This window comes from Mustelus asterias, unplaced genomic scaffold, assembly GCF_964213995.1.
Source record: "Mustelus asterias unplaced genomic scaffold, sMusAst1.hap1.1 HAP1_SCAFFOLD_420, whole genome shotgun sequence".
NCBI lineage: Eukaryota > Metazoa > Chordata > Chondrichthyes > Carcharhiniformes > Triakidae > Mustelus > Mustelus asterias.
The window spans coordinates 1-72,089 of record NW_027590375.1 but is presented as its reverse complement, the minus strand read 5'-3'; the positions used below and the strand labels follow the sequence as shown (position 1 = coordinate 72,089).

The following is a 72,089-nucleotide window of genomic DNA, read 5'->3' as shown; positions in this document are numbered from 1 at the left end:
ATAGCAGACTGCCATGTAAAGTGAAACCACATGGGATTGCAGGCAATGTTTTGAGACGGATAGAAAGCTGGTTCACTGATAGAAAGCAAAGAGTTGGCAATAAATGGGCCTTTTTCTGATTAGCAGTCAGTGTCTAGTGGGGTACTGCAGGAATCTGTGCACGGACCCCAACTGCTCACATTATATATTAATTATTCTGAAAATGGAACTAAATGTATCATCTCCAAATTTGCAGATGATAAAAGGTGTGTGAGGGTGAGCTATGAGAAACATGCAGACATGCTTCAGTGTGATTTGAACAGGCTCAATGTGTGGGCATGTGCAAAGCAGTTGCAGTAAAATGTGGATAAATGTGAGGTTATCCAATTTAGCATCAATAATAGGAAGACAGATTATTATTTGAATGGGTGTAAATTGAGAGAGGTGGATACTCAGCGAGACCTTGGTGTCCGTACGCATCAGTAAGTGAAAGTCAGCGTGCATGTACAACAGGCAGTAAAGAAGACAACTGTAAGGCTGCCCTTCATAGGGATAAGATTGGAGTACAGGAAGAGAGATGTGTCACTGCAGTTGTACAGGGCATTGCTGAGGCCACACTTCGAGTATTGTGTGCAGTTTTGGTGTCCTTATCTGAGGAAGGATATCCTCGCTATAGAGGGAGTACAGCGAATGTTTACTAGGCTGATTCCTGGGATGGCAAGTCTGTGATATGAAGAGAGACTAAGTCGGTTAGGGCTTTATTCATTGGAGTTCATTCGAGTGAAACATATAATATTGGAACAGGTTTAGACAGGGTAGATTCAGAAAGAATGTTCCTGATGCTCAGGGAGTTGAGGACTAGGGTTCATGGTTTGAGGATAAGCATCAACCTTTTAGAACAGAGGTGAGGAGAAATTTCTCCACTCTGATGATCTATGGACTTCGCTACCACAGAAAGTAGCTAAGGCCAAAACCTTTCGTGATTTCAGGAAGAAATTATGTATCGCTCTTGGGGCTAAAGTGATCACGGGATATGGGAGCAAGGGATGGTCGGATATTGAAGTTGATGATGATCCATGATCAAACTGAATGTCGGAGCTGGGTCGAAAGACCGAATGGCCTGCTCCTGCTGTTCCTATATTTCAATGTTTCTATGATTGTGAAGCTGAGGTGAGTCTGTACACGGTGTGAATCTGAACATGATACGAGTCCGAACCTTGTGTGAATCTGAACAGCGTCTCTGTCTGAACCTGGGTGGGTCTGAACCTGGTGCGGGGCCTCTCGACATGATTGCCAGTATTCCACTTGCCTTCCTAACTGCCGATTCAACCTGCAGGTTAACCTTTAGAGAATCTTGAACAAGGCCTCCCAAATTCCTTTGTGCATCTGATTTCCGAAGCATATCCCCAATTAGAAAATAGTCTCTGCCTCCATTCCTCCTTCCAAAGTGCATAACCTCACACTTTTCCTCATTGTATTCCATCTGCCCCCTCTTTATCCACTGTCCTAACCTGTCCAAGTCCTTCTGCAGCCCTCCTCCTCCCCCTCCCCCCCGCCCACTTCCGCAATACTCCCTGTCCCTCTGCATATCATTGCATCATCACCAAACTTAGCAACAGTGCCTTCATTTTTTTTTTCCAAATTATTAATGTATATTGTAAAAAGTTGTGTTCCCAGCACCGAGCCCTGAGGCACACCACTAGGTTACTGGCTGCCATCCTGAAAAACGATCCCTTCATCCCCACTCTCTGCCTTCTGCCAGTCAGCTAATCCTCTATCCATGCCAGGATCTTGCCCTCAACACCATTGGCCCTTAACTTATATAACAGTCTCCTATGCTGCGCCTTATCAAAGGCCTTCTGGAAATCAAAATAAATCAGGTTCTCCCTATCTAACTTCCTTGTTACCTCCTCAAAGAACTCTAACAGATTTGTCAGACATGAGCTCCCCTTGACAAAGCCGTGCTGACTCAGTCCTACTTTATCATGCACTTCCAAGTACTCTGTGATCTCATCTTTAATAATGGACTCTAAAATCTTGCCAATGAACGAAGTCAGTCTAACCGGCCTATAATTTCCCATCTGCTGCCTCCCTCCCTTCTTAAACAGCGGCGTTACATCAGCTACTTTCCAGTCCTCTGGTACCCTACCTGCCTCCAGTGATTCCTGAAAGATCACCACCAGTGCCTCCACAATTTCCTCAGCTATCTATTTTAGAACCCTGGGGTGTAGTCCATCCGGTCCAGGTGGTTTATCCACCTTCAGACCTTTCAGTTTCCCCAGAACCTCCTCCTTAGTAATGGCCACTACACTCAGCTGTGCCCCCTGACTCTCCTGGAGCTCTGGCATCCCACTGGTGTCTTCAACCGTGAAGACTGATGCAAACTAATCAGTTTTTCTGCCATTTCTTTGTTTCCTATTATTCCTTCTCCAGCCTCATTTTCCAGTGATCCAATGGTTATTTTTGCCTCTCTCTTAACTTTTATATATTGGAAAAACTCCTCCTGTCTTTTTTTTACAATACGAGCTCGCTTACACTCATATTTCATCTTCTTCCCCCTTATTGCTTTTGTAAGTTGTCCTCTGCTCTCTTCCCAATCTTCTGCCTTCCCACTAATCCTTGCCATGAAGGATGGTTTCCCTTTTGTGTTTCTGCTGTCCTTGGCTTCCCCGTCAGCCATGGATTCCTCGTCCTCCCTGTGGCATGTTTCCTCCTCCTTGGGATGAATTTCTGTTGTGCCTCCCAAATAACTCTCAAGAACTCCTGCCATTGCTGTTCCACTGTCTCCCCTGCTCGGCTCCCTTTCCAATCAACTCTGGCCAACTCCTCCCTCATGTCGTTGTAACTACCTTTATTTAATTGTAATACCGTTACATCTGATTCCAGCCTCTCCCTCTCAAACTGTAGGGTAAATTCTATCGTATTGTGATCACTGCTCCCTTAGGGTTCCTTCACCTTCAGTTCCCTGATCAAGTCTGCCTCATTACACATCGCCAAATCCAGAATTGCCTGTTTCCTAGTAGGCTCTGTTAGAAGCTGCTCCAAAAACCATCTCTTCGACATTCCACAAATTCCTTCCCTTGGGATCCACGACCTACCTGATTTTCCCAGTCCACCTGCATATTGAAGTCCCCCATGATGATTGTAATGTTGCCTTTTCTATCTCCTGATTAATTTTCTGCCCCTCATTCTCTCACTATCCTCATCCCTACCCTCAGACTGTACTTTACCCTTTACCTCCGACAATCGTACCCGATGTTTACATTTGAAGGCCAGTTTCCGAAGTTCAAAGTCTTTCTATTTTTCCTTTTCCCTTTTGCCTGTAATTCAGATTGATTTAATTATTTTGCTTGCTGTTCCTCTCTTTCCTTTTCTTTTCCCTGTAATTCACTTAGTTTTAATTCACTACTTTTTAGCTATTCTCCCTCTCACATCAACACTATCCTGTAACTTCAACACACACCCTCACCTCAACACACTCCCTCACCTCAACACACTCCCGCTCACCTCAATACTCCCCTTCCCCTCTCCACACAATCTCTATCACACAGACATTACACCGGGGAGCACGGTAGCACAGTCGTTAGCACTGCTGCTTCACAGCTCCAGGGACCTCGGTTCGATTCCCGGCTTGGGTCACTTTCTGTGTGGAGTTTGCACATTGTCTGCGTGGGTTTCCTCCGGGTGCTCCGGTTTCCTCCCACAGTCCAAAGATATGCGGGTTAGGTTGATTGGCCACACTAAAAATTGCCCTTAGTGTCCTGAGATGCGTGGATTAGTGGGTAAATATGTAGGGATATAGGGGTAGGGCCTGGGTGGGATTGTGGTCGGTGCAGACTCGATGGGCCAAATGGCCTCTTTCTGTACTGTAGGGTTTCTTTCTATTTTTTATATTGAGTCAGTTTCATTTGTAACTGAATTCTCGCCATTTCCAACGATTCTGACTGAGCTTCTGACAATTCCAAATGTTGTGCTATTGCCACAATTATCTCTCCTTTCTGTACTCTGTCAGGCAATGTCAACTGGAATGTGTTTCCAATTCCAAAAGCTTTGCTTTAGTCACTATCTGTCAGGTAACTTGCGTGACTTCCTCCACCCGCAGAAACTTCTGAGCCTCTGAAAGAGACATTAATCAAAACCACACTCCCTATTTAAACTGGAATACAACACCTGAAAAGGAAACACAAATCTGCTCACCGCTCACTGTCTTTGAGTTCACTAATCCCAAATCAATCAAGAAATACAAGTTTCAATCCCGGAGCCCCCAGTTGTTCTCAATCAGGTTGGACACTCCCAGGTGTTCCATGAAGCTCAAGTGACCTGTAACTCTTTACCTTGAATCTGGCGAGAAGGAGCATGGGAGGTTTCACTTCAGGTGTGTGTGAACTGACCCACGAAGAACTCTTATTCAATACAAAGTTTAATTAAGAATATTGTTGACATTTATAGTAAGACAATTAGCAAGAACATTTAACAATTACAAACAAGAAACACAACAACCACGATAATGTACAACTCTGAAGGAAATATCTCTGGTGTGTTCCAACCAAAGCCAACATCCAATCCACAAAACCCTCCAAATCACCACAATACAGCAGAGGTTAATGCCGAATTATTACACGTGTCCAGCCTCCTGTGCTGAATGCTCAAAATCTCTTGAGAAGAAACTCAGCAGAGGTTGCAGTCGAATCTATTTGGCAAAACACAGCCTTTTCAAAAGAGAAGGACAGGGAGAGGGAGAGAGATTGCTTCTGAGCTTGCTGCTAAACTGCTTCCCAAAACTAAACTAAAATACCAAAAAAAACTACCACCTGACTGCCACATCTTAGCTCCACCTCCATGGAAGCTGCATGATTTAAACAATAATTCTTCAAGGAACACTCACATGACAACATTAACACTCACGCTCTCAACTCAGCACTCCCCATTACCCCAACACTCTCTCTCTCACACCAACACTGTCCTGTCACTTCAACACACACCCTCACCTCAACACACTCCCGCTCACTTCAATACTCCCCTTCCCCTCTCTACAAAATCTCTATCACACAGACATTACACCCTTTCTCCTCAACACTATCCGTCTCGCTTCTAAATTCTCCCCCTCACACCCGAATTCACCGCCTGCGATCCACACCTCCCTTATCTCAAAACCCACCCGTTCTGATCTCAGCGACCACTCCTATCTAAACACTCCCCGCTCTCCTTAATACTCCCCCTCACACATCAACACAGCCCTCTCACCAGAACACCCCCTCTCAGCTCAACACTCCCCCACTCAACACAACTCTCCCCCTCCCACCTTAACATATTCCCCCCTCACATCAATCCTCCCACTCACCTCTACATTACCCCACGCATTCCAACACTACCCATCTCATCTCTATACTCCCCACTCAGCTTCACACTCTCAACTCAACATCCCCAAGAGATAAATCTCCCGTCCCACACCGCATGGGAGTCGGAGCAGACGGGCACAGACCGTGAGAAGATCCCATTACCTCTGGTGGGATTATCCGATTTAGGGGTGAGAGCGGGGGACAAATCCCACCCTCTGTCTCACCACAACATTCTCCCCCCATCACGTCAGCTCTCTCTTCTCATCTCAGCACATTGCCTCACCTCAGCTTCCGCCATCTCACCTCAACTTTCCCCCCTCTCAACTCAACAAACCCCCCCTCATCTCAATACACCCCCTCATGTCATCACTCTCCCTCTCACTTCCACACGCCCCTTTCACCTCAACAATCTCTCTCTCTCACATCAACAATTTCCTCTCATCTTAACATTCCCCTGTCTGGTCACCGGTCTCGCTCTCAAATCCACACTCCCCCCTCGAACTCAACAATCTCCATCTCACCACAACACGCCCAGAATCACCTCAACACTGTCTGTCTCTGACCCACTCTCCTCCTTCAAACCTCAACAATCTACATCTCACCTCAACACGCGCAGAATCACCTCAACCCTGTCTGTCTCTGACCCACTCTCCTCCTTCACACCTCAACAATCTCCATCTCACCTCAACACTGTCTGTCTCTGACCCACTGTCCTCCTTCACACCTCAACAATCTCCATCTCACCTCAACACGCCCAGAATCACCTCAACACTGTCTGTCTCTGACCCACTCTCCTCCTTCACACCTCAACAATCTCCATCTCACCTCAACACGCCCAGAATCACCTCAACACTGTCTGTCTCTGACCCACTCTCCTCCTTCACACCTCAACAATCTCACCTCTCATCTCAACTGTCTCCTCACATCTCAACACTGACCCACTCCTCAACATTTTCCAAACTCACCCCATCACTCACACTCCACTCAAGATATCCCACTCCTCATGATGCTCCCCCTCTCACATCAACATTCCCCCTCCAAAATCAACACACTCCCAGGTCTCAACAACCCCCGTTCCAGCTCACTCGCTCTACCCTGCACTCTCCCCATCTCTCTTAGAAATCTTAGAAACCCAACATTACAGAAAGAGGCAATTCGGCCCATCGAGTCTGCACCGACCACAATCCCACCCAGGCATCCCGACATATTTACCCACTAATCCCTCTAAGCAATGCATCCCAGGACACAGTAAGGGCAATTTGAGCATGACCAATCAACCTAACCCGCACATCTTTGGACTGTGGGAGGAAACCGGAGCACCCGGAGGAAACCCACGCAGATACGAGGAGAATGTGCAAACTCCACACAGACAGTGACACGAGCCGGAAATCGAACCCGGGTCCCTGGAGCTGTGAAGCAGCAGTGCGAACCACTGTGCTACCGTGCCGCCCAATCTCCTCAACAATCCTCTCCTCTCCTCAACCTCAACAATCTGCTCGCACCCTCTCTCCCACCCCTCGCACCCGCACTCCACCCCTCCTCGCACCCTCTCTCCCCCCCCGCACTCCACCCCCCCGCACCCTCTCTCCCCCCCTCGCACCCGCACTCCACCCCCCCTCGCACCCGCACTGCATCCCCCCTCGCACGCGCACTCCACCCCCCCCCTCGCGCCCGCACTCCACCCCCCCCTCGCACCCGCGCTCCACCCCCATCGCACTCCACCCCCCCTCGTACCCGCACTCCACCGGCCCCCGCACCCACATTCCACCCCCCTCGCACTCCACCCCCCTCGCACCCGCACTCCACCCCCCTCGCAGCCGCACTCCACCCCCCCTCGCACTCCACCCCCCTCGCACCCACACTCCACCCCACCCCGCACTCCACCCCACCCCCGCACTCCCCCCTCTCGCACCCGCACTCCACCCGTCCCTCGCACCCGCACTCCACCCCTCCCTCGCACCCGCACTCCACCCCCCTCGCACCCACACTCCACCCCCTCCTCGCACCCACACTCCACCCCCCACCCGCACCCCACCCCCCCCCCCGCACCCGCACTCCACCCCCCCCCCGCACTCCACCCCCCTCGCACCCACACTCCACCCCCCTCGCACCCGCACTCCACCCCCCCCCGCACTCCACCCCCGCACTCCAACCCCCCACGGCACTCCAACCCCCCCCCGCACTCCACCCCCCCCGCACTCCACCCCCCTCGCACCAGCACTCCACCCCCCCTCGCACCCGCACTCCACCCCCCTTCCCGCACCCGCACTCCACCCCCCCATCGCACCCGCACTCCACCCCCCCCGCACCCGCACTCCACCCCCCCCCCGCACCCGCACTCCACCCCCTCCTCGCACCCGCACTCCACCCCCCCCCCTCGCACCCGCACTCCCCCCCTTTCCCAAGAAGGTAGATAAGGGCAGTGCCGTTGATGTTGTCTGCATGGACAGCAGCAAGGCCTTTGACAAGGTACCACATGTAAGGTTGTGGCATCAGGTTAAACCTCACGGGATCTCGGTTGATCCATCTAACTAGATACAAAACTGGCTTCTTGACAGAAGCTAGAGAGTGGTTGCAGAGAACTGTTTTTCAAACTGGAGACCTGTGACCAGTGCTGTGCCTCAGGGATCAGTGCTGGGTCCACTGTTATTTGTCATTAAATTAATGATTTGGATGAGAATATAGGAGGTATGGTTCGCACGTTTGCAGATGACACTAAGATTGGTGGCATAGTGGACAGTGAAGAAAGTTATTTCCAATTGCAATGGGATCTTGATCAATTGGGCCAGTGGGCTGACGAATGGCAGATGGAGTTTAATTTAGACAAATGCGATGTCATGCATTTTGGTAGATTGAACCAGGGCAGGACTTACTCAGTTAATGTTAGGGCGCTGGGGAGAGTTACAGAACAAAGAGATCTAGGGGTACATGTTCATAGCTTCTTGAAAGTGAAGTCACAGGTGGACAGAGTGGTGATGAAGGCATTCGGCATGCTTGGTTTCATTGGTCAGAACATTGAATACAGGAGTTGGAATGCCTTGTTGGATTTGTACAAGACATTGGTAAGGCCACACTTGGAATACTGTGTGCAATTCTGTTCACCCTATTATGGAAAGGATTTTATTAAACTAGAAAGAGTGCAGAAAAGATTTACTCGGATGCTACCGGGACTTGATGGATTGAGTTACAAGGAGACACTGGATAGACTGGGACTTTTTTCTCTGGGGCGGAGGAGGCTGAGGGGTGATCTTATAGAGGTCGACAAAATAATGAGGGGCACAGATCAGCTCGATAGCCAATGGCTTTTTCCAAAGGTAGGGGAGTCTAAAACTAGGTGGCATAGGTTTAAGGTGAGAGGGGAGAGATACAAAAGTGTCCAGAGGGGCAATTTTTTCACACAGAGGGTCGTGAGTGTCTAGAACAAGCTGCCAGAGGTAGTAGTAGAGGCGGGTACAATTTTGTCTTTTAAAAAGCATTTAAATAGTTACATGGGTAAGATGGGTATAGAGGGAGATGGGCCAAACGCGGGCAATTGGGATAAGTTTCGGGGTTTAAAAAAAAAGGCGGCATGGACAAGTTGGGCCGAAGGGCCTGTTTCCATGCAGTAAACCTCTATGACTCTATCTATACATGTACCTTACTGGTCCTGGCAGCATGTGGTTGAGATAGTGCAAGAGGAGCTTTAGAATGAATCGAACCCCATGCTGTATCTGTCCTGGGAGTGTTTCATGGGGTCAGTGTAGAGGAGCGTTACCTTGTATCTAACCCCGTGCTGTACCTGTCCTGGGAGTGTTTGATGGGGCACAGTGTTCAGGGAGCTCGACTCTGTATCTCACCCCGTGCTGTACCTGTCCTGGGACTGTTTGATGGGGACAGTGTAGAGGGAGCTTGACTCTCTATCTAACTCCATGCTGTATCTGCCCAGGGAGTGTTTGACGGGGGACAGTGTGGAGGGAGCTTTAGTCTGTATATAACCCCGTGCTGTACGTGTCCTGGGAGTGTTTGATAGGTCAGTGTAGAGGGAGCTTCACTCTGAATATAACCCCGTGCTGTTTTTGTGGGAATGCGAAGAGATCTAATATTGTCTCTGCGCAGTAAAGGTTGATGGAAGAGTGCAGAGGCAGTTTTCTGTGTCCAACTGGTCTGTACCTGCTCCAGGAGAGATGTATAAGGACAGTGTAGTGTTACTTTTATTCTGTAGGAGCCCCCGTCCCACTCCCCCCACCACACACAGCCCCCCACTCCACACATCCCAAACATCCGCCCGTTGTCCCTGCCCTGGGTGTGTTTGCTGGGGAAATTGCAGATTGAGTTTTATCTTGTGTTTCCTCTATGCTGCACCTGTCCCTGCAGATGCAGAAATAACCTGATTCTTATTGGAACCAGGTATTTAGGAACAGCAGTGAGCGCACTCTCCTTTCACAACCTGCACAGATACATTACTGAATTGCGCTGATTGTCAATACACATCCAGGTGCATGGCTCACCTCATCCCTACTGCCTTTACCTTCCAGGTGTATCACCAACTTCATTCTTATTACCAACTGACAAACAGATACATCACTGACCTCACTCTTATTGTCGCTACTGATTCCCTGCGACCCCCACGTTACAAAACGAATTAAGGCAACACAGCAGCAGCGTCACACAAACTGTCTCAAAATCCTTCAGCTCCTTCAATCATTCTGATCCTGGGCTGATCTCAACAACATAAAGTTTGAATGCAGAATGTAAGTTTGTTCCTCCACGAATACACTTGGTTTAAATAATTGCGGAACAGAGCATCTATTTCAGGTCAAGCAGAGGTGGCAGTGTGGGATCATGGTGCTAAATATCAGAATTATCTGTATCTGACTGCTCAGAGACCGGAATTAAAATATATATATTCACTGCATGTGAAACATGTATAAAATAATATGCATTAAAAAGTTACTGCTGGTGTTCAGTGACTGCAACTAATGTTATTCACCTTGAGATCTCTATAAATGTACCTCTTCTGTTCTGTCCAGTCAGTTGGAGAAACGGATTTCGAAATGTTTTTCAATTAGATTGTATAAGATCTCCACATGCATTTTCACAAATTCCCTCAATAAATCCCCAGCTGAATTTAACAAGGCAATCCCCACCAATTGAATTCTGGTTTTCACTCTGCGTGAGATGTCAGCACCTCCGGGAATGTCATCCCGCTTGGTTAACGCTGACACACAGACTCACTGTTACTGGGAGATATTGCAAAGTGTTCTTGTGTTGGATCGGGTCATCTCACTGTCCCAATACTGCAAACAATCACAATATGGAACGGGTTCTCACTTCTACACGGGACAATTAATCCACATTTGGCATTGATTGCAACCAGTTGGTCAATCTGATTTACTTTACTGGGGCAGTTTTCACCTGGCCTTCATCAATCGAGGGATTGAGTTTAGGAGTCCGGGGATAATGATGCAGCTATATAAGACCCTCGTCAGACCCCACTTGGAGTACTGTGCTCAGTTCTGGTTGCCTCATTACAGGAGGGACGTGGAAATTATTGAAAGGGTGCAGAGAAGATTGACAAGGATGTTGCCTGGATTGGTTGGCATGCCTTATGAGGATATGTTGAGAGAGCTCGGTCTTTTCTCCTTGGAGAGATGAAGGATGAGAGGTGACCTGACAGAGGTATATACGATGTTGAGTGGTATAGATCGGGTGGACTCTCAGAGGCTTTTTCCCAGGGCTGAAATGGCTGCTACGATAGGACACAGGTTTAAGGTGCTGGGGAGTAGGTACAGAGGAGATGTGAGGGGTAAGTTTTTCACTCAGAGGGTGATGAGTGAGTGGAATCGGCTGCCGTCAGTGGTGGTGGAGGCAAACTCGATGGGGTATTTTAAGAGACTCCTGGATGAGTACATGGGACTTAATAGGATTGAGGGTTCTAGGTAAGCCTATATATAAGCCTAGGTAGGTCGGGACATGACCGGCGCAACTTGTGGGCCGAAGGGCCTGTTTGTGCTGTAGTTTTTCTATGTTCTATACAACAGAAAATGTTTGCAATTAATTCATTCGAATTCCCAAATGTCTGAACTGTATTTAGGAAAGATCTGAAGGAGTATTTCACAAACTACAACAACAAATTAACAGAAGACCGTTATTATAAAAGCACAAATGGAAAATATCAATATCAGTGAGGCTGCCCTGGGATTACTTCATGGACAGTGATGGAAACGTGTTTGATACAGAAGATACATGTCCCTTTTATCAGCCTGTTTGAATTGGCAGTGCAGCAAGACCATATAGTTCACCCAGTGCTGTCCCTATCCTTGGAAATGTTCAATGGAAGCACAATTTACAGTAACCCAATGGCAAATACAGAAACATGGTTCAGAATGGGGTTCGACACAGAGTGAACACGCTTTGCAGTGAACTATTCAATGGGACACTGCAGAGTGAGCTTTGCTCTGTCTGCAATCCCGTGTGTAACTGTTCTGGGAGGGTTTCAGAGGGCAGTATCAAGAGGAGATGTATCTGTATTGAACTTTGCTTCACCCATATCTGGGATAATTTTCCCATCAAACACTCCCAAGACATGTACAGCACGGGGTTAGATACGGAGTAAAGCTCCCTCTGCCCCTGTCAAAAACTTCCAGGAAAGCTGCAGTACATGAAGAGATGGGGAATAACGTTTCTTTCCAGCATCCATATAGAAATAGGAGAAGTATTAGGCGGTTTGCAGCTCTAGCCTGCACCTCCAGTCTATTTAATATATCGGGAGCGTACAACTATATGTATCTCTGTGTCCACCTGCGCTCGAGTTCCTGATGGGACAGTGTAGAGAGATTTTCTGTGTACCTTACCCTGTGCTGCTCCTGCTCAGGTCTTTAGTGATTGGACCGTGTATGTGGACATTTTTTGTGCATCTCACCCTTTCTACACCTTCACTCGAGTTCTTGGTGAAACAGTGTGATGGGAGGTTTCTGGAAATCTCAGCCTGAGCTGCATCTGAGCTCACACTAGTTGCATCTGTCTTGGGAGAGTTTGATGGGGACATTATAGAGGGAGATTTATTCTACATTTAACCACGTACTGTCCCTATCCTGGGGTATCCTGGGAGTGTTTGATGAGGACACTATCGAGAGAGGTTTATTATGTATCTACCCCCCCCCCCCCACCCCGGCCAATGCTGTAGCTGTTCTGGGTGGTGCAGAGGGAATTGTACCGTGTGAATGTTTGATGGGCACAGTCTTAAATTTACTCTGTGTCTATCCCCATGCTGTACACGTCCTGGGAGTGTTTGATGGGGACATTGATGAGGAAAATTTATTCTGTATCGAACCCCGTCCAGTACCTGTCCTGTACGTTGCCCGTCTCCCAAGTTAGCATGGCTAATCCAACTAACTCCCACATCTTTGGAGTGTGGGAGGAAATGAGAGCACACAGAGGATTCCCACGCAGAGAGGGGAGAACGTGCACACTCCACACAGAGACTGACCCGAGGCTGGAATCAAACCCGGGTCTTTGGCGCCATGAGGCAGCAGCGCCAACCAGTGTGTTACAGAACCTCACCACTCACCACAAAATTCCCCTCTCACCTTCACACTCCCACTGTCACCTCAACACTCCCCACCTCTCACCTCAACACTCCCACTGTCACCTCAACACTCCCCACCTCTCGCCTCAACGCTCTCCCCCCTCTCGCCTCAACGCTCCCCCCCTCTCGCCTCAACGCTCTCCCCCCCTCTCGCCTCAACGCTCTCCCCCCCTCTCGCCTCAACGCTCTCCCCCTCTCGCCTCAACGCTCCCCCTCTCGCCTCAACGCTCTCCCCCTCTCGCCTCAACGCTCTCCCCCTCTCGCCTCAACGCTCTCCCCCTCTCGCCTCAACGCTCTCCCCCTCTCGCCTCAACGCTCTCCCCCTCTCGCCTCAACGCTCCCCCCTCTCGCCTCAACGCTCTCCCCCCTCTCGCCTCAACGCTCTCCCCCTCTCGCCTCAACGCTCTCCCCCTCTCGCCTCAACGCTCTCCCCCTCTCGCTTCAACGCTCTCCCCCTCTCGCCTCAACGCTCTCCCCCTCTCGCCTCAACGCTCTCCCCCTCTCGCCTCAAAGCTCTCCCCCTCTCGCCTCAATGTTCTCCCCCTCTCGCCTCAACGCTCTCCCCCTCTCGCCTCAACGCTCTCCCCCCTCTCGCCTCAACGCTCTCCCCCTCTCGCCTCAACGCTCTCCCCTCTCGCCTCAACGCTCTCCCCCTCTCGCCTCAACGCTCTCCCCCTCTCGCCTCAACGCTCTCCCCCCTCTCGCCTCAACGCTCTCCCCCTCTCGCCTCAACACTCTCCCCCTCTCGCCTCAACACTCTCCCCCTCTCACCTCAACACTCTCCCCCTAACACCTCAACACTCTCCCCCTCTCACCTCAACACTCTCCCCCTCTCACCTCAACACTCTCCCCCTCTCACCTGTACACACTGTGTATCTCAGCCTCTGCTATACCTGCACTGGAGATTCGTGTTTGGACAGTATAGAGGGAGATAGTTTGTGTATCTGGGCCTGTGCTGCATCTACAATGAGGTTTTTTTTTGGGGGAGTGTAGAGGCAGCTTATCCTTGTAAATGTCTGATGGGCGCAAGCTTACGGATATCGAGCCTGAAGGTTGCCTGACTAAGTTGAACCTTCACTTTAGCAGCCATGAGACAGCCTGGTCACACAGTTAAGATGGGGTGGGAGTGACACTGGACCTCTGTAGCTAACATTGGAGTGTTTGATGGGATGTTGCAGATGATGTTTGCTCCGTGTTTAAGGGCTGTCACCGTTCCCTCCGCACTCTGGCTGGCAGCGTGAGGGGACAGACTGACTTCGCACCTAATCCCTGCAGTAAATATCCTGGGAGAGTTTGTTGGATCAGTGTGTATTGATATAACACCATGTTGTTCCCCTCTCATCTGATAGCTCCCTCCTCACATTATCACACTCCCTCTCACCTCAGCAACCGCCTCTCACCTCAACTCCCACCGTCCACAGCAACACCCCTCACCTCAACACTGACCCTCTCACCTCAAAATTCCCCTTCACCTCAACACGCTCTCTCTCACCCCACTCACATCAAAAATAGGATTGACCTTGTGAGTTCCTTCAATCTTTCTGATTCTACGCTGCCATCAACAGCATAAAGTTTCACTGTGCACCGTCCGTCTGTTCCTCCAGGAATACCCGAGTGTTAAATAATTTCTGAATAGAGCATCTATTTCAGGTCAGGGAAAGGTAGCGGCGTTGAAGCATGATGCTAAATAGCAGCATTAACTATACCAATGTCTGATTTCTCCATGTCCCGTGTTACATTGATTTGGGTGAGAATTTAGGAGGCATGGTTATTAAGTTTGTAGATGACACCAAGATTGGTGGCAGAGTGGACAGTGAAAGTTATCTCCGATTGCAATCGGATCTTGATCAATTGGGCCAGTGGGCTGACAAATGGCAGATGAAGTTTAATTTAGATGAATGCGAGGTGATGCATTTTGGTAGATGGAATCAGGGCAGGATTTACTGAGTTACCCTTACTGGGTAGGGAGTTGGGGAGAGTTACAGAACAAAGAAATCTAGAGCGGGGGGTGAGGGAAATACAGACATTGACAGCAAAACAGAGGTGTGGGTTGAAGTGAGATGGTGGGATGAGACACAGGATCTGGGGGGGGGGGGTGTCCAGTGTGGGCTCAGAACAAAGAACAATAAAGCACAGGAACAGGCCCTTCGGCCCTCCAAGCCTGCCCCGATCTATTCCCAGTCTGTTAGAACCGAGAACCATAGAACATTACAGCACAGAAACAGACCTTTTGGTCCTTCTTGTCTGTGCCGAACCATTTTTCTGCCGAGTCCCACTGACCTGCACCTGGACCATATCCCTCCACACCCCTTCTCATCCATGTACCTCTCCAAGTATTTCTTAAATGGTAAAAGTGAGCCCGCATTCACCACTTTATCTGGCAGCTCATTCCACACTCCCACCACTCTCTGTGTGAAGAAGCCCCCCTCATATTCCCTTCAAACCTTTCCCCCTTCACCCATAACCCATGCCCTCTAGTTTTTTTTCTCCCCCAGCCTCAGTGTAAAAAGCCTGCTTCCATTCACGCTATCTATACCCATCATAATTTTATACACCTCTATCAAATGAACAAAGAACAAAGAACAAAACAGCACAGGAACAGGCCCTTCGGCCCTCCAAGCCCGTGCTGCTCCCTGGTCCAAACTAGACCATTCTTTTGTAGCCCTCCATTCCCACTCCGTTCATATGGCTATCTAGATAAGTTTTAAACGTTCTCAGGAGGGATCCTGAGTAGTGGGGCTGAAAGTGAGGGATGCATGGATGGGGACTGCAATGCACGGCATTGCAGAGGTGGGGTGGAGCAGGGTTTGAAATGTGTATACTTCAATGCCAGGAGTATTCGCAATAAAGTGGGTGAACTTGCAGCGTGGATCAGTACCTGGGACTTCGATGTTGTGGCTATTTCAGAGACATGGATAGAGCAGGGGCAGGAATGGATGCTGCAGGTCCCGGGGTTCAAATGTTTTAGTCGAAGTAGGGAAGGAGGTAGAAGAGGGGGAGGGGTAGCATTATTGGTCAGAGATTGTATCACAGTGTCAGAGAGGAGGTTTGATGAGGACTTATCTGTTGAGGTAGTATGGGCGGAGATTAGAAATAGGAGAGGAGAGGTCACCCTGTTGGGAGTCTTTTATAGACCTCCTATAAGTTCTAGAGAGGTTGAGGAAAGGATTGCGGAGTCAATCCTGCTTAGGAGTGAAAGTAATAGGGCAATTGTTATGGGGGATTTTAACTTGACTAATATTGACTGGAATTGTTATAGCTCTAGCTCGTTAGAGGGGTCAGTTTTTGTTCAAAGCGTGCAGGAAGGTTTTTTGACTCAGTATGTAGACAGGCCAACTAGAGGTGAGGCTATATTGGATCTGGTGCTGGGAAATGAGCCAGACCAGGTGCTAGACTTGGAAGTTGGTGTGCATTTTGGTGATAGTGACCACAATTCGGTTACGTTCACCTTAGTGATGGAAAGGGATAGGCATGAACCTCGGGCCAGTGGTTTTAGCTGGGGGAAGGGTAATTATGAGGCTATTAGGAGAGAATTAGGAAACATAGGTTGGACTAGGAGATTACAGGGACTGGGAACGTCCGACATGTGGAGTTTTTTCAAGGAGCAGCTACTGCGAGTCTGTGATAGGTATGTCCCTGTCAGGCAAGGAGGAATTGGTAGGGCTAGGGAACCGTGGTGCACCAAAAAAGTTTCTTTGTTGGTTAAAAAGAAAAAGGAGGCTTATGTTCGGATGAGACGTGAGCACTCGGGTAGTGCACTAGAAAGCTTTAGATTGGCTAAGAGGGAGTTGAAGAGCGAGCTTAGAAGGGCTAAAAGGGGACATGAGAAGACTTTGGCGGATAGGGTTAAAGAGAATCCTAAGGCGTTCTATAGGTATGTCAAGAACAGAAGGTTGGTTAGGGCAAGTTTAGGGCCAGTTATAGATGGCAGAGGGAAGTTATGTGTGGAACCGGAGGAGATTGGTGAAGCATTGAACCAATATTTCTCTTCGGTGTTCACGCAAGGGGACATGAATATAGCTGAGGAGGACACTGGGTTGCAAGGGAGTAGAATAGACAGTATTACAGTTGATAAGGAGGATGTGCAGGATATTCTGGAGGGTCTGAAAATAGATAAATCCCCTGGTCCGGATGGGATTTATCCTAGGATTCTCTGGGAGGCAAGAGAAGTGATTGCAGCGCCTCTGGCTCTGATCTTCAGGTCGTCGTTGGCCTCTGGTATAGTACCAGAAGATTGGAGGTTAGCGAATGTTGTCCCATTGTTTAAGAAGGGGAACAGAGACTTCCCCGGGAATTATAGACCGGTGAGTCTCACTTCTGTTGTCGGCAAGATGTTGGAAAAAATTATAAGGGATAGGATTTATAGTTATTTGGAGAGTAATGAATTGATAGGTGATAGTCAGCATGGTTTTGTGGCAGGTAGGTCGTGCCTTACTAACCTTATTGAGTTTTTTGAGAAAGTGACCAAGGAGGTGGATGGGGGCAAGGCAGTGGACGTGGTATATATGGATTTTAGTAAGGCGTTTGATAAGGTTCACCATGGTAGGCTTCTGCAGAAAATGCAGATGTATGGGATTGGGGGTGATCTAGGAAATTGGATCAGGAATTGGCTAGCGGATAGGAAACAGAGGGTGGTGGTTGATAGTAAATATTCATCATGGAGTGCGGTTACAAGTGGTGTACCTCAGGGATCTGTTTTGGGGCCACTGCTGTTTGTAATATTTATTAATGATCTGGATGAGGGTATAGTTGGGTGGATTAGCAAATTTGCTGATGACACCAAAGTCGGTGGTGTGGTAGACAGTGAGGAAGGGTGTCGTAGTCTGCAGGAAGACTTAGACAGGTTGCAAAGTTGGGCCGAGAGGTGGCGGATGGAGTTTAATGCGGAGAAGTGTGAGGTAATTCACTTTGGTAGGAATAACAGATGTGTTGAGTATAGGGCTAACGGGAGGACTTTGAATAGTGTGGAGGAGCAGAGGGATCTAGGTGTATGTGTGCATAGATCCCTGAAAGTTGGGAATCAAGTCGATAAGGTTGTTAAGAAGGCATATGGTGTCTTGGCGTTTATTGGTAGGGGGATTGAATTTAGGAGTCGTAGCGTTATGTTGCAACTGTACACAACTCTGGTGCGGCCGCACTTGGAGTACTGTGTGCAGTTCTGGTCCCCACATTACAGGAAGGATGTGGAGGCTTTGGAGAGGGTGCAGAGGAGGTTTACCAGGATGTTGCCTGGTATGGAGGGGAGATCCTATGAGGAGAGGCTGAGGGATTTGGGATTGTTTTCGCTGGAAAGGCGGCGGCTAAGAGGGGATCTTATTGAAACATATAAGATGATTAGAGGTTTAGATAGGGTGGATAGTGATAGCCTTTTTCCTCTGATGGAGAAATCCAGCACGAGGGGGCATGGCTTTAAATTGAGGGGGGGTAGTTATAGAACCGATGTCAGGGGTAGGTTCTTTACCCAGAGGGTGGTGAGGGATTGGAATGCCCTGCCAGCATCAGTAGTAAATGCGCCTAGTTTGGGGGCGTTTAAGAGATCCGTAGATAGGTTCATGGACGAAAAGAAATTGGTTTAGGTTGGAGGGTCACAGTTTTTTTTTTTAACTGGCCGGTGCAACATCGTGGGCCGAAGGGCCTGTTCTGCGCTGTAATGTTCTATGTTCTAGTGTGTCCGGTGTGCTCCATGTGCCTATCCAATAACCGCTTAAATGTTCCTAAAGTGTGTGACTCCACTATCACTGCAGGCAGTCCATTCCACACCCCAACCGCTCTCTGCGTAAAGAACCTACCTCTGATATCCTTCCTCTATCTCCCACCACGAACCCTATAGTTATGCCCCCTTGTAATAGCTCCATCCACCCGAGGAAATAGTCTTTGAACGTTCACTCTATCTATCCCCTTCATCATTTTATAAATCTCTATTAAGACTCCCCCCAGCCTCCTCCGCTCCAGAGAGAACAGCCCCAGCTCCCTTAACCTTTCCTCATAAGACCTACCCTCCAAACCAGGCAGCATCCTGGTAAATCTCCTCTGCACTCTTTCCAGCGCTTCCACATCCTTCTTATAGTGAGGTGACCAGAACTGCACACAATATTCCAAATGTGGTCTCACCAAGGTCCTGTACAGTTGCAGCATAACCCCACGGCTCTTAAACTCCAACCCCCTGTTAATAAAAGCTAACACACTATAGGCCTTCTTCACAGCTCTATCCACTTGAGTGGCAACCTTTAGAGATCTGTGGATATGAACCACAAGATCTCTCTGTTCCTCCACAGTCTTCAGAACCCTACCTTTGACCCTGTAATCCACATTTAAATTAGTCCTACCAAAATGAATCACCTCACATTTAACAGGGTTAAACTCCATTTGCCATTTTTCAGCCCAGCTTTGCATCCTATCTATGTCACTTTTCAGCCTACAACAGCTCTCCACCTCATCCACTACTCCACCAATCTTGGTGTCATCAGCAAATTTACTGATCCAACCTTCAGCCCCCTCCTCTAAGTCATTCATAAAAATCACAAAGAGCAGAGGACAAAGCACTGATCCCTGTGGCACTCTGCTCGCAACCTGCTTCCAATCCGAAAATTTTCCATCCACCACCACCCTCTGTCTTCGATCAGACAGCCAGTTACCTATCCAATCGGCCAACTTTCCCTCTATCCCACACCTCCTCACTTTCATCATAAGCCGACCATGGGGGACCTTAGCAAACGCCTTACTAAAATCCATGTATATGACATCAACTGCCCTACCTTCATCAACACACTTAGTTACCTCCTCAAAACATTCTATCAAATTTGTGAGGCACGACTTGCCCTTCACGAATCCGTGCTGACTATCCCGGATTAATCCCCATCTTTCTAAATGGTCGTAAATCCCATCTCTAAGGACCTTTTCCATCAATTTACCAACCACCGAAGTAAGACTAACCGGTCTATAATTGCCAGGGTCATTTCTATTCCCTTTCTTAAACAGAGGAACAACATTCGCCATTCTCCAGTCTCCTGGCACCATCCCCGTGGACAGCGAGGACCCAAAGATCAAAGCCAAAGGCTCTGCAATCTCATCCCTTGCCTCCCAAAGAATCCTAGGATGCATTTCATCAGGCCCAGGGGACTTATCGACTTTCAGTTTATTAAAAACTGCCAGGACATCCTCCCTCCGAACATCTATTTTCTCCAGCCTATTAGCCTGTAACACCTTCTCTTCCTCAAAAACATGGCCCCTCTCCTTGGTGAACACTGAAGAAAAGTATTCATTCATCACCTCGCCTATCTCTACTGACTCCATACACAAGTTCCCAATACTGTCCTTGACCGGCCCTAACCTCACCCTGGTCATTCTTTTATTCCTCACATAAGAGTAAAAAGCCTTGGGGTTTTCCTTGATCCGACCCGCCAAGGACTTCTCGTATCCCCTCCTAGCTCTCCTAAGCCCCTTTTTCAGCTCATTCCTTGCCAACTTGTAACCCTCAATCGAGCCATCTGAACCTTGTTTCCTCATCCCTACATAAGCTTCCCTCTTCCTTTTCACAAGACATTCCACCTCTTTCGTGAACCATGGTTCCCTCACTCGGCCATTTCCTCCCTGCCTGACAGGGACATATCTATCAAGGACATCCAGTATTTGTTCCTTGAAAAAGTTCCGCTTTTCATTAGTTCCTTTCTCTGACAGTTTCTGTTCCCAACTTATGCCCCCTAATTCTTGCCTAATCACATCATAATTACATCACATACAACCACACCTATTCCAACTCTTATACTCAATACTTTGATTTGTAAAGGCCAATGTACCAAAAGCATTCTTTACGGCCTTAACTACCTGTGACGCCACTTTTATGTATTATGTATCTATATTCCCAGATCCCTCTGTTCTACTGCACTCTTCAGTGTCCTACCATTTACCTTGTATGTTCTACCTTGGTTTGTCCTTCCAAAGTGTAATTCCTCACACTTGTCTGCATTAAACTACATCTGCCATTTTGCAGCCCATTTTGCGAGCAAATCCCTCTGCAAGCTTTGAAAACCTTCCTCACTGTCCACGACACCTCCAAACTTTGTATCGTCAGCAAATTTGCTGATCCAATTTACCACATTATCATCCAGATCATTGATATAGATGACAAACAACAATGGACCCAGCACTGATCCCTGTGGCACAGCACCAGCAGCAACACTTCTTACTGTGTTTACCCCAGTCCAACGCCGGCATCTCCACATCAGCACAGCACTCGTCACAGGCCTCCACTCAGAGAAGCAATCCTCCACTACCACTCTCTGGCTTCTTCCATTGAGCCAATGTCTAAGCAAATTTACGACCTCTCCATGTTTCCCTAGCGACTGAAACTTCCTAAGTAACCTCCCATGTGGGACTTTGTCAAAGGCCTTACTGAATTCCATGTAGACAACATCCACTGCCTTCCCTTCATCCACTGTCCTGGTAACCTCCTCGAAAAACTCTAATAGATTGGTCAAACATGACCTACCACGCACAAAGCCATGTTGACTCTCCCTAATAAGTCCCTGTCTATCCAATTATTTGTCGATCCTATCTCTTAGTACTGCTTCCATTAATTTACCTACTGCTGACGTCAAACTTACCGGCCTATAATTTCCCGCATTACGTTTTGAGCCTTTTTTAAACAATGGAACAACACGAGTTATCCTCCAATCATCCAGCCATTCATCCGTGGATACCAATATTTTAAATGTATCTTACAGGGCCCCTGCAATTTCAATTTCCTTCAAGGTCCGAGGGAATACCCTGTCCGGTCCTGGGGATTTATCTACTCTGATTTGCCTCCAGACAGCAAGCACCTCCTCCCGTTTAATCTGTATAGGTTCCATGACCTCCCTACTTATTTGCCTTATTTCCATAGACTCCATGCCAGTTTCCTTCGTAAATATGGATGCAAAACACCCATTTAATATCTCCCCCATTTCTTTTGGTTCCGTACATAGCCGACCACTCTGATCTTCAAGAGGACCAATTTTATCCCTTACTATCCCTTTGCTCTTAATATACCTGTAGAAGCTCTTCGGATTATCCTTCACCTTGTCTGCCAAAGCAACCTCATATCTTCCTTTCGCCCTCCTGATTTCTTTCTTAAGTAGTTTCTTGCACTTTTTATACTCCTCGAGCATCTTATTTGCTCCCTGTTGCCTATACATGTCATACATCTCTCTCTTCTTCTTCATCAGAGTTCCAATATCCCTCGAGAACCAAGGTTCCTTATTCTTATTCACGCTGCCTTTAATCCTGACAGGAACAGACAAACTCTGCACTCTCAAAATTTCTCCTTTGAAGGCCTCCCACTTACCAATCACATCCGTGCCAGAGAAGAGCCTGTCTCAATCCTCACCTTTTAGATCCATTCTCATATCTTCAAATTTTCCGGTTTAGAACCTCAACCCGAGGAGCAGATCTATCTTTATCCACGATCAAGAACAAAACAAATAACAAAGAACGATACAGCACAGGAACAGGCCCTTCGGCCCCCCAAGCCCGCGCCGCTCCCTGGTCCAAACTAGACCATTCTTTTGTATCCCTCCATTCCCACTCCGTTCAGGTGGCTATCTAGATAAGTCTAGACAGGGCGGCACGGTAGCACAGTGGTTAGCACTGCTGCTTCACAGCTCCAGGGTCCCGGGTTCGATTCCTGGCTTGGGTCACTGTCTGTGTCGAGTTTGCACATTCTCCTCGTGTCTGCGTGGGTTTCCTCCGGGTGCTCCGGTTTCCTCCCACAGTCCAAAGATGTGCGGGTTAGGTTGATTGGCCATGTTAAAAATTGCCCCTTAGAGTCCTGGAATGTGTAGGTTAGAGGGATTAGTGGGTAAATATGTGGGGGTAGGGCCTGGGTGGGATTGTGGTCGGTGCAGACTCGATGGGCCAAATGGCCTCCTTCTGCACTGTCGGGTTTCTATGATTCTATGAAGTCTTAAACGTTCCCAGTGTCCCCGCCTCCACCACCTTGCCCGGCAGCGCATTCCAGGCCCCCACCACCCTCTGTGTAAAATATGTCCTTCTGATATCCGTGTTAAACCTCCCCCCCCTCACCTTGAACCTATGACCCCTCGTGAACGTAACCACCGACCTGGGAAAAAGCTTCCCACCGTTCACCCTATCTTTGCCTTTCATAATTTCATACACCTGTATTAATTCTCCCCTCATCCTCCGTCTTTCCAGTGAGAACAACCCCAGTTTACCCAATCTCTCCTCATGACTAAGCCCCTCCAAACCAGGCAACATCCTGGTAAAGCTCCTCTGCACTCTCTCCAAAGCCTCCATCTCCTTCTGGTACTGGACGCAGTATTCCAAATGCGGCCGAACCAACGTTCGATATAACCGCAACATCAGACCCCAACTTTTATACTCTATGCCCCGTCCTATAAAGGCAAGCATGCCATATGCATTCTTCACTACCTTCTCCACCTGTGACGTCACCTTCAAGGATCTGTGGACTTGCACACCCAAGTCCCACTGCGTATCTACACCCTTTGTGGTTCTGCCATTTATCGTATAGCTCCCCCCTACGTTAGTTCTATCAAAATGCATCACTTCGCATTTATCGGGGTGGTGGAGGGGGGGGGTGGTGGGGGGTTGGGGTGGGGGGTTGGTGGGGGGTTGGGGTGGGGGGGTGGTGGGGGGTTGGGGTGGGGGGGTGGTGGGGGGTTGGGGTGGGGGGGTGGTGGGGGGTTGGGGTGGGGGGTGGTGGGGGGTTGGGGTGGGGGGGTGGGGGGGTGGTGGGGGGGTGGGGGGGTGGTGGGGGGTGGGGTGTGGGAGGTGGGGGTGGTGGGGTGGGGTGGTGGGGTGGGGTGGGGGGTTGGGTGGGGGGTGGTGGGGTGAGATGGGTGGGGGGTGTGGGGGGGGTGTGGGGGTGGGGGGTGGGGTTGGGGAAGACACAGTGTCTCCAGTGTGAGCTCAGTTCTCAGCTCCCACTCTTTGGAAAAAAGCCTCAGCCACAACCCACTGGGATTCCTGAATCATAGAAATAAACAAATGAATGGTGGGCGGCTGATTTCCAGACCAGACAACATCCTGGTCAATCTTTTCTCTCCACATGGCCAGAGCCACATGATTGCTACCTGTGCCACGTGCCAGTGAGGGCAGGAGTAGGATGCTCGGGTGGATGAACACGTGGCTGAGGAACTGGTGTAGGGGGCAGGGTTTCAGATTTCGAGGTCATTGGGACCTCTTCTGGGGCAGGTGGAACCTGTAGAAGAGAGACGGGTTACACCTGAACGACAAGGGAACCAATATACTTGCAGGGAGATTTGCTAGTGTTATTGGGGAGCGTTTAAACTAGATTTGCAGGGGGATGGGAACCAGAGTGCCAGAGCAGATAGTGGAGCAGGGGTCAAAAGACAGGTTAGTTGAAGCAAAATCACAAATGGAAGGGTAGAGTGTGGTGGAAATAACCTTTTGAGGTGTGTCTATTTCAATGCCAGGAATATTGTGGGGAAGGCAGATGAGCTGAAGGCGTGGATCGACACATGGAAATATGACATTATAGCCATTAGTGAAAATTGGCTACAGGAGGGGCAGGACTGGCAGCTCAACGTTCCAGGGTTCCAATGTTTCAGGCGGGATAGAGACTGAGGGATAAAAGGTGAGGGGGGTGGCATTGTTCGTCAGGGAAAATGTTACAGCGGTACTCAGGCAGGATAGATTAGGGAGCTTGTCTACAGAGGCCCTATGGGTGGAGCTGACAAACAGGAAAGGTATGACCACATTAATGGTGTTGTGTTATAGACCACCCAATAGTCAGCGAGAATTGGAGGAGCAAATCAGCAGAGAGATAGCTGACAACTGCAAGAAACACAAAGTTGTGATAGTAGGGGATTTTAATTTTCCACATATAGATTGGGACTCACATACTGTTAAAGGTTTAGACGGGGTAGAATTTGTAAAATGTGTTCAGGAGAATTTTCTACATCAGTATATAGAGGTGCCAACGAGAGAGGATGCGATATTGGATCTCCTATTGGGAAATGAGTTAGGGCAGGTGATGGATGTGATTGTGAGGGAACACTCTGGATCCAGTGATCATAATGCCATTATTTTCAACCTGATCATGGATAAGGATAGATCTGGTCCTCGGGTTGAAGTTATGAACTGGAAAAAAGGCCAAATTTGATGAAATGAGAAGGAATCTGGGAAGTGTGGATTGGCACAGGCTGTTCTCTGGTAAGGATGTAAATGGAAAGTGGGAGGCTTCAAAGGAGAAATTTTGAGAGTGCAGAGTTTGTATGTTCCTGTCAGGATTAAAGGCAAAGTAAATAGGAATAAGGAACCTTGGTTCTCGAGGGAGATTGTAACACTGAATAAGAGGAAGAGAGAGTTGTATCAAATGTACAGGCAGCAAGGAACCGATCAGATGCTCGAGGAGTATAAAAAGGGCAAGAAGCTACTTAAGATGGAAATCAGGAGGGCTAAACGAAGACATGAGGTTGCTTTGGCAGCCAGAGTGAAGGAAAATCCAAAGAGCTTCTATATGTTAGGAGCAAAACGATAGTGAGGGACAACATTGGTCCTCTTGAAGAACAGAGTGGTAGACAGTGTATGGAACCAAAAGAGATGGGGGAGATACTAAATGTTTTTTTGGCATCCGTATTTACTGAGGAAACGGGCATGGAGTCTACGGAAATAGGGAAAACAGGTAGGGAAGTCATGGAACCTTTACAGATTAAAGGGGAGGAGGTGCTTGCTGTCTTGAGGCAAATCAGAGTGGATAAATCCCCAGGACCGGACAGGGTATTCCCACTGACCTTAAGGGAAGCTAGCGTTGAACCTGTAGGGGCTCTGACAGACATATTTAAAATGTCAGTATTCACGGGGGAGGTGCCGGATGATTGAAGGGTGGCTCATGTTGTTCCTTTGTTTAAAAGAGATTCCAAAAGAAATCCGGGAAATTATAGGCCAGTAAGTTTGACGTTGGTGGTGGGCAAGTTATTGGAAGGTGTGATAAGGGATAGGATCTACAAATAATTTGCATAGACAGGGACTTATTAGGGGGAGTCAACATGGCTTTGAGCGTGGTAGGTCATGTTTGACCAATCTATTAGAGTTTTTCGAGGAGGTTACCAGGAAAATGGATGAAGGGAAGGCGGTAGATGTTGTCGACCTGGATTTCAGCAAGGCCTTTGACAAGGTCCCTCATGGGAGGTTAGTTAGGAAGGTTCAGTCGCTGGGTATACATGGGGAGGTAGTAAATTGGATTAGACACTGGCTCAATGGAAGAAGCCAGAGAGTGGTTGTGGAGGATTGCTTCTCTGAGTGGAGGCCTGTGACTTGTGGTGTGCCGCAGGGATCGGTGTTGTGTCCATTGTTGTTTGTCATCTATATCAATGATCTGGATGATGATGTGGTAAATTGAATCAGCAAATTTGTTGATGATACAAAGATTGGTCGTGTAGTGGACAGTGAGGAAGGTTTTCAAAGCTTGCAGAGGGGCCAACTAGAAAAATGGGCTGAAAAATGGCAAATGGAATTTAACGCAGACAAGTGTGAGATATTGCACTTTGGAAGGACAAACCAAAGAAGAACGTACAGGGTAAATGGTAGGACTCTGAAGAGTGCAGTTGAACAGAGGGATCTGGGAAAACAGGTACAGAATTCCCTAAAAGTGATGTCACAGGTGGATAGGGTGGTAAAGAGTGCTTTTGGTACATTGGCCTTTATAAATCAAAGTATTGAGTATGAGAGTTGAAATGTTATGGTGAGGTTTTATGAGACATTGGCGAGGATGAATTTAGAGTATTGTGAGCAGTTTTGGGCACCTAATTACAGGAAGGATGTTAATAAGGTTGAAAGAGTGCAGAGAAGGTTCACAAGGATGTTACCGGGACTTGAGAAGCTGAGTTACAGAGAGAGATTGAATAGGTTGGGACTTTATTCCCTGGAGCGTAGAAGAATGAGGGGAGATTTGAGAGAGGTGTATAAGATTTTGATGGGTATAGATAGAGTGAATGCAAGCAGGCTTTTTCCACTGAGGCGAGGGGAGAAAAAAACCAGAGGGCATGGGTTAAGGGTAAAAGGAGAAAAGATTAAAGGGAATATTAGGGGGGGCTTCTTCACGCAGAGAGTGTTGGGAGTGTGGAATGAGCTGCCGGATAAAGTGGTAAATGCGGGGTCACTTTTAACATTTAAGTAAAACTTGGACGGGTTGATGGATGAGAGGGGTGTAGAGGGATATGGTCCAAGTGCAGGTCAGTGGGACGAGGCAAAAAATGGTTCAGCACAGAAGGGCCAAAAAGCCTGTTTCTGAGCTGTAATTTTCTATGGTTTTCTATGCCAAATTTCCTTAGTCTTCTGAGAAAGGAGAGGCATCTTAACCATCGCATCGGCATGGAAGGACCAGGACAGGTTGTTGGTGATCTGGACACCTGGAAACTTGGAGCTCTCGACCACCTTCACTTCATCCCCATTGATGTAGACAGGGACATGTCCTCCACGACGTTCCCTGAATTCGATGACTATCGCCTTCATTTTGTTGACATTGAAAGAGACATTATTGTCATCGCACCAGTTCACCAGATTCTCTATCTCTGGACCATAGAGAGGAGGGGACAAGAGGGATGGGGGTTTGGGGAATGAGGGGAATGGGGGATGTAGGGAATGAGGGGGTTCTGGGGGTGAGGGTGATATGCAAGTCAGGGGATCAAGGGGTCAGGGTGATATGGGATGGGGGATATGGGGAATGAAGGAAATGGGGATTTGGGGAATGCGGAGGTGGGGATATGGGGAATAAGGGAAATCTGGGGGTGAGGGTGAGATGGAGGTCGGGGGATGGGGGTGAAGGTGCTGTGGGGGTGAGTGGGACATGGGAAATGAGGGGGATGTGGGAATCAGGGATATGCGAATGAAGGAGGTATGGGTATGAGAGGATTGGGGTTTTGGGGAATGGGGGAATTAGAGGGATGAGGGCGAATGGGAATGTACGGGAGACATGGAGAAATGAGAAGAATGGTTATAGAGGGAGATGGGGATTTGAGGGGGTGGGGATATGGGGGTTGTGGGTATGGGAGTTATATGGGTGAGGGGATGGGAGGATGGGGTGGCGATATGGTGGGGATATAGGGTGAGGATATGTGGAATATGTAGTGAGGGTGATATGGGGATGAGGGGAATTGTGGAATATGGAGGCGGGATATGGGGATGAAGCGCAGAGGGGATATGGGGAATAAAGGAATCGGATGAAATGGGGGTGAAAGTGATTGGGACACGGGGAATGAGAGGGCGGGGAGATATGGGACAGCGGGAATGAGGATGAAGGGGGGATACGGGGTGAGCGGGATGGGGAATTTGATTAGAGGGACAATGTATAGAGATGGGGAAATAGTGGAGATGGGGGTTAATGGAGGGAACAGTGGGGGGGAACAGAGAAGGGAATGGAGGGGTCAGGATAGAATAGAGGGGATAGTTGTGGTGCAGAAGGGGTGAATAATGGTGACAGAGTGCGGAGCAGAGCAGAAGAATAGAGGGGATGGGGAAATAGTGTGGATACTGGGTAGGGGGAGTGGAGGGGACACAGGTCGGTGAAAGGAAGAGAGTGAGATGGAAAGAGTAGGAGACCGGGAAGAAACAAATAAAGGGAGAGTGAGCGGTAAAAGGAAATTAGATGAGCTCCAGTGTCAGCAACGAACTCCATTTGTCTGCCTCGCAGTGTTCCTGGACATCCATCTTCTTTCTCAGAAGAAAGAATATGGTACCCAGATATGATGGTGGTTCTTGCACTACCAGACTTGCCCTGCCATAGAATATGGTGTTAAACCCCTGGGTGCATAATTAATGCGTTGGGAGCTGGAAGATATGGCGTGGTTTCCCGCCAGCTCGAGAGCGGGAAACACACCATGTTCCTCTCCTCTCACCATGGGACATAGACCTGGGTGGGAGATTTACGCCCAGGCAGTCTAAGCCTACAGTTTCCTGCTGCTTCACTCCCTCCTTCCTGGAGTAGAGCTGTTATATTTTGCAGTTTCCAGTCCACTGGGGCCTTTCCTGAAGCTAGGGAATGTTAGCAGATTACAACCAATGCAGTGCCATAGCAGAGGCCTGGGCATCCAGGTGAGTGATGGCGGGAATTGGATTTTGGCAGAGGAGTGGATTTGGCAGCAAGGACAGATGGGTGGCTCTCAGTCGGCTCCCCTTTCCTAATGTCTGGTTCTTTGATAAGACACTTCAGAGCCTTTAAATAAGCCACCTCCGCCCTCCCCCCTCCTGATCCAGGAACCCACAAGCAACCTGACTGTGTGAGAGTGATCAATGCTTCCTGTTCAGGCTCCCCGCATGATAAGTTCCCCATCCAACATTGGGTGAATACCAGCAGTGACAGCATGAGGCCCTTAGGTGGTCATTAAATGCCCACCTAACGGCCTCAATCAGGTGACTCACCTGAGGAAGGAGCAGCGCTCCGAAAGCTCGTGATACCAAATAAACCTGTTGGACTTTAACCTGGTGTTGTGGGACTTCTCACTGAGATCAAAGCTTAGTGCAGTGGATAAAATGGACTGACGTATGAGGAGAGATTGACTAGATTAGGACTGTTTTCACTGGAGGTCAGATGAATGAGGGGGGGTGGGGGGGTGGATCTCATAGAGACTAATAAAATTCTAACAGGACTCGACAGGGCGGATGCAGGGAGGATGTTCCTGATGGTGGGAGTGTCCAGAACTAGGGGTCACAGTCTGAGGATTCGGGGTAGACCATTTAGGATGAAACCAGGAGACATTTCTTCACCCAAAGAATGGTGAGCCCTGTGGAATTCATTACCGCGGGAAGTTGTTGATGCCAAAACCTTGAATGCATGCAAGAGGTGACTAGATCTAACACTTGGGATGAATGGGATAAAAAGGTTATGGGGAGAAAGCAGGATTAGGCTATGGAGTTGGACAATCAGCCATGATCACAATGAATGGCGGAGCAGGCTCGAAGGGCCAAATGGACTCCTCCTGTCTTACCTTCCATGCTTCTATGACAAAGTTTTGTCTCGACTTGTGTTCCACACAAGTACTAGACAGTTCCATGGGTACGATGGGTTGAGAGGGATATGGGCCAAATATGATGACATGCTGTCGTCTCTGCTTGTTAATTTTTTAATGGAGATTGTTGGTGCTATAAATCTTATTGCTTTTGTCAGCAGCATGGTTCACCGCGCGATGGGGAGTGTACAGAAGAAGGAATGGAAAATGCATAGTTTTGTTCACCGTAAAATGATCAACAAAAGGACCTTGTGTATGTATAAGGGAGACTGTCACTTTCCATCCCTGGAATACTCGCTGCGTGACTGGTATGCAACCTCATTGTTTGTGAACAGAATTCCCACTCACCTGAAGAAGGGGCTTGGAGCTCCAAAAGCTTGTGTGGCTTTTGCCACCAAATAAACCTGTTGGACTTTAACCTGGTGTTGTTAAACTTCTTACTGTGTTTACCCCAGTCCAACGCCGGCATCTCCACATCATGACCTCATTGAGAAGCAGAGGTGAATGCCAAAAGTGCACAAAGCATTTATCACAGACATATTCGTCTACTCTGGAAAAAGGGACACTTTGAAATGGATGATGTGGTCCACTTTATCAGAAGTCGGCAATGCTATCATCTACATCATTAGATAGGGAAATTTTGGGGTAGGGAGGAGGTGTGACATACTCACTCTTGCATTCAAAAACATACCAACGAAAGTCATATTGTACAGGATTTTGTAATGCAGCCATAGATTGTCCTGTGGGTAATATTTATCTCTGTTGTTCAAAGCTGTTCTGCACACAAGTGATGAGGTTATTATTGATATCTGTTCTAAATGCCTGGTGCAATCGTGATATTCATCTCTGTCCCTTGGTTAGGTTGCACACAGTTGGTATTCCAGTGATGCAGAGCCATGGTCTCCCTCAGACTCACACAAACTCCTTGCCGACTGCCTCATTTTCACCAAAACACATGAATTGGGAAATTGTGACTTTGTTTTTGTTTCACCTGTTTCAGCTCCATTAAAGATGTTATATAAACGCAGTTGTTGTTTAATTCCTTCTTTTCTCAAGCCCATGCTTGTTCTCTTCGGAGCGAGGCGAGCTGTGCCCAGCTTCTAATTTTATCTTTTCCTCTTGTTCTATGCTTCTAAAACTTCATTCTAACTCTTTAAAACTCTCTAACAACGCCCTAATGCAATTTCTCATAGATTTGGCCACACCCTAGCTGTGACTGTAACACTACATTCTGCACTCTCTCCTTTCCTTCTCTATAACAGTATGTTTTGTCTGTATAGCGCGCAAGAAACAATACTTTTCACTGCATGTTAATACATGTGACAATAATAAATCAAATCAAATCAAATCTTTTGTTTTACAATTCACTCCCTCCATTTTAATTATATTTTCTTTCTTCCCAACTCTGTCTCACATTTCGTAAAACGTTTATTGTCATTTGGTCCCTTTGCCTTTTGCACGGTCTCTCGCTCTTTCTCTCTGCCTCTGTTTGTGTATTTTCCTGTGGATCTGACTTGCTCCCTCTTTCTGCTTGTCCCTGGTTGTCTGTACATCTGTCTTTTTTTCATCATCTCTATCTTCTATTATTGTTTCCCTTTCTCTATTAATTCCTTGGTCACCTTTGCTGTCAAAATGTATCTTTCTCTCTATCCATAAGACCATAAGACCATAAGACATAGGAGCGGAAGTAAGGCCATTCGGCCCATCGAGTCCACTCCACCATTCAATCATGGTTGATTTCAACTCCATTTACCCGCTCTCTCCCCATAGCCCTTAATTCCTCGAGAAATCAAGAATTTATCCATTCCCCTTTGTTATTCCACTTCTTTCCCTTTCTCCCTTACTTGTTCCCGACCTCAGCCTTTCCCACTGTAGGTGGTCTCTCACCTGCCTTGATGTGGATCTGGGTGACAGATCATCTGTTGCCATTCATGACAAACTGGGATATTTCCACTCATGAACGGGGCAAGGATATAGCCAGAAGATTCTTCCTTTTGCTATCAATTGGCAACTTTGCTCTGCATACAATCCCTACAGTGCAGAAAGAGGTCATTTGGTCCATCGAGTCTGCACTGACTCTCCAAACGAGCATGTTACCCAGACCCAGAATCTGCCCTATCCCCGTTGCCCCAAGCATTTACCTTGCGAATCCCCCTAACCTACAGATCTTGGGACACATCTCATTTTTTGCACATAAAACTGAACAGTCCTCTTTAACTCGATACACTCATAGAATCCCTACAGTACAGAAGGAGGCCAATCGGCCAATTGAGCTTTAACCAACAACAATCCCAGCCAGGCCTTGTTCCCATGTATTTACCCTTCTAGTCCCCCTGACACCAAGGGGCAATCTAGCACGGCCAATCCATCTAACCCGCACATCTTTGGACTGTGGGAGGAAATCGGAGCACCTGGAGGAAACTCAGGCAGAGCATGGGAGAACGTGCAAACTCCACACAGACTGCCACCCGAGGTCGGAATCAAACCCGGGCAGCAGTGCCACCCACTGTGCCACCCACTTCAGTGGAACAGTTCAGCCACTCCTGTAGGCAAGTGGTGAATGCCATTCATAGTATTCCAGAGTCCTTGATTCCTGTGAAGTTTCTGTTTAATCGCAGTCCCAGGCCTTTCAACAAAATCCCCAATGGCAACAGATACGGAAGGCCAGAAGCAGCAAACCTGAGGTCCAAAATACTGATACAACATTCCAAAGAAAGTGCTGCAATCCTTTTCACATCATCATAGTTCACACCAAGTCTGTCACCACTGGCCAACATTCAACCAGACCTGAATTTGAAATGTTCAAATTCCTCCATTGTCTCAGCCCTCACAATCTGTGTTACCTCCTCAGGCTCCACAACCCTTTGATATTTCTGTGCCGTCTCTTTTGTGCGTTCCTGATTTTAATTTCTCTGCCACACCTTTGGCTGTGATATGGAGATGCCGGCATTGGACTGGACTGGGCGCAGTAAGAAGTCTCACAACACCAGGTTAAAGTCCAACAGGTTTATTTGGAATCACCAGCTTTCGGAGCACTGCCACAGTGAGCCGATCCAGGCCACAGTGAGCTACGGGCAGCCCTCCTCGAGGTCAGTGGCGATGACATTTTCTGCATAATGCGATCAGGTGTGGTGCTGGCATCAGATAATGACCATGAAAAGTTGTCACTTTGCAGTAAAAACCCAACCTAATGTCCTTCAGAGTAAGGAAGCAATGCCCTTACACAGTCCCGAATCCAAAGCGTTGGAGTTGACACCTAATGGTCGGGACACGCAATGCTGGGGCATAAATTCTGCCCTGTCACTGCTACCCACATCCCTGGCAAAGAAAAGGTGTTATCAGTACATCGTCATTAATGCACCCTGTCCAATAACTTTAGGGTGGCACGGTGTGACACAGTGGCTAGCACTGCTGCCTCACAGCGCCAAGGACTTGGATTTGATTCCCGGCTTGAGTGACTGTCTGGGCGGAGTCTGTGCGTTCTCCCAATGTCTGCGTGGGTTTCCTTCCAGTTTCTTCCCACAGTCTGAAAGACACGCTGGTTCGGTGCATCGGTCATGCTAAATTCTCCCTCAGGGTACCCGATCAGGCGCTGGAGTGTGGCCACTCGGGGATTTTCACAGTAACTTCACTGCAGTGTTAATTTAAGCTTAGTTGTGACACTAATGAATAAACTTTAAATTCTTCACCTCGCCTACTTGTTTACCTGAAGTTGATGGCAAGAAAATCTATCCAAGGTTGCAATTTGTTCTGCTGGCATCACCAATGTGAAGTCTATTAAAATATATCCCACAAAATGGAAGTTATGTTGACAGTAGTTTTCTCTTCATCTCAATTTGCTTTATTTATCTGATAATTTCATCTTTTAAAAAGTGGATTCTAATCTTTGTTGAGTTATTTTCTTCACTCAGTTCCAATTATTAGTTAATTTGTTTGGGAATAATGTCGGGGGAGCTCTGCTACTGACTTGCTCTTCCACTTCAAAGAGTACAAAGAAGGCTGTTTGTATTTTGTATAGAGATAAATAACAAATAATACTGTAGATAATTTTCCAATTGGTCTGAACGGTGATGATGATGTACAGAAAGTGAAAATAGAAACAAGGAAGAGATGCAGCAGTGTGACTCTTATTAGGCCTCAGTGTAAATGGGATCAAAGACAATGGCTCAGGTGATCGGAGGAAGGAAGTTAGGTAAATAATGTTTGCTTCAGTCATTGTTTTTATTCTGATGTTTGATGTAGGGATGATCTGTTTCCTCTGATTGAGGAGTGACTGATAAGGAGGTCTTCAATTGAAAGTTTGCATTATCGTGAAAAGAGAGAGGGGGCGGCGGTTAGAAAAAATATCTTTACTCAGATACATTGGCCGGAGTTTCACTGGCACGCCCGTCCCAATTCGGGGGCGGGCGCAGCTGGAGAACGGCATTCTCTGTTGGCCTCGGGCAGGATCGGACGAACGTTGTGCAGATAAAATTCCGCCCAATGAATCTACAGTGCAGAAGGAGGCCATTCGGCCCATTGAACCTGCACTGATAACAATCCCACCCAGGGTCCATCCTCGTAACCACACGTATTTACAGTCCTAATCCCCCTGACACTGAGGGACAACTTGGCACAACCAATCAACCCAACCATCTTTGGACAAGCGCCCGGAGGAAACCCATGCAGACACGGGGAGAATGTGCAAACTCAACACAGACAGTGACCCGAGGCCGGAATTGAACCCAGGTCCCTTGCGCTGTAAGGCAGCAGCGCTAACCACTGCGCCACCGTGATGCTCAAGGTTTTTGGAAAGATTTGGTGCACAGAACCGTTCACGTAGAGATCGCTGCATTGTTTGAAGGAAAATGAGATAAATATGTGAAGCAGAGGAAGGTGCTGGCTTAATGGAGAATGCAGGGGAAGTAGAATTAGGTTTAGCAAAGAGCTAGCATGGCTACAATTGGACGAATGGCCTCTCCCTGCGCTGTGAGTTATGGTCCTGGAATAGAATTTGTTATCGGAGAGCCTGGAACTCATATTCATTGTCATGAACTTATACCTTCAATTTTTCATCATCTGGAAGTAAGTTGTTGAAAATGCTCTTTGATATTTCAGCTCAAGGTTTCATTATCTCATCAGATACAGCTCTGGTTTGGGAATGGATGAAGTTAGAGAGGAAAGGAGATTGTGCGGTCCCATTTGTTAATACATTGACCTTTAATTTCTAAAGCCCAGATTATGGGATGAAAATCTATCACCGTTGATGGGCGTTGAGAATCCTAAACTAACTGATTGAGTTTCCAATCAACTTTCAATGGGCATGACACCAAGAATACTGTCTCTAAATGCAATCATCAAATTGTAATCTTATTTGGGAAGTGATGCACATCAATTTAGACACGAGGCTCGAGGCTTCAGTAAATGAAGGCTTTTATTTACTATTAATGAAGCTTTCAGAACTTATGTACACTATCCCAGACTGAAGGGGTCCCGGCCAGAGCAGGGATTCTTATACCTCTCCCAGGAGGCGGAGCCCGACTGGAATGTGCCACAACATTAACATACACAGGTGTAACAACCCCACCCTTACCCAACAGCAACAATAGCACAATCCAACAGTAACATATGTACATCCTTGTAGTCCTGGCCAGCCCCTGGCTCAGCACTATCCAGTGGGAACCAACGATGGTTCACCACATTCACCCCTCCTTTGAAAACAAAGGCCGGCGGGGTACAAAAACCAGAGTAAAATGTCAGCAGTCTATAAGTTCAGACGGTCAGGGGGACCGCACCGTCGTTGTGACCTCCTCAATACCGGCGGTGACACCGGAATAGGCACTTGCCGTGGCGTTCTCCCCTAAACGGCGTCCAGCTGTTCTTCCATGGACTCACAGGCCGGTTGACCCTGGGGTGTCGGTGGTGCAGGGGATCCTGACACGCCCTGCAGTGGCGACCATCTTCTGGGCTCAGGCAAGCTGTACATGGGAGTAAAATTGTTAAGCAATGGTCCCGATGCTGCCCGCGCCGTGTCCGGGGAAGAAATGCGAGATAATGGGTTTGTTACTGGGGGTATGGGAGCGACAGGGGTTGCTACGTCCCCTGCTGGCGCCAGATCTCGGATCGAGACCGTGTCCTCTCGCCCGTCAGGGTATGCCACATAGGCATACTGAGGGTTGGCGTGGAGGAGGTGGACCTGTTCGACCAAGGGGTCGGACTTGCGGGCCCTTACATGTCGCCGCAGGAGGACGGGTCCTGGGTACGTCAACCAAGACAGTAAAGATATCCCCGAGGAAGACTTTCGAGGGAATGAGAACATCCTCTCGTGGGGAGTAGCATTGGTTGCCGTACACAAGAGGGAGCGAATAGAGTGAAGCGCATCAGGGAGGACCTCCTGCCAACGGGAGACTGGAAGACCTTTGGATTTCAACCGCAATCAGACAGCCTTCCAGACGGTAGCATTCTCTCGTTCCACCTGTCCATTACCCCGAGGGTTATAACTCGTGGTCCTACGAGAGGCAATCCCGTATGAGAGCAGGAATTGCCTCAAGTCATCGCTCATGAACGACGAGCCCCTGTCGCTATGGATGTAGCTGGGGTACCCGAACATGGTAAAAAGATCACGGAATGCCTTGATCACCGTGGCAGCAGATGTATCCGAGCAGGGAACAACAAAAGGGAACCGGGAGTACTCATCGATGATGTTTAGAAAGTACACGTTCCGATCTGTTGAGGGAAGGGGGCCCTTAAAATCAATACTCAGTCTCTCGAAGGGACGAGTGGCCTTGATCAAATGTGCCTGGTTAGGTCGGTAAATGTGCAGTTTGCATTCTGCGCAAATCCAACAGCTCCTTGTTACCGACCTGACGTCCTCCACCGAGTATGGCAGGTTGCGGGCTTTTACAAAGTGGTAGAGCCGAGTGACCCCAGGATGGCACAGATCATTATGGAGGGCGTTCAAACGATCCTCCTGAATACTAGCGCATGTTCCATGTGAGAGAGCACCTGAGGGCTCATTGAGTTTCCCTGGACGATACATGATATCGTAGTTATAGGTGGAGAGTTCAATTCTCCACCGCAAGATCTTGTCATTCTTGATCTTGCCCCTCTGCGTGTTGTTAAACATGAACGCCACTGACCGCTGGTCCGTGATCAGGGTGAACCGTTTTCCCGCCAAGTAATGGCGCCAGTGTGTGACGGCCTCCACAATGGCCTGGGCCTCATTTTCCACCGCTGAATGCCGAATTTCGGGGCCTTGGAGGGTGCGGGAAAAAAATGCGACGGGCCTGCCCGCCTGGTTAAGTGTGGCGGCCAGGCCGAAATCAGATGCATCGCTTTCCACCTGAAAGGGGATGGACTCGTCTACCGCGTGCATCGTAGCTTTCGCGATGTCGTCTTTCAATTTCTTGAAGGCCAATCGGGCCTCTGGCGTTAGGGAAAAGTCGTGGACTTAATGAGCGGGCGGGCTTTGTCCGTGTAGTTGGGAACCCACTGCGCATAATATGAGAAGAAGCCGAGGCATCTTCTCAGTGCTTTTGCACTAGCAGGCAAGGGAAGTTCAGCAAGGGGGCGCATACGGTCTGGATCAGGGCCAATGACCCCGTTTTCCACCACGTATCCCAGGATGGCTAAACGGCGCGTACGGAACACACACTTCTCCCTGTTGTAGGTCAAGTTCAGGCGAGATGCAGTGCGTAAGAAGTTCTGGAGATTTGTGTCATGGTCCTGCTGATCATGGCCGCAGATGGTGACATTATCCAGGTCCGGGAAGGTAGCTCGCAGCCTGTTCTGGTCCACCATTCGGTCCATAGCACGCTGGAAGACCGAGACCCCATTGGTGACACCAAAGGGAAACCTAAGAAAATGGTACAAGCGACCATTCGCCTCAAAAGCCGTGTATTGTCGGTCCTCTGGGCGAATGGGGAGTTGGTGGTAGGCGGACTTGAGGTCTATGGTGGAGAACACCCGGTACTGCGCAATCTGATTGACCATATCAGATATGCGCGGGAGGGGATACACATCCCGCTGCGTATATCGGTTAATGGTCTGACTGTAGTCAATGACCATCCGGGGTTTGTTCCCGCTCTTGACTACCACAACCTGTGATCTCCACGGACTAACACTGGGTTGTATGATCCCTTCTTTGAGGAGCCGCTGAACCTCAGATCTAATGAAGATCCGATCCTCAGTGCTGTAACGCCTACTTTTAGTAGCGATGGGCTTGCAGCCTGGTACCAGATTCTGAAATAAGGAGGGTGTGGTGATCTTTAACGTCGAGAGGTTGCAGGCGGGGCGCGTTGGGCAATTTGGAGACTGCTGCTGTTCTCCCACTGCGAGCGAAGGGAGTGGCCCACCGTACTGTAGGATTCCACTCCTCATGTGGACCATGAAGTTCAGTCCGAAAAGTATTGGCGCGCAAAGATACGGCAACACAAGGAGCTTGAAGCACTCGTAAACTGTGCCTTGTACTTTCAAGGTAACCACGCAACTCCCTAGCACGGCAACAGACCGGGACCTTGATGCCATAGAGATTGTCTGTTTGGCAGGTTGAATCTGGAGTCCACACCTCTTCACAGTGTCTGGGTGGATAAAGCTCTCAGTGCTCCCGCTGTTAAACAGACAATAAAGCACATGATTGTTTACCTGGATATCCATCATTGAACGATCGAGCCTATGAGGCTTGGCCTGGTCCAGGATGATCGACGCCACCGTTGGTTCATGAACGCCACTGCAGGCAGCTGAAATCGATGCGGAGGACCCCTGCTGGTCGTTCGTGGTCAGTGTCGACCAACATGGCTGCCCCATGAATCGCACGTGGGTGAGGGCGCCAAACTCAGCAACCCCTGATGGTCATACTCCTCCGACTCCGTCGACCGTAATGGCGTCGTCCTGGACTCGCACGTGGACGAACCCCGCGACGACTTCGACGATGATGATGATGATCCAAGCTCCGAAGAATCGCAGGCCGCACTGCCGTTCCTGGGTTTCGATCGGCACACCTTTGCATAATGCCCTTTTTTACCGCATGCGGTGCAGATTACCGCTTTAGCAGGACACTTTTGTCGGGTATGTTTTGCTCCTCCACAGAAATAGCACCGCGGGCCGTATGGGGCTGCAGCTGTCGTCTGGCCCGAATGGGAGCACGCCATAACACAGCACTTCGAGCCCGAGGGGCTGCTCCTGCCACGTTGTCTTCACGTGGTCCTCTGGATATAAGACTAAGCTCTTTGAAGTCGACTCGAGCATTTCTGCTAATTCGATGGCCTGGGTAAGGTTAAGGTTGCCCTTTTCCAGCAGTTTGAGATGGATGTATGATGATCCGACCCCCGCCACAAACGCATCTCGGGCGAGGTCGTACATGCTCTGCTCAGCCGACACAGCTTTGCAGTCACAGCCCCTGGCTAGCTGTAAGAGCTCATTGGCATAGTCCTCCATCGTTTCGCCTGACTGCCGTCGTCGTGTGGCTAGGAGGTAACGAGCGTGTTTCTCGTTAGGTGGTTTTGTATAGCGCTTCTTTAGAAGCTCGAGGGCCTGAGGGTAATTAGTGGCCGCACGGATTGCGAGGTAGACTGTGTCGCTTACCCTCGCATGGAGGACCCGGAGTCTGTCATCATCTGTAGTGACCGCTGCGGAGGCTGCTAGGTAATCTTCGAAACACTTCAGCCAGTGGTCGAAGGTGTAAGAAGCGCCCACCGCACGTGGATCTAGCGTCAGACGTTCTGGCTTGAGAATTTGCTCCATACTCTTCTTTTTTTTTCCCGTCGAGAGTTTAATAATAGTAAATAAAATTGATGCACATCAATTTAGACACGAGGCTCGAGGCTTCAGTAATTGAAGGCTTTTATTTACTATTAATGAAGCTATCAGAACTTATGTACACTATCCCAGACTGAAGGGGTCCCGGCCAGAGCAGGGAGTCTTATACCTCTCCCAGGAGGCGGAGCCCGACTGGAATGTGCCACAACAGTAACATACACAGGTGTAACAACCCCACCCTAACCCAACAGCAACAATAGCACAATCCAACAGTAACATATGTACATCCTTGTAGTCCTGGCCAGTCCCTGGCTCAGCACTATCCAGTGGGAACCAACGATGGTTCACCACAGGAAGTCCACAATAATAGATGTTTTGAAAGTGGAAACTAATCACACCACTGAACATGGGATGAGAATGGAAGGATGATATTAATTTAAGGCAGTTTGGAGAGAGCTTTGCTGTACATATGCCTTATTATACTGTTGAAAAGGAAGTTCTGGACACAGCAAAAACTGCCCAGCTTATTTCCCAAGTACTAACAACCCTCCTCTTGTACATATAAGTTTCAAAGAAAAGAAAACTTGCTTATATATTATCCTTTTGTATGACTTTGGAATTGAATCTATAGGAGCAGCACGGTGACACAGTGGTTAGCATTGCTGCCTCACAGCTCCAGTGATCCGGGTTTGATTCCCGGCTTGGGTGGCCGTCTGTGTGGAATTTGCACGTTCTCCCCGTGTCTGCATGGGTTTCCTCCGGGTGCTCCGGTTTCCTCCCACAGTCCAAACATGTGGGGGTCAGGTTGATAGGCCGCGCTAAATTGCCCAAAGTGTCCAGGGATGTGTAGGTTAGAGAGATTAGCGGGGTAAATGCGTGGGGTTGTGGGGATAGGGCCTGGGGTGGGATTGTTGTCAGTGCAGACTCGATGGGCTGAATGGCCTCCTTCTGCACTGTAGAGATTCTATGATAATCATCGAACCTAGAGGCAAGAATGTTGCAGCTGACTGGAAGAAAATGCATTACTTAGAGTTGGCCATGATCTCCCATTCGAAAGAAAGAAAATTAATCAGCAGTTTTAAAAAATAGTTAATCAGAGTTTGAGCAAAATGTTAGCGTTCACTTTTTGTCAAGTTTTAAAGTTTATTTATTAGTATCATCAGTAGGCTCACATTAACACTGCAATGAAGTTACTGTGAAAATCCCCTAGTCGCCACACTCCGGCGCTTGTTCGAGTTACACTGAGGGAGAATTTAGCATGGCCAATGCACCCTAACCAGCACATCTTTCAGACTGTGGGAGGAAACCGGAGCACCCGGAGGAAACTCACACAGACACAGGGAGACTCTGTACAGACAGTAACCCAAGCCGGGAATCGAACCTGGGTCCCTGGCGCTGTGAGGCAGCAGTGCTAACCACTGTGCCACCGTGCAGTGGCAGGTTATATTTTAGAACTGAACTTTCTGGGGCCACACACCTTGTGCCACTTTGGCAACTTCAAAATTCAACTAAAACGGCAACTGATTTCTTGAAGAGATGACACTATACTATCCAGTAAGAAGTCTCACAGCACCAGGTTAAAGTCCAACAGGTTTATTTGGAATCATCAGCTTTCGGAGCACTGCTCCTTCATCACCTGATTAACATTAACCTGGCGTTGTGAGACTTCTTACCAGACCCGCCCCAGTCCAACGCCGGCATCTCCACATCATGGCTATCATGCTCCTTAATCAGGGGACTCACCTGAGTAAGGAGCAGCGCTCCGAAAGCTCGTGATACCAAATAAACCTGTTGGACTTTAACCTGGTGTTGTGGGACTTCTCACTGAGATCAAAGCTGAATGCAGTGGGTAAAATGGACTGACGTATGAGGAGAGATTGACTAGGTTAGGATTGTTTTCACTGGAGGTCAGATGAATGAGGGGGGATCTCATAGAGACTTATAAAATTCTAACAGGACTAGACAGGGTGGATGCAGGGAGAATGTTCCTGATGGTGGGAGTGTCCAGAACTAGGGGTCACAGTCTGAGGATTCGGGGTAGACCATTTAGGACGAAACGAGGAGACATTTCTTCACCCAAAGAATGGTGAGCCCTGTGGAATTCATTACCGCGGGAAGTAGTTGATGCCAAAACATTGAATGCATTCAAGAGGTGACTCGATCGAGCACTTGGGACGAATGGGATAAAAAGGTTATGGGGAGAAAGCAGGATTAGGCTATGGAGTTGGACAATCAGCCATGATCACAATGAATGGCGGAGCAGGCTCGAAGGGCCAAATGGACTCCTCCTGTCTTACCTTCCATGATTCCATGACAAAGTTTTGTCTCGACTTGTGTTCCACACAAGTACTAGATAGTTCCATGGGTACGATGGGTTTCGAGGGATATGGGCCAAATGTGGGCAATTGGGATTCGCTTAAGGGTTTTAAAAAAGAAAGGGCGGCATGGACAAGTTGGGCCGTGCTGTAAACATCTATGACTCTAAGTGATTGTTCATATTCCACAGGCCTTCAGAAGTTGCGATAGCATTGTATTTAAAACCAAGGAGATTTCAAATAATGGGACTTTAGCTTTTAGATAGTGTAATTCCTATTGCATAGAAAACTAGTTCGAGTGATGCAATGTATATAAACTCCAAAATTATTTGTTCAGCAACAAAGATATTGATGTGTGAAGCCGATGGCAACCATTTCAGAATATACATTTGTACTTGGGTATTAGCTGCCAGCTAATCACTTTACATTAGCATAGCAAGATTGATTCAATGGCCCTAACTTCACCAAGACAGATTAACTCATTTGAATCGTTTCGTCAAAACTCACAATAAAGGCTTTAAAAAAAAACATTTTGCTGTAAACACAAACAATTCCAAAGCTGAAATTAAGGGTTTAATCCAATTGTTTAATCATCTCCTCTTGGCACAATGACAATGGTATGAAATAAAAGAGACTGAACAAAACCATCAGAGTACAATGCATTTAATGCAATGAGCTTTTGATGCTCAGTTTGCAGAACTTTCTGAGATGCAGATTAAGTGAGACTTATTGTGCCGATGAAAATGTTGCAGCAGCATTGTAAGGAGAGTATTGAACAAGTGAGCCATGAAGTTGCAGGATTGGAATAGCAGAGCAAGGGGCACTCCCGTTCCTGATGTTAGTTTTACCTTTCTTTCACCCCTCTCTAATATAGCATCAATATCTTCGTCTGTAATGTCGCTCTCTTTAGAAGCAAATACGTAGGTAGCACCGTGACGAATCATGTGCAGCATTTCATCTTTCCCCAGCTTATTGAGATTCTGATTGACTAACCTTCCTGAAAGAATTCAGTCTCGATGTTAAGAAATTGTAAAGAACAAAGAAAATTACAGCACAGGAACAGGCCCTTCGGCCCCTCCAAGCCTGCACTGACCATGCTGCCCCGACTGAACTAAAACCCCCTACCCTTCCGGGGATCATATCCCTCTAGTCCCAACCTATTCATGTATTTGTCGAGACGCCCCTTAAAACTCACGACCATATCTGCTTCCACTACCTTCCCTGGCAGCGAGTTCCAGGCACCCATCACCCTCTGTGTAAAAAACTTGCCTCATACATCTCCTTTAAATGTTGCCCCTCACACATAAGAACATAAGAAATAGGAGCAGGAGTAGGCCATCTAGCCCCTCGAGCCTGCCCCGCCATTCAATAAGATCATGGCTGATCTGACGTGGATCAGTACCACTTACCCGCCTGATCCCCATAACCCTTAATTCCCTTACCGATCAGGAATCCATCCATCCGCGCTTTAAACATATTCAGCGAGGTAGCCTCCACCACCTCAGTGGGCAGAGAATTCCAGAGATTCACCACCCTCTGGGAGAAGATGTTCCTCCTCAACTCTGTCTTAAACCGACCCCCCTTTATTTTGAGGCTGTGTCCTCTAGTTTTAACTTCCTTACTAAGTGGAAAGAATCTCTCCGCCTCCACCCTATCCAGCCCCCGCATTATCTTATAAGTCTCCATAAGATCCCCCCTCATCCTTCTAAACTCCAACGAGTACAAACCCAATCTCCTCAGCCTCTCCTCATAATCCAAACCCCTCATCTCCGGTATCAACCTGGTGAACCTTCTCTGCACTCCCTCCAATGCCAATATATCCTTCCTCATATAAGGGGACCAATACTGCACACAGTATTCCAGCTGCGGCCTCACCAATGCCCTGTACAGGTGCATCAAGACATCCCTGCTTTTATATTCTATCCCCCTCGCAATATAGGCCAACATCCCATTTGCCTTCTTGATCACCTGTTGTACCTGCAGACTGGGCTTTTGCGTCTCATGCACAAGGACCCCCAGGTCCCTTTGCACGGTAGCATGTTTTAATTTGTTTCCATTGAGATAGTAATCCCATTTGTTATTATTTCCTCCAAAGTGTATAACCTCGCATTTCTCAACGTTATACTCCATTTGCCATATCCTCGCCCACTCACTCAGCCTGTCCAAATCTCTCTGCAGATCTTCTCCGTCCTCCACACGATTCGCTTTTCCACTTATCTTTGTGTCGCCTGCAAACTTCGTTACCCTACACTCCGTCCCCTCCTCCAGATCATCTATATAAATGGTAAACAGTTGCGGCCCGAGTACCGATCCCTGCGGCACGCCACTAGTTACCTTCCTCCAACCGGAAAAACACCCATTTATTCCGACTCTTTGCTTCCTGTCGGATAGCCAGTCCCCAATCCACTTTAACACACTACCCCCAACTCCGTGTGCCCTAATCTTCTTCAGCAGCCTTTTATGGGGCACCTTATCAAACGCCTTTTGGAAATCCAAAAACACCGCATCCACCGGTTCTCCTCCATCAACCGCCCTAGTCACATCTTCATAAAAATCCAACATGTTCGTCAAGCACGACTTTCCCCTCATGAATCCATGCTGCGTCTGATTGATCGAACCATTTCTATCCAGATGCCCTGCTATCTCCTCTTTAATAATGGATTCCAGCATTTTCCCTTCTACAGACGTTAAGCTGACCGGCCTATAGTTACCCGCCTTTTGTCTCCTTCCTTTTTTAAACAGCGGCGTAACATTAGCCGTTTTCCAATCAACCGGCACTACCCCAGAATGCAACGAGTTTTGATAAATAATCACTAACGCATCCACTATTACCTCTGACATTTCTTTCAATACCCTGGGATGCATTCCATCCGGACCCGGGGACTTGTCCACCTTCAGTCCCATTAGTCTACCCAGCACTGCCTCTCTGGTCACATTAATTGTATTAAGTATTTCTCCTGCTGCCAACCCTCTATCGTGAATATTTGGCAAACTATTTGAGTCCTCCACCGTGAAGACCGACACAAAAAACTTATTTAAAGACTCAGCCATATCCTCATTTCCCACTATTAACTCCCCCCTCTCGTCCTCCAAGGGTCCAACATTCACTCTAGCCACTCTATTCCTTTTTATATATTTATAAAAACTTTTACTATCATTTTTTATATTAATTGCTAGCCTAGCTTCATAGTCTATCCTTCCTTTCTTTATCGCTTTCTTAGTCTCTCTTTGTTGTTTCTTAAATTTTTCCCAATCACTTGTTTCTCCACTATTTTTGGCCACTCTGTACGCAGCTGTTTTTATTTTAATACTCTCCTTTATTTCCTTCGTTATCCACGGCTGGTTCTCCCTTTTCTTACAATCCTTGTTTTTTGCTGGAATGTATTTTTGCTGAGAACTGAAAAGGATCTCCTTAAAAATCCTCCACTGTTCCTCAGCTATCCTACCTGCCAGCCTGCTCTCCCAGTCTACCTTAGCCAATTCATCGCTCATCCTATCATATTTCCCTCTGTTCAAACAGAGGACACTGGTTTGGGACCAAACTTTCTCCTCTTCCATCTGAATCAGAAATTCGACCATATTGTGGTCACTAGACCCAAGAGGGTCCTTCACAATAAGATCCTTAATTCTACCTACCTCGTTACACAATACCAGATCCAAAATAGCTCGTTCCCTCGTCGGTTCCGTACCATGCTGTTCAAGGAAACTATCCCGACAGCATTCTAAGAACTCTTCCTCCATTCCACCCTTACCGACTTGAGTCTGCCAGTCAATGTGCATGTTGAAGTCCCCCATGATTATTGCCGTTCCGTTTTTACATGCATCCCTTATCTGCTTGTTTATAGCCCTCCCTACCTCAACATTATTATTTGGGGGCCTTTATACCACACCTACTAGTGTCTTTCTCCCTCTACTATTCCTCATCTCTACCCATAATGATTCCACGTTTTGTTCCTCAGAGCCTATGTCATCCCTCAGTACTACCCTGATATTATCTCTTATTAATAGCGCGACCCCACCACCTTTTCCTTCCTGTCTATTCTTTCTAAACGCCTGATACCCCTGGATATTCATCTCCCAGTCCTGGTCACCTTTCAGCCACGTTTCTGTAATGGCCACCAGATCGTACCCAATTGTGCTGATTTGCACCATCAACTCATTTACCTTGTTCCGAATGCTTCGTGCATTCAGGCAAAGTGTCCTTATTCCAGCTTTTATCTGGACCCGCTTTGATGAGTCGCGAACACCCTCTCCCTCTACTCCCTTATCTAAATTACCGCCTCCATTCACTTGCACCCTCTCCTCTACCATTAATTTTGTAATTCCCCTTACCCCTGCATCCTCCCCCCCATCAATTAGTTCCTTGATCCTAGTCAACTCTTCTAGCTCCCCTCCCCCCAACCTATCTAGTTTAAATTCTCCCCAGTAGCCTCAGCCAACCTACCGGCCAGGATATTGGTCCCCGTGTGATTCAAGTTCCACCCGTTTTTTGTATACAGATCATCCCTGCCCCTAAAGAGGTCCCAATGGTCCAGGAACCTGAATCCCTGCCCCCTGCACCAGTCCCTCAGCCACACATTCATCCTCCACCTCACTCCATTCCTGCCCTCACCTTCCCGTGGCACAGGCAGTAATCCACACGTTAAACCTATGCCCCCTAGTAATTGATTCTTCCACCCTGGGAAAAAGCTTCTGACTATCCCTTCTGTCCATGCCTCTCATAAACTTGTATCAAGTCTCCCCTCAACCTCCGTCGTTCCAGTGAGAACAAACCAAGTTTCTCTAACCTCTCCTCATAGCTAATGCCCTCCATAACAGGCAACATCCTGGTATGGAGGGCATTAAACTTGTAGTAATGCAAGAGACGGGTTCACATGTCAATAAATAGACACACAAGGGCTATAGTGGAAACTATTGAGCCCACTTTGTTGTACAGCGTACTTTAACTGGCTGTTCACACTCTGTGGAAGATTGCAGAGGGTTTTAATGTTCATTTTTTAGGAACATTTCATCAAAAGTCAGGAACACATATGCCAGATTGCACAGTTCCAGGTGGTATGTCCTAATGTATTGTAATGATAATTCATTTTAAAATCATTGACGATTAGAGAAGTTAGCTGTGAAAATATTGAAGTTTAATTTTAAAATGTTCTGCGGTATTTGAAAAAGAACAGGTTACTGAGGTAATATCCAATGTATTCACAATCCCCAACACAAAGTTTTAAAATCCGTGCAATAACTCAGTCGGAGAAAAGAATGCAAGATAAAATTCTGGAGTGAAGGCTGGGAATGATTGACACTTCTCATGGGACCCCAAAGGTTCACCGATGCCATTTAAAGTTAATACCTCAATGCCCCGAAACAGACTGAGGAAATATACTGGGAAAACTTTAAGAAACAACAAAGAACGACTAAGAAAGCGATAAAGAAAGGAAAGATAGGTTATGAAGCTAGTCTAGCTCTAAATATAACAAATGATAGTAAAAACATTTACAAATATATAAAAAGGAATAGAGTGGTTAGAGTGAATATTGGACCCTTGGAGGACGAGAGGGGGGATTTAATAGTGGGAAATGAGGAAATGGCTGAAATTTTAAATACGTTTTTTGTGTCGGTCTTCACGGTGGAAGACACAAATAGTTTACCGAATATTAACGATAGAGGGTTGGTAGGAGGAGAGGTACTCAATACAATTAATGTTACCAGGGAGGCAGTGCTTGGTAGACGAACGGGTCTGAAGGTGGACAAATGCAAGGTTATTCACTTTGGAGGAAATAATAGCAAATTGGATTATTATCCAAATGGAAAAAAATTACAACATGATACTGTGCAAAGGGACCTGGGGGTCCTTGTGCATGAGACGCAAAAACCCAGTCTGCAGGTGCAACAGGTGATCAAGAAGGCAACTGGGATGTTGGCCTTTATCGCAAGGGGGATAGAATATAAAAGCAGAGATGTCTTGCTGCATCTGTACAGGGCATTGGTGAGGCCGCAGCTAGAATACTGTGTGCAGTATTGGTCCCCTTATTTGCAGAAGGATATATTGGCCTTGGAGGGAGTGCAGAGAAGGTTCACCAGTTTGATACCAGAGATGAGGGGTGTTGATTATGAGGAGAGACTGAGCAGATTGGGTTTGTATTCGTTGGAATTTAGAAGGCTGAGGGGGGGATCTTATAGAGACCTATAAGATAATGAAGGGGCTGGATAGGGTAGAGGTGGAGAGATTCTTCCCACTTAGAAAGGAGGCTAAACTAGAGAGCACAGCCTCAAAATAAAGAGGGGTCAGTTTACGACAGAGTTGAGGAGGAACTTCTTCTCTCAGAGGGTGGTGAATTTCTGGAATTCTCTGCCCACTGAAGTGGGGGAGGCTACCTCGTTGAATATGTTTAAATCACGGATAGATGGATTCGTGATCGGTAAGGGAATTAGGGGTTATAGGGATCAGGCGGTTAAGTGGAACTGATCCACTTCAGATCAGCCATGATCTTATTGAATGGCGGGGCAGGCTCGAGGGCCTAGATGGCCTACTCCTGCTCCTATTTCTTATGTTCTGATGTTCTCCCCATGCAGTTCCCACCCAAAAAACAACCAACTTCAACAGCCACCTTGCTGAATTACAATAAAGTCCAGTCTAAGTTTCATTTCAGCATGTTTCACCCTTTCCTCCACAGCGTTGTCAGTTATAAATCGGAATACTCCTAACTACTTTTCTTTGACCAATTCTGTGGGCGCGATCCTAAAAAAGAACACAATTCAAGTTACTTGGCAGATCCACACAATCAAGTAACAATTTCAATTAACATTCCTCTGCATTCAGCTGTAAAAACAGCACATTCATATATTTTCCAGCAAACATTCTTTCTATAATAAGAAATCCAAGAATTTCAAACAAAAACTCTGATTATCAAAACCTTGATGTGGAGATGCTGGCGTTGGACTGGGGTAAACACAATAAGAAGTTTAACAACACCAGGTTAAAGTCCAACAGGTTTATTTGGAAGCAAAAGCCACACAAGCTTTCGGAGCTCCAAGCCCCTTCTTCAGGTGAGTGGGAATTCTGTTCACAAACAGGGCATATAAAGACACAGACTCAAACTACATGAATAATGGATGGAATGCGAATACTTACAGCTAATCAAGTCTTTAAGATACAAAGAACGTGAGTGGAGAGAGCATCAAGACAGGCTAAAGAGATGTGTATTGTCTCCAGACAGTGAGACTCTGCAGGTCCAGGCAAGCTGTGGGGGTTACAGATAGTGTGACATGAACCCAATATCCCGGTTGAGGCCGTCCTCATGTGTGCGGAACTTGGCTATCAGTTTCTGCTCAGTGACTCTGCGCCGTCGTGTGTCGTGATGCCATCTTGGAGAACGCTTACCCGAATATCAGAGGCCGAATGCCCGTGACCGCTTTAACCTGGTGTTGTTAAACTTCTTACTGTATCAAAACCTGAACATGGGGATGGGGAATAAATCAACTTCCTAGAAATCTGCAAACTGATCATAAGCTAGCAAAGATATGATGTCTGGATGTCTGGATGGAACCAAAAGAGATGGGGGAGATACTAAATGGATTTTTCTTTTGCATCCGTATTTACTGAGGAAATGGGCATGGAGTCTACGGAAATAGGGCAAACTGGTAGGGCGGTCATGGAACCTTCACAGATTAAAGGGGAGGAGTTGCTCGCTGTCTTGAGGCAAATCAGAGTGGATAAATCCCCAGGACCGGACAGGGTATTCCCACGGACTTTGAGGGAAGCGAATGTTGAACTTGCAGGGGCCCTGGCAGACATATTTAAAATGTCAGTATTCACGGGGGAGGTGCCAGATGATTGGAGGGTGGCTCATGTGGTTCCGTTGTTTAAAAAAGGTTCCAAAGGAAATCCGGGAAATTATAGGTCAGTAAGTTTGACGTCGGTGGTGGGCAAGTTATTGGAAGGTGTGATAAGGGATAGGATCTACAAATATTTGGATAGGCAGGGACTTATTAGGGAGAGTCAACATGGCTTTGTGCGTGGTAGATCATGTTTGACCAATCTATTAGAGTTTTTCGAGGAGGTGACCAGGAAAGTGGATGAAGGGAAGGCGGTGGATGTTGTCTACCTGGATTTCAGCAAGGCCTTTGACAAGGTCCCTCATGGGAGGTTTGTTAGGAAGGTTCAGTCGCTAGGTATACATGAGGAGGTAGTAAATTGGATTAGACACTGGCTCAATGGAAGAACTTCCTGGCTTTTGCTACCAAATAAACCTGTTGGACTTTAACCTGGTGTTGTTAAACTTCTTACTGTCTTTCAATGGAAGAAGCCAGAGAGTGGTTGTGGAGGATTGCTTCTCTGAGTGAAGGCCTGTGACTAGTGGTGTGCCACAGGGATCGGTGTTTGGTCTATTGTTGTTTGTCATCTATATCAATGATCTGTATGATAATATGGTAAATTGGATCAGCAAGTTTGCTGATGATACAAAGATTGGAGGTGTAGTGGACAGTGAGGAAGGTTTTCAAAGCTTGCAGAGGGATTTGGACCAACTAGAAAAATGGGCTGAAAAATGGCAAATGGAATTTAATGCAGACAAGTGTGAGATATTGCACATTGGAAGGACAAACCAAAGAAGAACGTACAGGGTAAATGGTAGGACTCTGAAGAGTGCAGTTGAACAGAGGGATCTGGGAATACAGGTACAGAATTCCCTAAACGTGACGTCACAGGTGGATAGGGTCGTAAAGAGTGCCTTTGGTACATTGGCCTTTATAAATCGGAGTATCAAGTATAAAAGTTGGAGTGTTATGGTAAGGTTATATAAGGCATTGGTGAGGCCGAATTTGGAGTATTGTGTACAGTTTTGGTCACCTAGTTACAGGAAGGATGTAAATAAGTTTGAAAGAGTGCAGAGAAGGTTCACAAGGATGTTACCGGGACTTGAGAAGCTGAGTTACAGAGTGAGATTGAATAGGTCGGGACTTTATTCCCTGGAGCGTCGAAGATTGAGGGGAGATTTGATAGAGGTGTATAAGATTTTAATGGGTATCGATAGAATGAATGCAAGCAGACTTTTTCCGCTGAGGCTCGGGAGAAAAAAGCCAGAGGGTGAAAGGAGAAAAGTTTAAAGGGTATATTAGGGGGGGCTTCTTCACGCACAGAGTGGTGGGAGTGTGGAATGAGCTGCCGGATAAAGTGGTAAATGCGGAGTCACTTTTAACATTTAAGAAAAACTTGGACGGGTTGATGGATGAGAGGGGTGTGGAGGGATATGGTCCAAGTGCAGGTCAGTGGGACGAGGCAAAAAATGGTTCGGCACAGACAAGAAGGGCCAAAAGGCCTGTTTCTCAGCTGTAATTTTTTATGGTTCTATGGCTATCTCCTGCATGTTTTAACCCTCTCTAATCACTCAGTCAACATCAACAATTGTTTCAGCAGGGGAAAACAAAGGAAGCACCTGAACCTATTTAATTATTTCTCAGATGCATTGATTGCAATCCAGTAACTGGCTGGTGGATCAATGAAGCAATTGAGAAACTTGCCACTTCACACTGGAGGGGAATTAGAATCTCCACTGTGTTTGTGGATTGGAGTCAAGTACTGACAGATGCTCTTCCCTGAAGCATCTTAGTGAACCAGCTGAACAATTGGGGAGCCCTGCTCCCTTTTGCTGCTCACTGTAAACTTTAATTCAAACTTCGCAAATGAGTGAGATTTGAATTCATAAGCCCTTGGTACACGAGGCAATCACGAAGCACTTATTAAAATCCGTGCATCAGTTGTTTTGTGTGAAACTGAATCACGGAAGGCAGTTCCTGACAGTGACACCTCAGCATTACTGAAACTTAAAATGGATTTCATTTCCAAACTCTCAATTGGATTTGGAAGTTAATTGGTGAGGAGAAACAAGATGCCCAGTCAGCTGAAATCATACCACGCCAATTCTGAAAACAACCGCACGCTCCATTCAAATAAAGAGAAACAAACTGAAGGCCTTTGCTGAAATATTTCCACCAGTTCAGTCGAGTGCAGTTTTAAAGAAACCATGGGAGCAACACACGGAAGATTTGAGGGGGTATCAGTGGCAGTAAAATACCAAGTGTCGCTTGATCAGTGCACTTGGATGTTAAAACCAGCTACGATAGTTATATATTCAACAGTACGTGGGTTTCAGAACACAAATACCTAATCGCTCAGTAACTTACCATAGCTTGGAGGTCTACCTGAGGGTTCCAGTCTGAGTCGTATAGGATTACTACATCTGCCGTGGCTAGATTTATACCAAGACCCCCAGCGCGTGTGCTTAACATGAAGATAAACTTTGAGCTCCCAGGACTATTGAAAGCAGAAATAGAATCCTGGAGGGATGAGAGAGAAAAGTTAAGCCAGAATTGGACGAACAATTGGACCAATCTTTTTACTAATTGTTGGAAAGTTTCATTTTTGAAAATACAAATAGATGATAGATTCAAATTGAATATTCATATTTCTTGTTTGAAAACCTTGAGTCAGTTTTGTAACCTTAAGTCTAGAATTCTTACTTAGATAATAGAGCCTCAGATCAATTTAAGAGGTGAGAACTTTCCTCAAACAAACTCAGTTTTGAAAGCACAGGGTAAGAAACATACTTGTCTCTCCTCATGCGGTGTCTGTCCATCCAGTCTACAATCCTCGTAGTTTCTCCACATACAATAATCTTCCAAGATATCCAGCACCCTGGTCATTTGGCTGTAGATCAACACCCGAGAACCTGTGGAAAAGATAATTCATCAGGGAAATCGGTTGATCGGTAGCCAAGAACACAGCGCAGATACACAAATGCTTCAAAAAACCTACATCTACTGATGTGGATAATGGAAACCAAATTTCAGTGGGAACAAGCAGGATGTAGAGTCATCTAGTAAACGAGTTATTGAATGGCGGGGCAGGCTCGAGGGGCTAGATGGCCTACTCCTGCTCCTATTTCTTATGTTCTTATGTTCTTATTACAGAAGGCATAAATGAACACACATAACCAGCTCCAATTTTATAATTCATACAATGTGAACTGTCCATGTGACCCAGCAGCCTTGATTGATGGGAATGATTTCAAAGGGTTGATATTCCAGGTGGATTCCAGACGGTGCTGCAGTTCGTGCAGCAAAAATTAAACCCTAATCAAAAAATAGCTGCAATCCCAAATCATGTAATTATTCCATTCACCTTCTCCCAACACGTTAGCCCCCAATTTTCAGAATATTTGGCTCCTGTAACTATTCCCCCGGAAGGAGGATGGGGCGCATCAAGCATTGCAGAGGCCTGTGATCCAACTCTCCTCATGAAGAATATTTGATGCTAAATCGGCCAGTTTTTGGGAGCCCCCAGCCCCAGTGGATGGCGTGTGGCAGGCCAGAATGACTAAAACAGGATGCTATTTCAGAGCAAGACACACTATTGTTTTAAACAGTCACTAAAACTTGTGAAATAAAAGCTAAATAGATGGAAGCAAAGTTCTGGAAATACTCAGCAGGTCAGGCAGCATCTCTGGAGAGGGGAGTTCTGAAGAGTTATAGTTGACCCGTCGCTGATGCTACCAGATTAGTTGAGTATTTTCAGCAGTTTTTAACTCATTAAAACCTATGCTAATTTGTAACCCAAAACATCACAGCATGCAGTCTGATGTACCTTGCTGCACAGGTCAAATGCTGCCATGGTGTCATCAGTGATCGCTTTCAAATTCTTTTGCAGACATCGTCGTGGATATCCTTGCATGCTTACGAAGGCTAAACATCACAAATCCCTTTCATTTACTAAAAATCCTGCTCTATTTTTGATCAGTCTGCAGCACAGGTACAGTACTGCTCCAGAGCATGACAAAGCCTGACATCGCACTCGGAAATGCACAAATAACCATGCAGGCGGTTGTTTACAGCCAATCTATATACCAGGATGTTTGATTTTCCACTCCACCGGATTTCCTTATATATGGATCGGACTACACAGTAGTAGTTTTTGTTCAATTCTTCCTGGTCTCCAGAGTCTCAACTAATTTGGTCATGGATTCGAGTTCGAGTGACTGGCATGCTCTTTGAACTTCCAATCGAATCTGCATCCAAACCTACATCCTCCCAAAATAGGAACTTTAACATTAAGCTAATTCTTAATCCATTGAGACAATGTCATCTATTTCACAACGCGTGAACTTTATTATTATATTTACTTTCTAATCACAGATTTGTTGAACATATTCTAAAAACCTAATTTGCATTGTGTTTTAGTTTGGTTATCTCCTCAAGGATATCTCAGTAAGCTTCTTTGCCTGTCCTACTCTAACTAAAACCATTGCTGATTCCAGTGTTTGTTGTATATTAATTTATAACACATTTTGGAATATTTTCAATTAATTTCCCTTTACGGCCTGACAATCGTTAATTTGGGCTTTATGCCTTATGTTGGCCACCCCCCACCCCGTCCGAGCTACTCAAGTATCCACGAAACTATCAAATCACTCCATGTCTCCTTCCTATAGAAAGATTGAAAGACAGAAAGGGAAACAAAAGCCTTGACCAGGCCTGCGGCTGACCTTGCTCCTTCACTGGCAGCAGTTTGTCCAGTACCACCATTTGCCACTGTTAACTACCAGGTGAGTGTCAGTGGTGTAAGGTGGGCCAGGTTCAGCTCCGTCAAACAGATAGGGGTGGTTGCAGCACTTGCGCAGTTGCATCAGTCTATTCAATAGACGCATTTTGTCCATTTTCCCTGAGGAGTTCAGCATGTCAATATCCTTCATTAATATCCTGGTGTACCTGTCAGCAAGGCCAAAATTAAAACTCATCAGACCAACTTGGAGATAAATTCATTTTTTAAATGTAGCTCAACAGAAAGCAATTACAACCTAAAATGAATGCTTTGTTCTCTAGGTGCCTCGGACAAAGTCTAGAATCCACATTCCAACCCCTCTCACCTACCAGGGAACAGGGTGCTCCATCTAAGCCTCACAGATATAGAAACCCATATCTTACGACTAATACACACTCAACATTTTGTTCTTTGATATAAAGTACAATTCATCCCAGGTGGCCAGGGTTTGAAGGGATGGGAATATTCCTTTTCATGTCATTTGGATGCGAGCAATATGAAGTACTCTGGGATTAAGCATTTGTAACGCAGAAACAGGCCATTTAGATCAACAATTCCAGATCAGTGTTCATGATAAGAGTCTCCTCACACCTTCGATTTCTTTTTCCATTCTATGTTTAACAAACTTCCCTCAAATGCATCAATGTCATGCCTCTCCTTGTGGTAGTGAGTTCCACACTAACCACTCTGCCACTTTCTTTTTTGAATCTTCTCCTAAATTCCTGTTTGATTTATGACTGACTATTTTATATTTATGGCAGCGATCCCGGCATCATCGTGAGGCAATGACATTGTGTTACAGCGGGTGCAGTCTCATTTTGAAGGGCTTCGCAGCGTTCATATTGACCAACTAGATAGACCTGGTTAATAAGTTTGGAGGGGACACCTCACTAGTACCTGATCAGGTGGGTATCAATATCAATATCAATATCAATAATGGGCTGCATTGGGGTTTGCAACACATTAAGATTCACAAGTTGTGCACTCACCATTCCCGTTGCATTTTGCACAGGCTGGCATACATTTTGACTTCCTTTTTTGGCGGCAGGCTCTTTTCTACCTCAGCTTTAATATGTCGGAGGAGGAAGGGTCTCAATACATAATTCAGCAGAGAATACATGCATTTTACACACTGATGATGCCCAAGAAGGTCAAGCAAAATAATGCAATGTTACAAAAGCTGCACTGAACAGTTCTGTGGACTGAAGCACAGGTTAAACAAAAACAGCTGAACAAGCCATGGGTTAAAGCACATCTACAGGTGTGGGCTGAATGTTCACTTGATGAAAACACCTACAACTTCAGATTAGATTGTCAACAGCTCACAGCTTTATTCTGCAACAGAACAGATCAGACCTTGGAATCCAACCCTTTATGAGAAAATACAGTAACCATAGAACCATAGAAAATTACAGCTCAGTAACAGGCCTTTTGGTCCCTCTTGTCTGTGCCAAACCATTTTTTACCGAGTCCCACTGACCTGCACTTGGACTATATCCCTCCACACCCCTCTCATCCATCAACCCGTCCAAGTTTTTCTAAAATGTTAAAAGTGACCCCGCATTTACCACTTTATCCGGCAGCTCATTCCACACTCCCACCACTCTCTGCTTGAAGAAGCCCCCCCTAATATTCCCTTTAAACTTTTCTCCTTTCGCCCTTAACCCATGCCCTCTGTTTTGTTTTCTCCCCTAGCCTCAGTGGAAAAAACCTGCTTGCATTCACTCTAGCTATACCCATCAAAATCTTATACACCTCTATCAAATCTCCCCTCATTCCTCTACGCTCCAGGGAATAAAGTCCCAACCTATTCAATCTCTCTCTGTAACTCAGCTTCTCAAGTCCCGGCAACATCCTTGTGAACCTTCTCTGCACTCTTTCAACCTTATTTACATCCTTCCTGTAACTAGGTGACCTTCTTTTGTATATACTTGTAAAAGCTCTTATAGTTTACCCTCATATTCCATTTTTAATCAATCTTCTGTGGCCTTTTGCTGGTTTCTAAAACACTCCCAATCCTCAAGCTTGTTACTATTCCTTGTCATATGATAAGTCTCTTCTCTTAATCTCACACAATCGTTAATGCTCTCAATAAGCCACAGATGGATGTTTCTTGCAGAGTTTTTATTTCCCAATTTTATTGATAAACATTTAAAGAAAGAATTCAACATTTTCAATGTTCACTATCAACCTTAGCAGGCTCTCCTCTCAAACTTAAAGCCAATTAGATATGGACAAGATTCTTGTTTATGATTGTGGAAATATGCCACTTGCAGACCATCATATGGAATTCAATTGTGATATGAATGTTTGCCTGTTGATCTTTTATTATGACATTACCAATTAACCCTTCCTCATTGCACAATACTAGATTAGGGCGGTATGGTGGCTGTGGTTAGCACTACTGCTTCACAGACCAGGGACCCGGCTTCAATTTTGGCCTTGGGTGACTGTTTTTGTGGAGTTTACATGTTCTCCCCGTGTCTGCGTGGGTTTCCTTTGGGTGCTCCAATATCCCCCGTCAGTCTGGTGTGCAGGTTAGATGGATTGGCCATGCTCAATTGCCCCTTAGGTGTCCCAATATGTGTAGGTTAGTGGGTTAACTAAGTGGGGTTAAGGGGATAGTAACCTTAAATTCACTTTCCTCATTCCTCAACAATGTACATTTCTACAACACCTTTAACATAGGTGGCATGGTGGCACAGTGGTTGGCACTCCTGTCTCACAGCGCCAGGAACCCAGGTTCAATTCTGGCCTCGGGTCACTCTCTATGTGGAGTTTGTGCATTCTCCCCGTGTCTGCTCCGGTTTCCTCCCACATTCCAAAGATGTGCGGGTCAGGTTGATTGGCTATGCTAAATAAACCTTTGGTGTCAGTGGGATTGGTGGGGTAAATATGTGGGGTTGGTGCAGACTTGATAGGCCAAATAGCCTCCTTCTGCACTTTCGGGATTCTATGCTAATAAGATGTCTGCAGGATCATCACAGGGGCAATTATCAGACAAATTTGACACCGAGCTCCCAAAAAACCCATTGAGAGGTGACCAAGGAGTTTTTAAAGCAGTGTCTTAAATAAGGATGAGCTGGAGAGGCAGAGAGATTTAGGGAAATAATTCCAGTGCTTTGGGCTAAACAGCTGAAGGTTGACCATCAGCGATGCACAAATGGAGCAGTGGACAGAACTTGGTTCATGTCAGCAGCAGTTCTGATTAATCGAATCTTCCACGTGGTGCAAGGTGGGAGGCTGTTTGGGAAAACCTCGTGCTAATTAAGGGTTTGAACAAGGGCGGGCGATATTATGGTGGTGGTATTGGTAATATTGAGAATATGGGGTTGGAAATGTAGTTCAGGCTCAATTAGGATATTATAATTGCAAAGAGTTTGGTGAAGCCTCAGACAGACAGTAACCAGACAGAGGTTTGGAGTGAATGGTTAGGAAATGGAGCTTGTAGTGTGAACAGAAGAGGAAATAAATCCGAGTAATTGTAACCGACCATTCCTCCTCTCCCCCAACCCATTTCAGCTTCTCAAATAGGGGATAGACATTTCAGCAAATAAAAATTATTCTATTTCCCTTACCCTGCACCTCCCAAAATGTGATAAAAACACTTTAATTTAGCAAGTCTTCCTGATCAGGAAGCAGTTCTACTGGAGATCCAGCATCAATTGAAATGCTCTTATCAAGGTCGGGATCAGCAATTGGAACAGCCCGTGGGGATGCTTAATGGGCCTTGTTACCAAGGTCAACTGAGGAGTTCAATATATGGCCACAGAAAAAATAATTGAGAATAAATGAAGCTGAAGAAATTTCTCCCCCTTCACCATATTATGTAATATCTGAAGTGATTCAAATTATTCAGATCTGGGTAAAATGTCCACCCTAATTAAAAACACCTGTGGTAGTTGCCGACATCGAGTGAAAGGCAATAATTATCTATTCGTGTCATCGATTTCTAAGTTGCCTATTACAGCACCTTAAATGCCATGTTTACTTCAGGCACTATTTACTGAATGCAAGAACACCTGGTAAATGTTCATTTAGCTTTGTGCCCTTTAACATTTCTAATCCATTCTAAGTGGGATGCAGCTGGACTGGGCAGAAACCATTCTCGTTACACGAATAGAGCCACCACTTAATTCCAGTGGATCGCAGGTAAGTCATGTCTGCAAGAAGTGGTGGCAACTAGAAAATGCTGGAATCCATCATTAAAGAAGAAATAGCAGGCCATCTGGATAAGAATCGTTCGATTAAGCAGACGCAGCATGGATTCATGAGGGGAACGTCGTGCTTGACGAACTTGTTGGATTTTTATGAAGACGTGACTTGTGCGGTTGACGGAGGGGAACCGGTGGATGCGGTGTTTTTGGATTTCCAAAAGGCGTTTGATAAGGTGCCTCACAAAAGTTTGCTGAAGAAGATTGGGTCACACGGAGTTGGGGGTAGGGTGTTAGCGTGGATTGGGGCTTGGCTATCCGACAGGAAGCAGAGAGTCGGAATAAATGGGTGCTTTTCTGGTTGGCGGCTGGTAACTAGTGGCGTGCCGCAGGGATCGGTACTGGGGCCTCAACTATTTGCCATTTATACAGACGATCTGGAGGAGGGGACTGAGTGTAGGGTAACAAAGTTGGCTGACGACACAAAGATAAGTGGAAAAGTGTGTCATGTGGGGGGCGTAGAAGGTCTGCAGAGAGATTTGGACAGGCTGAGTGAGTGGGTGAGGATCTGGCAGATGCAGTATAACGTTGACAAATGCGAGGTTATTCACTTTGGAGGAAATAATAGCAATTTGTATTGTTATCTAAATGGAAAAAAATTACAACATGCTACTGTGCAAAGGGACCTGGGGGTCCTTGTGCATGAGACGCAAAAACCCAGTCTGCAGGTGCAACAGGTGATCAAGAAGGCAAATTGGATGTTGGCCTATATCGCAAGGGGGATAGAATATAAAAGCAGAGATGTCTTGCTGCATCTGTACAGGGCATTGGTGAGGCCGCAGCTGGAATACTGTGTGCAGTATTGGTCCCCTTAATTGCGGAAGGATATATTGGCCTTGGAGGGAGTGCAGAGAAGGTTCACCAGGTTGATACCAGAGATGAGGTGTGTTGATTATGAGGAGAGACTGAGCAGATTGGGTTTGTACTTGTTGGAATGTAGAAGGCTGAGCGGGGATCTTATGGAGACCTATAAGATAATGAAGGGGCTGGATAGGTTAGAGGTGGAGAGATTCTTTCCACTTAGAAAGGAAGCTAGAACGAGAGAGCACAGCCTCAAAATAAAGGGGGGTCAATTTAGGACAGAGTTGAGGAACTTCTCTCAGAGGGTGGTGAATCTCTGGAATTCTCTGCCCACTGAAGTGGTGGAGGTTACCTCGTTGAATATGTCTAAATCACGGATAGATGGATTTTTGATCGGTAAGGGAATTAGGGGTTAGAGGGATCAGGCGGGTAAGTGGAACTGATTCACTTCAGATCAGCCATGATCTGATTGAATGGCGGGGCAGGCTCGAGGGGCTAGATGGCCTACTCCTGCTCCTATTTCTTATGTTCTTATGTTCTTTATCACTTCATAAAAGTCAAATTAATTTGTAATTCACACGCAGTAACTCAAAATTTAACACTGCTCGGGATAAACAGTTAGTCGAATATAGATCCTCAGTTTTTGCCATCACAGTTTTAATCAATAAATTGACAGTTCTAAATCTACCGGGGCAAGTCAAAGGCCAGGAATCCGGCAGTGAGTAACTCGCCTCCTTACTCCCCAAAGCTTCTCCACCAGATACAAAGCATAAGTCAGGGGTGTGATGGATACTCTCCATTTGCCTGGATGAGTGCAGCTCCAACAACAGTCATGAAGTTCAACACCATCCAGGACAAAGCAGCCCACTTGATTGCTGCCCCTTCCACAAACATTCACTCCCTCCACCACCGATGAACAGTGACAGCCGTGTGTACCATCTACAAGATGCACTGCAGGAATTCACCAGGGTTCCTTAGGCAGCACCTTCCAACCTCTCAGCCACTACCACCTAGAAGGACAAGAGCAGCAGGTACATGGGGACACCACCACCTGGAGGTTTCCCTCCAAGTCACTCATCATCCTGACTTTGGAAACATATCGCTGCTTGTTCACCGTCATTGGGTCAAAAAACCTGGAACTCCTTCCCTAACAGCAATGTGGATGTACCCGGAACTTCAGGGACTGCGGTGGTTCAAGAAGGCAGCTCACCACCACCTTCTGAAGGGCAACTTGGGATGGCCAATAAATGCTGGTCTAGTCAACGACGTCCACACCCAGTAAATGAAGAAAAGAAACCTTGCTGTTTCTTCAAATTAGCCCCAAACACTCTCAAGGCTCACTTCATCACACAAATATACAACTTTTGGAATAATATTTCTGAGGACGATGGGCCCGAAATAACTTTGCATTTTAGTGACGTACCAGCATCAGAATACAGATAAGATAAGAAGCTTACCATGTGCAATCGCTCAACGAGCTTCTGGTCCCCGAAGCAGTTGTTTGTGTCAAACCAAGAATCAAAGTCCTGCAAAGAACAACAAGCGGCTCTAGTCATGCCAACCCCAAACGTTTTAGCATATTCTGTTACTTCCATCAACGCCACATCCAATGGTTTCAATTATTACATTGTTTATCACTAGAAGAACAAGAATGGCAATTTAAAAAGGTAGCATCCAAATTAGATCGTTCACAAATGATATCATAGAACAGATGCCCAGCTGCTCATAACAATTGCAAATCAGTTTCAGCTGGTCGGCAGGTGAGCAATATAACATGGAAAAAAATCATTTTTTCCCTTGGACCACCTACTCCCATCTCTGTAACAAGCTCCAGGACACCCACACAGGAAGAATGGGCAGTTAGGCATTCAGTTAGAAACATAGCTTTTCTTACTTTAACAAAAATAAATAAATACTAAAATACTTCTGATAGCTAATTTGTGGATTGAGATAGATATGGATAAAGTAGGCTCTCACTCCAGCAAGCTTTTAATGTAAGTTTAGAATTGTGACACAAGGTGACAGTTTTGTTCAAGGAAACATCAAGCATGTTAAATACGCTTCACCGTGTAAGGCAGATGTGACACTGAGCATCAGGAATGGTCAATAGCAGTTTGAAGGGTTAGAGGAGCAGACATCACCAATTGGACTCTGCATCGCCACACATATAGTGAATATAGTGCTCACAAAATGTGGGCAGGTGGAAAAATTAATACACAGACTGCGGCCATTTAGCTCCCTGGCTGCTCCCAATGCAAGGAACAATGGTGTCACACAACACCCTCCAGCACGTTGGACAGCTTCCCCTGACACTAGCTTCAAAAATGAAAAAGACACAACTTTGCAGCATTCTCTCATGCCTTCCAAAAAGAAATAGGTTGAAACACTGTAATTGAACCTTAGACAAACGGTACAGTCACTGTCAAGCTGCTTTTCTCATTACTTACTGCAGACGAATTGAAGACATCCAGGAGGAGGAAGTTGAGCAGAGCCCAGAGTTCGTGCAGGTTGTTCTGAAGTGGTGAACCCGTGAGCAATAATCCATTTGTTGTTTTGAATTCTCTCACTATTTCAGAGAGCTGTAAATTTAGCAGATTTAAAAACATGACTGTACAAACTGGGTACAAGTTCGAATCATACTACTGGCACAACTGTAGATTCAGACTGCATTTAAAAGTTCGCTGATCTTTTAGGTGTTTATCCGTGTCTGTCATTTCTCCAATGAATTCAGATATAGTGGCACCAAATGCTTTGCATTAGGAAGCAAAAAGCAAGTGTAGTAATAGTACATCAAGATTACAAACGGTTATCTATAACTTGCAAGACGGGAATATGGAAACTTCCAGAGCCGTCCACAATTGAATGGCATTTCTTTCAAATCGAAGCAATGGTTGTGGAAGGAGCAGCTGGTTAAAAAGCAATGGTTGTGGAAGGAGCAGCTGGTTAAAAAGCAATGGTTGTGGAAGGAGCAGCTGGTTAAAAAGCAATGGTTGTGGAAGGAGCAGCTGGTTAAAAAGCAATTGTTGCGGAAGGGGCAGCGGGTTAAAAAGCTTTTAAAACAAGAGCACACTACGGTCTCAATAAGCAGATCTGATCTTTGATTTTCAATTCAAATATTTCCACTCCACTCTTCCACTAGTGTTAAAACCCAGAGATTAACTATCGAGCCTCAATAATTGATAGTGCAATAACTTTCCCAGAAGTTTCTGAACCCCTGGAGTAATTTGGTTGAATATGGCACAGCGGTTAGCACTGCTGCCTCACAGCAACAGGGACCATTGTTTGATTTCCGGCTTGGGTAACTGTGTAGAGTCCACATGTTCTCCCCATGTCTGTGTGGGTTTCCTCCGGGTGCTCCGGTTTCCTCCCACAGTCCGAAAGACATGCTGGTTAGGGTGCATTGGCTGTGCTAAATTCTCCCTCAGTGTACCCGAACAGGCACCAGAGTGTGGCGACCAGGGGATTTTCACAGTAGCTTCATTACAGTGTTAATGTAAGCCTCCTTGTGACACTGATAAACTTTAACTTAAAAATGATTTGTCTGCATTGGATTGTGAGATTAAAGCGCTCTTTTCCTCAAGATTCGCATTCCATCTGTGACAATAAATAACCCTTTTAATTTAGCTCTTAAAGCTTTGATGGAAGTGCGAAGGAACAGTGAAAGCAGCAAATAACAGTTATATTAACCAAGAGTACTCAAAATGTATCAGTTTCCTTCATTTCAAAATCTCTATTCCTGGATTTCCCTCTAACCTTTTGTTCCAATCTTCCTGTCCTTCGTTATCTCATTCACCAGAGAACAGTCACTTCCATCCACACTGAATTCTGTTTTACTGTTCTTTGCCACTCCGTCTTACCCCGTCTTTGCATTCCACTCTCCAGGGGAACAGTGTGCAGCAAACTTCTGTGCCTCATTTTCTGTCTGGTCCCACACATAACTGCACCTTGCTCAAAAATAACCTCACTCCATGTATATAACCGAGAATGTGACACATGGTTTACAAAGTTTTAAAGTTTATATATTAGTGGCACAAGTAGGCTTACATTAACACTGCAATGAAGTTACTCTGAAAATCCCCTAGTGGCCACACTTCGGTCCACTGAAAATTTAGCACGGCCAACGCACGTAACCAGCAATTTTTTGGACTATGGTAGGAAACCGGAGCACCCGGAGGAAACCCACGCAAACACGGGGAGAACGTGTAAACTCCACACAGACGATGACCCAAGCTGGGAATCGAACCTGGGTCACTGGCGCTGTGAGGCAGCAGTGCGAACCACCGAGCTACCATGTCGCCCCCTGCTCATGCCCCCATGCTACAAATCAAGCCTGCGTTTCTCCCCAATTCACCTGAAGATGAGGCAGAAAATGTAGCATTCACTACAATGGTAGCCATTAACTCTGGTGGTAATGGACGGGATGGGGAAGAGAGCAGAGAAAATGAAGGGAAAACACATTTACCTTGGGTTTCCCATTTTTGATCCTGTCGGCTTCATCTATAACCAGATATCGCCAATTAAATATTTTGAAAACAGATTTCTCCCTGATGAGCATTTCATACGACGTCACACAGACCTCCCACTCTCCAGGAAGGAGGACATCTCTGATGAAAGCTGCCTGATAAAGTAAGAAGTGGGTTACATTTCAGTTTTCCAAACACCAGAAATTTATTTTTCTGAAAGACAATTGGGATGCAGCAGAAACAGATCTGATCACAGGCATTAATCAGACAAATTTAGCTGAATAAAACAGTGACGTTGGGGTTTTCCAGCACCGCCAGCAGTGAGCAGCGTCAAGGGCAGGACAGGCAAAGGTGGAGAGCGGCCAAAGGGCAATTGGCTCTTGGCAACTCTCCAAACCATAGAATCCCTACAGTGCAGGAAGAGGCCATTCGGCCCATTGAGTCTGCACCGACCACAATCCCACCCAGGCCCGATTCTCCAAACCATAGAATCCCTCTCTGTCTGGAGCTCGCTCTGTCTGTCTCTCACCCCCACTCTCCCTTTCTTTCTATTTCATGGCCTCCTCGATCTTTCTCCAGCTCTCCCTCTCTGTAGTCCAGAAGATGAAATCTCCTATCACTGGAGCGGACTCAGTCCATCGGAATCTTGCGGCTTATAGATGCAGAATTTTAACTGCAGGATCTATGGGACTGTATTAGTTAGAAGAGAATAGAATAGAATCCCTACAGTGCAGAAGGAGGCCATTCGGCCCATCGAGTCTGCACTGACCACAATCCCACCCAGGCCCTATTCCCGTAACTCCACATATTTATCCTGTTAACCCCTCCGACACTAGGGTTAATTTAGCATGGCCAATCAACCTAACCTGCACTTCTTTGGACTGTGAGACTTCTGACGAAGGAGCAGCGCTCCGAAAGCGAAAGGCATTTGCTACCAAATAAACCTGTTGGACTTTAACCTGGTGTTGTTAAAACTGTTGCTGTGAGGCAGCAGTGCTAACCACTGTGCCACCACTTCAAGATGTTCCAGCCCAGCACACGATTTTCCCTGCCACTGATGGGGCTGGAAAATCCCGCCCAGAGTGTAGCAAAGCAAGGAGAGAGCAATAAATTACTATATAATTGAACATATTTGCAAATCTACACTCAAACGTCGTATGCGTGGCAAATCTCGGATTTTTGTTACGCTGAGCAAGGAAAAGCTGATCTCCAAAGCCAGTCTCAAGGAACCTTGAGGGCTGCCGTTAACACTGGCGACAGATCCATTCTCCGCATGCATGTTGAAAACATGTTTTTGAGAGAGTCGATGAAAGTAAATTCAATCCAGTGAAAGGCAGGATTAATATTAAAGATTGAACAATGGCCAAATACAACATTTCAATTTGTTAAGTCTAAATTTATTAAAATTGTATCACAGGTTTGATGAGTCCTTCACTTATTGTACTTGTATTACACAACGTGCTTGTTCACACAACTGCAATGCTAGTGGTTATTTATTCAGCAATTTAAACAAGGTCATAGAGGTTTACAGCATGGAAAAAGCCCCTTCAGCCCAACTTGTCCATGCTGCTCTTTTTAAAACCACTTAGCTAGTCCCAATTGCCCACGTTTGGCCCATATCCCTCCATACCCGTCTAACTGTCTAAATGCTTTTTAAAAAACAAAATTGTACCCGCCTCTATTACTACCTCTGGCAGCTTGTTCCAGACACTCACCACCCTCAGTGAAAAAGTTGCCCCTCTGGACCCTTTCCTATCTCTTCCCTCTCAGCTTAAACCTATGACCTCCAGTTTGACTCCCCTACCTTTGGGAGGTATTCCAAAATTTGCCGTTATGGTTAATGGGTCAGTGTTTAGTGGTAAAAAGAATCTTGCTCCCCCGTGAATGAACTGACTCTCTCGCGACTTGCCCAACAGATGCAGTCTGTCCTTTGGTACCTCACCCATGCAGCTTTTTCACACACAAGTTTTGACAGCAGGTGCTTGCGGATTACTGAATTCCTATTTGGTAAATGACAGATGTCGAGATAGCAACCAGCTTTAAGAATCCTGGCTGTTTTTTCTTGTTCCGATGCTGGGGCAGCAAGGGTAGTTGTACTTTCCCACTGGGGTCGGCCAACATGTGGCAGGAGATCCAACAAGCACTGCACGGATTACTTCCACAACGTGCAATGCATTTTCAAATTAAACTCCATGCATCAGCTGCATTTTCCAACAGTATTTTTGGGAACATAAAACACAGTTCTTACCCTTTGATCCTTGTCACCTATTAAACAAATAGCTCGAAGAGTCGGTATCCATCTTTTGAACTCAAGCATCCAGTTGTGCAGTGTAGACTTGGGGACTAGAACCATGTGAGGTCCAGGGATGTTTCTATAATGTTTCATGTACCCAAGAAGAGCAATAGTTTGCAAAGTCTTCCCGAGGCCCTGTTCAACAAAGTAAAACAATTAATTCTCTTAGAATCAAAGACTGTTTTTTCATCAGTGTTGTCCTGAAGCATTTCTGAAATGTACTGGAAGAAACCATTCGGCCCATCAAGTTTGTTCTGCAATTTAATTAGATCATAGCTTATCGTAACTCCATTTATCTGCCTTCGATACATTTCCCTTCACACTAATCTAACAAAAACCTTCGTCTCAGTTTTGACATGTCCAGACTAACCATGCCTCAAGTTTTTTATAAAATAAAAAGCTAGGTTTTGGCAGGAAGTAGGAGAAAACAAACGTTCCAGGTTTCCGCTAATCTTTGAATGGTACACCCTCGAACATCCGGGAGAAGATACTTGTTCCCTATTTAGAAACATCGAAGATAGGAGCAGGAGGAGGCCATTTGGCCCTTCGAGCCTGCTCCGCCATTCATTACGATCATGGCGGATCATCGAACTCAATAGCCTCATCCTGCTTCCCCCCCGCCCCCAATAACCTTTGATCCCATTCACCCCAAGTGCTTTACCGAGCCGCCTCGTGAATACATATAATGAATGCTTCACCCCGTTTTGAACCGGGAACCTTTCACGTGAGGCGAACGTGATAACCAGTACACTACAGAGACATTTGTCTTATTAAATCCTTTAAACTAAACATCTCACATGACTACACCAAACAATTGTTATGTCTACAATCAATGTGTATTCATACCGTTTCATCTGCCTGGATACCATTAATGCCATTTTCAGATAAAGAAATCAGCCAATTCAGTCCACGGATCTGATAGTCGCGGAGTTTCCCTCCTTTTACATCTGTGGAAGAGACCCCACACATTTAGAGCCTTCAACCGTTGCAAGAGTCTGCACAGAATACAGCTCAAGGGGAAATGAAATCAGTGCCATGACCAAAAGGAAAAGTATGACTGTTCCAGGAACCATTGAACTGAAAGCACCATGATAGCTTGAGACAAGAAAAAGCAAGCAGCACAACCCATTTGGTATTAGGGTCTCAATGTTTGCATAAAGAATGTCAGCGTTCAGACGCAGGCTCCAAAACAAAGGTGGTGATTTTCACCACGACTACTACCATTCTATAGCAGCTAAATTGACCAATAAATCAAGGCCAAAGTATATACAGAAACATAAACTGTTAAACAGAGCACCTAAGCTTCACTAAGGCAGGTATGAGCAAGGTTGGGAGTGCAGAGAGAAGGAATGATGGCGAGGAACCAGTTTACTGAGCTTTGACTGCTTTGTAAGAAAACATTGCATGGACATTACTGGGATTTTGAATATGCTATGAGTATTTGGAGCATTGCGTGCAGTTCTGGTCATCACACTACCAGAAGGACGTGGAAGCTTTGGAGAGAGTGCAAATAAGGCTCACCAGGATGTTGCCTGGTCTCAAGGGTGTTGGCTACGAGGAGAGGTTGAATAACCTAGGATTGTTTTCATTGGAAAGACAGAGGCTGAGGACAGACCTGATAGAGGTGGACAAAATGATGAGAGGCATCGGCAGGGTGGATAGTCAGAAGCTTTTTTCCAAGGGTGCAAGTGTTAATTACAAGGGGGCACAGGTTCAAGATGAGAGGGGTAAAATTTAAGGGAGATGTGTGGGGGAAGTTTCTCACAGAGTGGTGGGTGCCTGGAATGCACTACCAGGGGAGGTGGTGGAAGCAGGCACATTAGCAACATTTAAGAGGCATCTCAACGGGTAAATGAATAGGGAGGGAATAGACGGATACAGACCCAAATAAGGACATAAGGGTTTTTCTTTATTTTAGTAAGGGCATCATGATTGGCACAGGCTGGGAGGGCTGGAGGGCCTGTCTTGTGCTGCACTTTTCTTTGTTCTTTGATTGGGGAAATGCCATTTGGGAGAACAGATCATTCAGCTCACCATTTCATAGGGTAAGGAACTGATTATACATGATTCTCAACCCCAAAAGGACAGCATGTTAATGGACGCAATCTGTATGATAATCCAATTATTCCTCATGAAAACAGATGGTTCCTTTTCATGTGGCGCACACTAACATGTTAAAATGGCTGCTAGGACCCCATGAAAAATAAGTTGCAGCAGTTTCAACTCAGTTCCTTGGGAGCACTGGTTGAGAGGGCAAAGCTGAAAAAAACAAAGAGCAAGGTGAAAGGCTGATATATGAAACACATGTCATACTGGCATGAGGGAGATCTTTCAGCTTTACCCTGCATTTTATTCATGCTGAATCTGACCTCAAAATACTCAATATCCGCAATATCCAGTCAGAAAATATTATGGCAGATTACAAGTTAGGCTGGAGTGAGTCCGTGGTGTCTGTCAGCATTAGTAGATTGTTCCATTAAAAAGACCCCTTATGCCAATAAACACAGCCAATTAAACCAGGAGAACGGGAGGTGCTGTTTTTGGAGATTTAATTACAACAGTCTCAAATGTTCCCACAAGTCTAATTTTGACAAAATTGAACACTGCACATCGATGAACGGTGACTGAAAATGTGAAAGCAATTGGGAAAAGGGAGTGAAAACTGAGCGACATTAACTCATGTATGAAATAATGAATAAAATGGCTTTACACACATGATGGGGATTCTTCAAACCTTGTGCAGACACTGCTTGTCTTGCTGTTTTCTGACAGTAGCTCTTCATCCTCTTCCTGTTCCGTACGACGATGCCGATAGCTAAGAATTAAAAGTGAATAGTTTTGTGCGAGGGCTTACTATTCCTTTCCAAACCATTTTAAAAGAGCTGTTCCTGCAGTCAATTTCAAATCCACAATCACTTCAGAATAAACAGCACCGTACAAATTATTTTGGAGATTGTGCATCACTTGTGTGGTGAAGGTTAGTACATAGAATCCTAAAGTGCAGAAAGAGGCCATTTGGCCCATGGAGTCTGCACCGGCCTCAATCCCACCCAGACCCTATCCCCATAATGACATGCATGTACCCTCGCTAGTTCCCCTGACACTAAGGGGCAATTTAGCATGGCCAATTCACCTAACCCTAATCTTTGGACTGCGGGATGAAACCGGAGCACCCGGAGGAAACCCACGCAGACACGGGGAGAATGTGCAAACACTATACAGGCAGTGACCCAAGCCGGGACTCGAACCTGGGTCCCTGGCGCTGTGGGGCAGCAGTGCTAACCACTGCCACACGGCCACCCGAACTACTGTGCCACCATGCCCTACGGACAGCATGTTATTGAACTAAGATTCAAAATTGCAATTCATGCAGATGGCCATTGTTTTAATTTAAAGTTGATTCCAAACATAAACTTTGAAATCTACTGTTATGTAAATACTCTCCCAAGACCCTGGTAGATTACACAGCATATTAGTACTTTTTAATTTAATTAGGTAATTACACATGTATAATCTTTTGTGCCAATGTTGTCAACAGACTCTTCAATCATACATGTGACACATTTAAGAACATCCGTGTTTTTAATGCAAGGTTGAAAGGAATTCCACACCTGTTATACGGATGCAGGATATTTGAACACTTGGTGACCAAGATGCTGTTTCAACTTTAAAAAGGCAGAGAGAAGGTGTAGGCCATGCAACCTCAGACATCTGTTTATTCAATTAAATCATGCCTGCTGTTGCTTCATATCACTTGATAGTGCAGCCAACAAAGAAAAAAATCCATTCAGAAAATTTAACACCCATAGCCATTTGGGGCAGACCTTTCCACCAACTGGAACGAAATAGCCCTCACTTTCAATCCGAACTAACCTCGTTCTAATATTAAGATGTGCCCCCTTGAACCAGATTTCCCTCAAAAGAAATTTGTCTCTGTATCTACCCTATCAAATCCCCTAATCATTTTAAACACCTCAATTTGGTCACTCTTTAATACTCTAAACTCAACGGAATGAAAGCCAGATTTACGGAACATGTTATGTTCTCATAACCTGACACTAAGACCAGATAGCATCCCGGTGCCAGACCAATATTACATTCCTGAGGTTCGTTGCCCAGAACCAAAGGCAGTTCTCCAGCTGAGGTTTGACCAAGGCTCTGTACAGCTTCCTCATTTTTTAATCCCAATCTATTTTGAGATAAATGCCATCTTCCTCTTAGCATATTCCATTATCTTTTGTAACAGCGCAGTAATATCGTGTTATTTGTATATATGGAAACTCAAATCTCTGTTGCTCCTCCACAACTAATCTCTCTTGTCGAAAACACTTAGATTTGCCTTTCTCAGTTCCAAAGTGGGTGGCCTCACACTTCTCCACACTGAACTACATTTGCCACAGCTTTGCCCACTCAATGGGCTGTGCCCTCTTGGCAACTCCATCATATGAACCCAATTTGTGGTTGCTCCTAACCTAGTCTGCAAATGTGGATGAAGCAGTAAAGAGTTATATCCAAATCAGTGAAAGCCGAGGCCCCAAGTCCTCAAGGAGGAATGAAAGCTTTACTTCCACCATTCTACTTTGACCCCAACATTAACGCCTTTTTGGCCTTCAAACACCAGGAACACTTTCCAAGTTGAAATCTCTCAGAATTTGCATCATGAATCCAAAAACACATTGCCTGGAAGAGATCTTACTGTCCAACCGACAGAAGCGTCTGTTTCTCATCTTTCTTTAAGCGAGGGCGCCCGGGTTTCATCTTTAAAGGAGACGTTGGAGTTTTCTGTGCAGCAGGTTGGATAAAGTGGGCAAAAAGCTCGGTCTGTTGCAGTCGATAATCAAATCTGTCGAACAAGAAAAACAAATGTTCATAAGAAAATAAAGCATTGAGAATTAACGTGACAAGAGTGTGCAAACACATCTCATTTAATCTACAGTCAATCTACAGTTCTCCTTGTGGGGGCTGCAGATTTGTTTTTATTGAAGCGTAATAGTACGTGTCTTTGGAAAACAGCCTTTCACCTGTTATTACTTTGTAAATTGGGCAACTGAGTAACATTTCGGTGAGGTGGGGAAAGAAGAATAAAGACAACCCTCTTTGCTGTGGTGCTATTAAATCATTCCTACTGTAATTGAGATTTCACTTTGTGCTAGTAATTTCAAAAATGCTCTTCAAACACAACCTATATTTCTACATACAGGATAGCACACAAATGTGTATAGTACTATACGTGACAGCCTCAAATTTAGCACTGTTCATGTTTAACTCTCTTTAAAAAAGTGTGAACAGCACAAGTTAGTAGAATGTTTGTGGAGGCAAGAGGAGGAAGCTTGGTGGTTAAAATCTGATGGTAAAAGCAGCCATTTATCTCCCACAATATTTCTGAAATAGCTTAGTAGTTAATAAACTCTATTCTATAGCATTTCCAATGGTTTGCTGCCACTACCCTGATGCTAAAATTGCTCCATTTGCCCAGAGGATATTGCAAAACCAAAGCAAGAGTGTCCAAGTTTAAAAAGTCAACACCTGTTCAATTTTGAGAGATTAAAAATATGATTCGTTCCATCCAACAGTGTCCTGGGGGAGGGACCGGGGGAGGGGGGAACAGTTTTTTTCAGTTTTTTTTTAACTGGTCGGTGCAACATCGTGGGCCGAAGGGCCTGTTCTGCGCTGTAATGTTCTATGTTCTATGTTCTAACAGGAGTGGATAGGAGAGGGGAGGAGGCGGGAGGGGGGAAGGGGAGGGGGGAAGGGGAGGGGGGAGTGGGGTGGGGGGAAGGGGAGGGGGAGAGGGGAGGGGGGAAGGGAG

The 72,089-nt window shown here is 46.3% G+C and overlaps 1 protein-coding gene across 1 annotated transcript; it reads right to left on the bottom strand.

The window, feature by feature from the left end:
• Window positions 1–42,603: 42,603 nt before the first annotated feature.
• Window positions 42,604–71,123, bottom strand: LOC144486628 (SWI/SNF-related matrix-associated actin-dependent regulator of chromatin subfamily A member 5-like; the record flags this gene model as incomplete). Its single annotated transcript, XM_078204677.1, is given in 16 exon segments — window positions 42,604–42,914; window positions 48,523–48,613; window positions 48,615–48,653; window positions 52,097–52,249; window positions 52,520–52,641; window positions 54,454–54,495; window positions 54,498–54,676; window positions 55,499–55,600; window positions 58,501–58,508; window positions 60,982–61,050; window positions 61,972–62,103; window positions 63,987–64,142; window positions 66,236–66,415; window positions 67,127–67,227; window positions 68,995–69,095; window positions 70,977–71,123. Coding segments are annotated over 16 exon segments (1,933 nt in total), but the record flags the coding sequence as incomplete, so codon positions are not given.
• Window positions 71,124–72,089: the final 966 nt, after the last annotated feature.